The sequence below is a fragment of the Uranotaenia lowii genome, chromosome 3 (genome assembly GCF_029784155.1).
Source record: "Uranotaenia lowii strain MFRU-FL chromosome 3, ASM2978415v1, whole genome shotgun sequence".
NCBI lineage: Eukaryota > Metazoa > Arthropoda > Insecta > Diptera > Culicidae > Uranotaenia > Uranotaenia lowii.
In genome coordinates, this window is record NC_073693.1 from 92,517,594 (window position 1) to 92,589,682 (window position 72,089).

At 39.5% G+C, this 72,089-nt stretch overlaps 2 protein-coding genes and 1 pseudogene across 2 annotated transcripts; all 3 read right to left on the reverse strand.

Moving 5' to 3' along the window:
• Positions 1-3,858: 3,858 nt before the first annotated feature.
• Positions 3,859-45,499, reverse strand: LOC129752417 (40S ribosomal protein S9-like; annotated as a pseudogene).
• On the reverse strand, positions 44,860-47,093 carry LOC129752418 (uncharacterized). The gene is made up of 2 exons (XM_055748201.1): positions 45,683-47,093; positions 44,860-45,420 (listed from the first exon to the last, which is right to left on the reverse strand). Exon 1 carries the CDS (start codon positions 47,091-47,093, stop codon positions 45,762-45,764), a length of 1,332 nt encoding a protein of 443 aa, XP_055604176.1. The 3' UTR covers positions 44,860-45,420; positions 45,683-45,761.
• A 4,516-nt stretch (positions 47,094-51,609) lies between these two features.
• Positions 51,610-53,290, reverse strand: LOC129752419 (uncharacterized). The gene is made up of 2 exons (XM_055748202.1): positions 52,144-53,290; positions 51,610-51,851 (listed from the first exon to the last, which is right to left on the reverse strand). Exons 1-2 carry the CDS (start codon positions 53,288-53,290, stop codon positions 51,610-51,612), a joined length of 1,389 nt encoding a protein of 462 aa, XP_055604177.1.
• Positions 53,291-72,089: the final 18,799 nt, after the last annotated feature.

Here is a 72,089-nt window from a genome sequence, read left to right on the forward strand (position 1 = left end):
GGTCGATCTCGCTGGTTTTAGAACGAAATCTATTAAAGTTAGTTCCGGTACATAAAAAATCAACAAATCGGGCGAATTGATGAAAATTGGTTGTAAGATTTTTTATGAGATCTGCTGGAATTATAAATGGCTGGAATTTTAAATGAGGAGCACTTTCTAATGTTAAAAATAATATTTATTTTTTTAAAGACAAAACATAAACTCAATAAAAAATAGTAAGAAAAAAGTAAGTAAGTCCCCGAATCGCTTCTCCTATGGATTCGTTTCATGTTCAGGCCAAGAGGTTTCTATCAATATGTCGCAAGTCTCAATCCGATAACTTTGACATATTTCGTTCCAGAACCGGGCAGATTGGCCATGGCCACGACCCAATGTTCCCAAATCCATTCTCCTATCGATTTCGTTTATGAAGAGGCCAAGAGCTTTCCATCAATATGTCGCAAGTCTCAATCCGATAGCTTTGACATATTTCGTTCCGGAACCGGCCAGATTGGTCATGGCCACGATCAAGTGTCCCCGAATCAATTCTTCTATCGATTCCCTTCATGTTGAAGCCAAGAGCTTTCTATCAATATGTAGAAAGTTTCAATCCGATAACTTAGACATATTTCGTTCCGGAACCGGTCAGACTGGCCATGGCCACGACCCAATGTCCCCGAAACGATTCTCCTATCGATTTCGTTAATGAAGAGGCCAAGAGCTTTCCATCAATATATCGCAAGTATCAATCCGATAACTTTGACATATTTCGTTCCGGAACCGGCCAGATTGGCCATGGCCCCGACCCGGTGTCCCCAAATCGCGTTTCCTATCGATTCCCTTCATATAGAGGCCAAAAGCTTTCTATCAATATGCCGCAAGTCTCAATCCGATAACTTTGATATATTTCGTTCCGGAACCGGCCTGATTGGCCACGGCCTCGCCTAGTGTCCCTGTACTACTTCTAGCATGGTTTCCTTTAAAGTTAGGCTAAGAGCTTTTCTCAGATAGCTTATGATCTGGTCATATAATTTTTCATTATTACGAAATCAGATAGATTACCCACATAAGCAAAGCAGATTGTCCCAAGTTGTAAATTTCAGGACAATTTCACATTAGAATTTGTCATTATCTTCTCAACGACGCGACAATTCTTGATTGCCTATTTCATTTTGTCATGATACACATACGGGAGAGACAAAAGGTTGTCGCACAGAGGGAGAATAAAGACAAAACCACACGTCTACTTTGTCGCTTGTTTTGAGATAATATCAGAGACAATTTGATTCACTGCTCGTAAATGATTTTTGTCAGCATCGACGTGTCTATATTTAGCATCGAAAATTCATGGAATCAAAAGTGAACGATGTGAATCCGGGATTCCACGAAATTTTTGTTGCATAGACAAATCAAACTGGACTGAAGAGTTATCGTAGTCTGGACTATAAACATGAGTTGGATAGTGCGAAGAAGGGTTTACCTGCATTGTCATGAAAATATGGTATACAGACTTAAATCTGGTCTGAAGATTTTTCTCAAGTAGCCTTTCAAAATTTTCAATCATCAATGGGCGATGGAATCGAAAAGTTATTCTTTCTCTCCTTAAAAAAAACCCGTAAGATCTGTCAAAAGTTGGGTGAAAATATAGCTGCATCCCACTTGCACTAATGGAAAACCATCACCCAAATTCGGCAGCGCTTCTATCGCCTTTGGGTTCATGACTTCACAACTCATAAGGAATCGGAGTGATAATAAATTTAATCGATCTTTTAGTGAGAGTATTCCTGCCAAAACTTCAAGACTCATGGCATGCGTTGAGGGCATACATCCCAAAGAAATGTGGAGACAACGGTATTGGATACCCTTGAAGTTGATGAGGTTAGTTTTGGCAGCTGAATGGAAACAGAAGCTACCATATCCCATCACTGAAAGAATAGTTGCATTTAGTAAGCATTTTCCTTTTAGTGACCTAATGTGGGTTCTCCAGCTAGACTTGGAATCAACTTTAACTTAAGATACTTAAAACACCTTTATTGAGTGATCATTCTGGCTAGGAGTTGAATCTTTGGTTGAGCAGGTCTATGTTTCTTAGAGAAAACAACCATCTCCGATTTCTGAGGGGAAAACTCAATCCCAAGCCCCAAAGCCCAGGAAGACAATCTGTCTAAGTTTTATTAGGGTTTAATTATGGCAATTTTGTGCTTTTCGTTTTATGATTGTTTAATTATGATCATGCAAAAAGCCTATATTTTGTTTCAACCATTTGTTTTTAGATAGTTTTGAACACGCTAATTAAGCTTTTATTAAACATACTATTTTAGTTGTTTTGGAAGAGAGGATCGAAGCAATCCTTTGTTGTGACAAGACGTAAAAAAATTGCACCTCGAATTTGAAGTTGGTCCAATACTTGAAGAACCTATTAAATCCCTGGCGAAATTAGTTAATGCAACCAAGATCATCAAATTGGTGAAGCGGTCGAAGTGAATACACAAAATTTCGGTGTAAATGAACAACGCAAAGTTCCTGTTTAACCAAGATTGCCCTCAATGCAATGGCCGGTAACGCAACAATCCGTTTGAATTACGCCAAGCTCGCAGCAGAATGAATTACCCGGAATACCCTGGACTGGATACTTCAGATGAGGGAGAAAGCATCAGATTTCTAAAATTCGCCAGTCAAGAAGATTCAAAGCTAAGTACCCACCCATTTCTATTTGATTACATGTTTTCAAGATTGATTCAGTTGCTCACGAGAAAAATGCATAATACATATGCATAAGAAGTTTTGTTTAGCTTCTGTATTTTTTACAGAACGGTCTAACACTTTCAAAAAATCGACTTTTTTATTTTTTATTTTCTTATTATAAAACATTTCAAATTTTCAAGTCAATTGAAGCAAAACTGTAGAAATTATAGGCCTTTATCTCCTCCTATCTATTACTAAAATACCAGACCCCAACGTTTTTCTTTTTTGTTTTTTTTTACTTTGGGGAGATTTTACAGGTGAAAAACGGCGGATTTTTTCGTGAAAAATCCTAGTTTTTACTTCAAACAGCCACAAAAATTTCATAAAATTTTTTTTAAGTTAAATAAAAACGTGGGGGTCCAGAAAAACATCTATTAAAAATATTTTGCTCTGATTTTTTAACTTCAGATGATTCTGTGCTGAGATACAGTGTCCACCGCAAATCCTGTTTTCTGAAAGGCATCCTCGAAAGTGCACCGTCACCGGCTCATTTTTCAATATTTTTCTACGAAAAAATTTCTAAATGTGCTTTTAAAAATGCTTTGTATTATGCAAAAAAATGTGAATACATTTGTTTGAACGATAGCTCTAGAAAAAATCGTCAAAATGGTGTTTTTTTTTTATACCCATTAGACCCTACCCCCCCCCCCCCCCCTTAAGGAACGAACTAATAAGTTCATATATAGCTGTACAAAAGTTCTGTGGAACTTTTTTACTGTTCAAAATGCTTTCTCGAGGTCCATGGTGTGGAAACCACATAATGCCAAGTGCCGATATAAGAACGTCCGCGGTGTATAGATACTGGAGAGGTCCATTACGATAGCGATAGATAAAGACTAACTCATGTCGAGTGCCTGTTCCCATATATGTGAGATATAATATGCACTGCGGTTCTCATATTGAGTTTGGCCCACACATTCACCTTCCTCTCCGAAAAAGTGAAGAAAAAATAAATCAAAAATTTTATATGCATTCTCAGCGGCTTCCAAGCCTTCGGTTCTCTGCTCAAACATGCGGTTGATGAAATGTTTATGTTGCATTGATTATTCAAATCGTATAACTCCGGTTTGAGTTCATACTTCAGCACACATTGTTTTCCACAATAAATCTTCTCTTCGTAAGGTTTCATGTTGCTTAATCCTCTTCTTCATCATCAGCAGCACCGCTGCCTTCCTGGCCCTTCTTCATGTTCTTCCACTTGACGCGTCCTGGACGGCCACCTCCGAAGGGCGTCTTCAGCGAGAAGTCGATGCTCTACTAAGAGTCCGAACGTACAATGAATGTTCACAATCTGCTTGCTAACGCGAATGTTAGGCTAACGGATCAGAATACGAACGTTATGGTAGCCCGATCAGGAGGGAAAAACAAAATTATATCAAAATGAGATATTTTGATACTTATTTTTTTCTATCTGAATGAGTTATAATTCAGTACTCGTAGGATGTTAAAATATCTCAAATTATATCAAAAAATCTATACGATCATAGCTAAATTCTATCAGTTTTTGATATGCTCCTATCAAGATTATATCTGGTTCAGATAGCATAGTTTGATATTGGACAGAACAAATTATATCAAAATTATAACTTATCAAGATATGTGTGCTTCGAGAAAATTTTCTAGTGGAAGGTCAATAAACCACATTATTTGATAAAACCATGCCCCATTTTTGGTTTCCCAAAAAATTGATTCAATTTTATGAACCTGTTGAGCGAAACTCGTTAATGTAAGGTTTGAGCCGTCGACTTCGATGTCCGTGTTTCAGAAAAAGTTGTACGTATATCAAAATAAGATATAATCATTTTATTTTAGGACAATCCGAAAAAAAATCTTGATCATAGAATATGAGCTCAACCCCATTCAAGTTTGTCAATCAGAATAAGATATAATTCAGATTGGAGAAACTTAAAATCGAAAATTTGGAGTACTTAATTATAACTGAATCAGATGTAAATATCTTGGTAAGATACGTTTGAGTTATTATTTTGATATGCTCTCCTGATCGGGAGGACTTGACCAATCCCAGCTTAAACACTTGAGTCTGCAGAAAGCGTTCCAAGAAATTTTTTATCTTGAGACCCAACACGTAATCAAGCTTTATGCGAGACTCGTCGAGCACTCCGATACGCGCCAGCCAACGAACCAGGTCCTTACCTTGGAATAGACGCTTCTCGTCCTTCTTATCCATATTCAGCAACTCTCGAGTCGCCTTACGGATCTTGGCCCGCGTTTACTGGACACGCCATACCTAGCGCTAGTTATGCAGACCGTGCTGTAGGATGGATTCAATTCCGCATCCAGACGCGGCTTTTCAAACCGACGACGTGGCGTCACATACATAGGTCTTGCATGAGTCACAGCAAATCGGCCGTATTTTTTCCAATCTGAATCTAGCACGTGGCGCAGTTCATTAAAGTTGCATAGAACCAGCGTAATCCACACAATATAATTAATTACAGTCAGCAGAAGCTATCACATCGAGCAGCACACTTAACTTGCATATATCATGCACACATAGTTCACAGAAGTTAAAGCATCGCATTAACTAGGCGCAGCGTATAGTACACATTCAGGCGCATCCCACAGATCATTCAGGTGCAGTCCATGTGGCTCACATTCAGGCGCAACACATAGCACGCATTCAGGCGTAGCTCAATTTGGCTCGCATTTGGCAGCACATAGCTCACATTCAAGTTCAGCTCAATAGGCGATGGAATCGCTGACGAATTTGGGTGATGGTTTTGCATTAGTGCAAGTGGGATGCAGCTATAATTTCACCCAACTTTTGACAGTTCTAAAGGCGTTTTTCTTAAGGAGAGAAAGAATAACTTTTCGCTTCCATCGCCCATTGACTTACATTTGCGCATACAGGAGCAGCATGTAACTCGAATTAAATCGTAGCACTAAAGCTCGCAGGCACAGCTCAATTAGCTCGAATCAAGGCGAGGCTTTTAAACTTGCATTCAAGCGCAGTACATTAAGCTCACAATTCGACACAGCACTAAATTCGCAGACACAGCTCGCATCTAGACGCAGTCCTTTTATTTTCAACTGGCGCAGCTCTTCCAGCTCGCAATTAAACGCAGCCTATTCGGCTCGCAGGCGCAGCTCATTCAGCTCGCGATACGGCGCAGCAAAGTATGCTCGCAGGCGCAGCCATTCAAGCTCGCAATCTGGCGCAGCCCATTCGGCTCGCAATTCGGCGCAGCAAAGTATGCTCGCAGGCGCAGCTTTTCAAGCTCGCAATTTGGCGCAACTTTTCAAGCTCGCAATTTGGCGCAGCAAAGTATGCTCGCAGGCGCAGCTCTTCCAGCTCGCATTTATGCGCAGCGATGCGGCTCGCAGGCGCAGCTCTTTCAGCTCGCGATACGGCGCAGCAAAGTATGCTCGCAGGCGCAGCTCTTCAAGCTCGTTAACTGGCGCAGCCCATTGGGCTCGCAATTCGGCGCAGCAAAATTACTCAAAAAGGCTTCGTCGTAAGATCTGCTTAGGTACTGAGTACTCAGCTTAACTTATAAAAGCAATGTTATTTAAGATTTAATATTTTATATCTCGTTTTGGCTCAAAAATTGGCTCCTGGCAGGATCGCCAAATGTGGAAACCACATAATGCCAAGTGCCGATATAAGAACGTCCGCGGTGTATAGATACTGGAGAGGTCCATTACGATAGCGATAGATAAAGACTAACTCATGTCGAGTGCCTGTTCCCATATATGTGAGATATAATATGCACTGCGGTTCTCATATTGAGTTTGGCCCACACACATGGAACTTCATTCTTTATCAAGTTCAGCCAATACTCAAAAAAAGCTCTAAAGTACTGTTTTGGTTTCTGTTTCTACTTTTTGGGAACTTTAAAGTTTGTATGAAGAAAAACAATCTACTTGTTACGTACTTTTAATTTTTCAAAATCAAGTAGCTATCAAAGCGTTGCAAGTCTTTTTGTACAGCTCAATAGTTCGTAAAAAGTCTCTGTTGTACTATTTTGTAAACTTGAAAGTTTTTAATTAGTTCCAACGGGCGTTCAAAAGCAACTTCGCATTATAGAAACTTTGATGTAGATTTAAAAGCTAAAATCTACTTTTTTCGAACTTCAACACGTGTTTGCATAAATAAACACATCGTTACTTGGGAAACAACTATGTGAAGTACACATTTAGTCTCGGAAGAACTTTTTAACAGCTTTAAAGTGGGAATTAAGTAGAAATAAAGAACCTGAAAGTCGTTTTAAAGAAAATCATCACATCGAGTAAAATCGTTGCTTACTCATGATGTTCATATAGGGCAACAAGTATGGATCTCGACTTTCAAGTGGTGAGCTCGGGTTCGAGACTTGGTAAGAACATGTTTTTCAAATGTAATGTGAGTTAGTTACAAATATAGTTGATAAATATGAATCAAATTAGCGGACTTGAGAAGGCAATTGAAAGAGCAGAAGAGTATTTTTTAGATTTTTTATGCTGCTTATAAAGTGGATTTTGAAGCTGGTTAAAAGTTGTTTGACGATTTATGCGAACTTTTTGTCAACTTTAAAGTTCGTTTAACTACTCAAAAATTGAGCTGGAAAGAAGTTGTATTAGCATACTCGATTAAGCTGATCAAACCTGATAGAGGAATGTTATCCGAACTTTTGGTTGCTTGGGTTATCCAAACCTCACCCTTACTAAAACCACCCTTTCTTTTATACTTGAATATAGATTCGCAGACGTATAGACGGTTTCTACAGCTGGTGACACTGACTAATCGTTGTTTCAGAATTTTTCAAAACAAGCTTTTGAAGAATACTGGAATAACAGGTTGATGGTTGATATTAAAAATATCTTATTAATAACTACTAGGACGTGGCCGGCGCCGTTATTGATAATTTTTTAAAGAGAGAGCACGAGTTTTGTGCATTGAGAATGTGTTGCTAATCCCAAGCTGTATTCTTTTGGCCCTTGTACAAAATTGATGGCCTCGATCAATCACGGAGTAGCAACCATTGGCGATGTAGAACTAGTTCTACTTAGCCACGCCAGCGATCATGAAATTCGAAATGCATTGAATGATTTCATACAATATAATATTAAGTTTTTACAAAAACCATGAGAAAATAATGGTATTTTTAGTGACTAATTAGAGCATTTCGGGCTTAATGATTTAAGGTGGATATGAGTAGTCAAACAAGCTTAGCTAAGCTATTTTAGTTGTTTCGGAAGAGTTATGAATGCTCTGTTAAAACTAAAATAAAATACAAACTTAGAAGTTTGCTCCAAGCTTTCTTTTGTAAGTTTTATAATAGCACTCAATGCATGATTATTAAACCGCCATAAAACTTAGTGACAGTCCTCGACAAGGATTGAAAAACTCATTCAAACGAGCGACGGAACCTGCATCGCTCCGATTTTTGCTCATAAAAATGTCGTGGAACGCGAATGAGGTGTGAGCGAGAATCTCCTGTTCTCACGAATCAATCCCGACCAAAACGAAAACACGAACAAGGTTCCTGATTCCTTTTTACTTTGCTTCCCTCTTCGCACACAAAGTCGAGCATCAACCCGACGATTGCGTAGCAGCGAGCTGGTTCATGAAAATTTTTACCAACCCGCTCATGAGCCGTGTTAGTAATGATATTATTTCTTTCCGTGGAAAAATCTTCGTCCCTTTGCGAAGCTTGAGCTTAAAAAAAACACTAACAGCAACAATACTGACGCCAAGCCGTGTTGGCTTTCAACAGCGTTGGCCAACAGGAATTGAAAAAAAGAAGAACAGTGTGCATACGGCCGGTACAGCCAATTCAAGTTAGTGATGTTATTATTCTTTTCAGGCAAATATGCCGAACCAAAAGAATACATTTGCTTCATGCTAGTGGTTTTATTATTGCTTGCTACGGAAGAATGTGCGTTACTTTTTGAAGCTACAAGCTTGAAGGAACATCAATAACATCAACAGTAACAGTGTACTCTTGTGTAGGGCAAGCCAATCTTCAAACGATCGGTGCCCGGACAGTACGGAAGGTTTGTCTCTGAAAAGGACAAGCCGAAAGATTCCTTTTTCTTTTTCTTTTGAACTGACGTACTTACTCCCCTAAACAGACAGCAAGCTTGGTATCTAAATTTTCACGAAGCAAATACGAGTCTCTCGTGATCCCGTTGCTCAGACTCGCTCATGAATATTTTGCAATACGAGCAGCAAAGAAACCGCCATCGTAGAATCGTTTGTGTTGCTATTCGTGATTGTATTGAGCACAAACGAATAGCGAGCCGGCGGCGAAGCATTCTCATGTGCGTTTCGATGAGTGAGCGATTTTTATAGTCCTTGGTCCTCGATCAAGATGTCGAAACAGAACATGCTCAGGTTAGATAGCACATATTTGACTTGGAATTCCCATGTTTTGATTTGTTATGTGTGTTGGTTTTGAGTTAAAATAAAAGAAAATATAAAAATGTTTGAAAACTTGAAATTACAGGAAGTGATATGAATATCTCTACAATATGAGTGTTGAGTGAAAGGGCCCAAATAGTAGAAAAAAAATGGTTGCTTCACTCCATGATTGATGCAAGATGGCGGCTTCCGCATTTATTTTCAAAGCTGTAAATAACTGAAAATATCACGAATAAATGACTGAAAAACGCATAAAAACAAAACTCGACTTCTAATTGTGTAGCCCTTTTGCCCAATACCGCGTATTGTGGATGAATCTTTAGATTTTCAGTTATTTACAGCTTTAAAAAGAACAGCAAAAGCCGCCTTCTTGGATTAATGATGGTGTCAGATAGCCAAATTCGACTTCTTCTAGTTTAGTCCTTTCACCCAATACCCATAATGTGGGGGTTTCATGCGGTTGTCAGTGATTAAAATCATTTTAATGTTCAGTGGAAGCCGCCATCTTGGAATTCAAGATGGCGTTTAATAGCAAAATTCGACTTCTACTCGTTTAGCCCTTTCATCCAATACTCATATTGTGAGAGTTTCGTGCGATTTTCAGTGATTAACGACATGTTAAAGTTCAGTGCAAGCCGTCATCTTAGATTCCGAAATGGTGTCTGATAGCAAAATTGGCCATCTTTTAGTTTATTCCTTTCGCCCATACCCATATTGTGGGGGTTTCATGCGATTTTTAGTTATTTATAGCATTTTAAGGTTCAGCGGAAGTCGCCATGTTGGATTTTAATATGTCGTGTGATAGAGACATTCGACATTGACTGGTTAAGCCATTTTACCCAATGATCATATATTGAGAATTCCATGTGATTTTCAGTGATTAAAATCATTTTAATGTTCAGTGAAAGCCGCCAACTTGGATTTCAAGATGGCGTCTGATAGCAAAATATGTCGTCTACTCTTCGATCCCTTTCACGAAATACCCATATTGTGAGAGTTGAAGCAATTTTCAGTGATTTGAATCATTTCAATGTTCAGTGAAGCCGACATCTTCGATTTCAAGATGACGATTTGATTGATAAATTGATAGCGATTGATAGCGAAATTTATTAACTTTCCGTTGCTAAATTTCTACTTGTTTAGCTATTCCTCTCAATACTCATATTGGAGGGGGGGGGGGGGGGGTGTGGTACATTTGATTTCCAGGGATTAACAGTATTTCAAAGATCAGCAGAAGCTGCCATCTTGAATTTCAAGATGGCGTCAATTCGACTAATTCTAGTTAAGCCCTTTCATCCAATACCCATATAGTGAAGGTTTGATGCGACTTTTCGTCATTTATAGCATTTAAAGTTCAGTGGAAGCTACCATTTGGATTTCATGTTGACGTCCGATAGCGAAATACGACTTCTACTCGTTTAGCCCTTTCACCCAATACAAATATTGTTGGGGTTTTCATGCGATTTTAAGTCATTTACAACATTTTAAAGTTCAGCGGAAGCCGCCATCTTGGATTTCAAGATGGCGTCAGACAACGAAATTTGACTTCAACTCATGATTTATTCCTCGGCTCATTCACATGCAATCCCTTTTCATTCTAGAAGTCTGTCCTCATTTACTGTACTTATGATTAACAACTCAGAAATGAGAAATGAGTTGTAATTGGTTGGCTTGAGAGAGACGTCAAACCGTAGCTTTTTTTGGGGTCATCATTAAATCATAATAAAACTAACTAGCCATTTTTTGACCATAAACAGGCTATTAAGCATTGAATTGACTAACGCCATGTTGGTTGCAAAATCGAAGGGCACAAAATGATGCCATGTTAATGGATTCACAATGCAAGCATTGGAAAATATTTTTTCAGGCCTATTTTCAATCAATTCCATCATGATTGACCATCAGATTTGACGAGGCACATTTATTTTAAGATACTATTTCATACACTTTACCTAAAATCTTGACTGGCAGTAGAAAAGATGCTCATAATATTGTTAAATCATTGGTGTTCTGGCTATTTATTTTACCAGATCATATCTCAATAATGCAATTATCATTCATCAACCATTATGGTTGCTGGAAAAAATATAAAAAAAAAACTCCAAGAACTAATAGAATCGAAAAAATCAAAAATTGCTAACATGTTCAATCATAGCTTTTAAAAAGCTTTGGTGATCAACATTGATGACCAACAATCATTGGTCATAATGACGTTTCTAGGATAGGGCCAAATAGCATGATTTTGGCTCTATTACAGCAGCTCAACTTCAGAACTCATACCTTAAAAATGCAAATAAGAACCACTTGTGTAGCGTAGAGCGCCTACATCTTTAATTAGACAAATGTATCATATTGACCGATACCGCGTGCGCCCATTCAGAAGACCAATGCAATGTAACGGCTGATGTACTATATGAATGTAGGTGATCTCGAGGAGACACTTGAGCGAATCTAGTTGGAGTCGGTAATATTAGACATCGGATGAAATTATGTAGAATGCCTATCTACTACCTACACTGCAAAAAATCCACACTTCGGATGTATGTTTCCCTTACACATACGTCTTCAAAATTGTTCTACACTTAGATTTCATAAGCTTCATATGACAATCATATGTCACACATAAAATTCATATTCGAATTATGAAATGTATGTGTTATTGACAGATAAGATCTAAGATTTTCACGTGTTCAAAATGGCCACCCTGAAGAAAAAGTTGGTGTGTCGTTCTCAACTCAAATGCAATAATTAGGTGAGTAATACTCAAAAAAGAAAATGACAGTGGATCATTATTTCTCTTCTTCTCTACCCCGTAGGACTACATGAACATGAGGAAATCAGTTGTGAAGTGGTTGTCGAGAGAAGAATGTAAGTTAATTAATTTATGATTTCTATAGCATGATTGAAAATAGTTTTTTCTTTTATTTTGCAGAACCAGGAGTCTGGTGTCCGCCATAGTCGTCAATCCCGTGTTCCAGGAAAATATGATGGACGTAATGGAGCGAACTCCCGGAAATGATCTATTTCAAAAAGATCTGTAGTTTTTGTCGGATAAGTATTTTAAAAATAAATAATTTCAAAATGATGAACCATTTAATATCTTTCTTTTTTTTCCGAAAAATTCTTTCGAACAAAAAAAAAACGCCTTTGAGTAGACAAGTATGAAAACGCCCCAAAGTAGGCAAGCCTTTGAGTATAACGTAGGCTTATAATATTTAAGTGTGGGATTTAACTTTTATGTGACGCATATAAAAATTATAATCTTTTATTCTATACTAGCTGATCCCGTACGAACTTCGTTTCGCTTTAAATCATTGGTACGTCAAAATGAGTTTAGAAAATGAATTTGAAACATTCTTTTGACAATTTTGGGGAAAAAATTCAACAGTGTTTAAAGTCGCTACCATTACTATTATTTGAAATTCTAATTAAACGGTTGATTGGCTTTTTATTAAAATTTATGTGAGAGTGGCAGAAACATGTACTATTTGTTTATGTGCACGACTCTTTTGCTTGACCTTCACACTTAAATTGGTATCAATTAACTGCCTCCAAAAAAATTATTGCACAAAACACTGAACTTTCAATGAAATCCTCTTTTTCTGTCCCATGGCCCGAAATTCGATAATGGAAACCAATTTTACGTTCCTCAAAACTCCCTTTTGCCATATTTTCTTTTCAATTTATATGTAAAATAACGTCAGGAACTTGAAAACAGTGAACAGTGAATATAGACGCCCTTTTCACCGACCCTTGACACGGAACATGCTACCTGGAGTCAATTGCTCATAGTTTATAATCCTCACCTGAACATTTTCATCTCAATCCGATGCATGATCACGACAATATCACGAAAACAGTGATCAACTAACATGGACGGCCTTTTTTTACCACGATTCAAAACTTAACACCTGAAATCAATTATCTTTTCTGTTAACCTCCCATGTGTCAATTTTCATAACAATTCTATGCTCAATCAAGAGAATATCGTAAAATCAGTGAACAGATAATAACCCCTTTTGCGACCCCTGAGTCAAGATTTGAAACCTGAAAGCAAAAGAACGTCCCTCAAAACTCCTATGCAGAAATTTTCATCTCAATCCAATGTAGAATAACGTCAAAATCGCAAAAACATTAAAGTTGGGTATGGACGACTCCTTCAGCCAACTTCTGATCCGCAATTCGAAACTTGAAATCGATTGCTGGTCCCTCAAAACACTCATGTGCTAATTTTCATTACAATACGATCTATAATAACGCCAATATCGCAAAAACATTAATCAGTGGATATGGACGACCCCTTTGGCCGACCCCTGACCCTAAATTTGATAACTGTAATCGATTGCTCGTCTCTCAAAACACTCATGTGCAAATTTTCATCACGATCCAATGTAAAATAAAGTCAATATCGCAAAAACATTAATCAGTGGATATGGACGACCCCTTTTGCCAACCCCTACCCCTAAATTTGAGAACTGTAATCGATTGCTCGTCTCTCATGTGCAAATTTTCATCACAATCCGATGTTTAATAACGCCAATATCGCAAAAACATTAATCAGTGGATATGGACGACCCCTTTGGCCGACCCCTGACCCTAAATTTGATAACTGTAATCGATTGTTTGTCTCTTAAAACACTCATGTGCAAATTTTCATCACAATCCAATGTAAAATAAAGCCAATATCGCAAAAACATTAATCAGTGGATATGGACGACCCCTTTTGCCGACCCCTGACCCTAAATTTGAGAACTGTAATCGATTGCTCATCTCTCAAAACACTCATGTGCAAATTTTCATCACAATCAGGTGTACAATAACGCCAATATCGCAAAAACATTAATCAGTAAATATGGACGACCCCTTTTGCCGACCCCTGACCCTTAATTTGATAACTGTAATCGATTGCTCGTCTCTCAAAACACTCATGTGCAAATTTTCATCACAATCCGATGTTTAATAACGACAATATCGCAAAAACATTAATCAGTGGATATGGACGACCCCTTTTGCCAACCCCTACCCCTAAATTTGATAACTGTAATCGATTGCTCGTATCTCAAAACACTCATGTGCAAATTTTCATCAAAATCCGATGTTTAATAACCCCAAAATCACAAAAACATTAACCAGTGGATATGGACGACCCCTTTGGCCGACCCCTGACTCTAAATTTGATAACTGTAATCGATTACTTGTCTCTCAAAACACTCATGTGCAAATTTTCATCACAATCCAATGTAAAATAAAGCCAATATCGCAAAAACATTAATCAGTGGATATGGACGACCCCTTTTGCCGACCCCTATTCCTAAATTTGAGAACTGTAATCGATTGCTCGTCTCTCAAAACACTCATGTGCAAATTTTCATCACAATCCGATGTTTAATAACGCCAATAACGCAAAAACATTAATCAGTGCATATGGACGACCCCTTTTGCCGACCTCTATCCCTAAATTTGAGAACTGTAATCGATTGCTCGTCTCTTAAAACACTCATGTGCAAATTTTCATCACAATCCGACGGAAAATAACGTCAATAACGTGAAAACAATATTTGTCTTGTATGGACGACCCCCTTCAGAAGGGGTCGTCCAAAAATCTAAAAACATTTTTCATTATTCCTGGTCCTAATGAGCATCCATGCCAAATTTCAGATCTCTAGCTCTTAAGACGGCTGAGTCTATAGAGGACAAACAAACAAACAAACAAACAAACAAACATACAGATAATTGCTTTTTATATATATAGATGTGTGGGCACGTATTTTCCAAATGGGAATCACATTGCAAAAATCTATAAGGCTAACACATATTCCTAAAATGTGAATTTTTTGCAGTGTACTTATAGCGTAAAGTCGTAGTACTCGGAGGAGCGTGTTTGAACAAGAGACGTTGCCGCTGCTGCTGCTCGTGTGCTGTTTAGTTTATAATGGGAGGGCAGCGAAAAATAAAACAGTCGAGCGCGATGTGGCGTGTGCGGCTATTTTGGCTTCCGATTTTTGCAAACTTGTTAGCTATATCAGTCGGCCGGTTTGTTCAGCCGATACTTTGTAACGGGAGACGTCACAGAATTAGGGCGGAAAAGATGTTACGAAACACTTGCTGGGAGTAACTCCTACATTGTGTGGGAAAAGTGGAGAGTTTGTTTCGAAAACAGGAGATTTGTAGTAGAAAGGTGTTCGTGAAAAATAGTCATAATCGATGACATTTCTTTAAAGTCTCTGAACTCATTCTTCGAAATCCGTTGCAGTCACCAATAAACACACTCAGTGCAGTGAACCCCTCAAAATCAATAAACCGATATCCAATATCACTCGTCTTCTTACTTAAATGTAGGAAAGCTGGCGGTCGATCATCGGCAGTTGGCGGCAGTTCGACAAACACTTGTTGTACAAATAAATGTCAGGCGCTGGAATCTTTTTTATTTAGCTGCACATCGGGCCAGACCCGACTTTGCTTGTTTGTTCACACAAATCCATCTCGCTTGAGTTGGTCCGACACACCGGACAAACGGACGAAAATTCCATTGAAGAACGCTGACTGCTTGTGGTCGTCGTCGTGGGCTTGTAACTGGGCAAAGGCACACGCGACGTGCCAACTGACGAGAACCCTACTTATAATCGGAAGCGGCTAGCCTCATGCCACCGGGCGGCTGTCGCCAAGCTGATTAAGACCGACCCAATCTTTAGTAGGTAACTACCTACCTACCTACTGCCTATAAAAGTATATTACAAACCACACTCATTCCGGGCTCATGGAAATATCATGTGTAAAGTAATCATCACCCGGAGCTAAGCAAATAGCTATAATTCGAACAGCGACCGACCGCGATCGGCCTGCGTCCAACGTGAGTGTCCACCGTCTCATCTTCTGGATACTCGGAGGTGCGTTGAAGTTGGAGGTTTCCGGCGGAACAGACGGGTGTGTCCACGATGACGATGGGCTTGCCTGCTGTTGGCGGACGTGACTTTTTAGTGTACGGGCAGGCTATTGCCGATCATAAGTTTCTACACTTTTCACTGACTAGGTGCCTCTGTACCTTCCCTTGATGGTACTTAGATAAACAATTGACACAGAGGCGTCATGTGTCCAGTGAGCTTCAAATGGATTATTCTTCTCAAATCAAGACAAAATACAGTTTTTCTTTCACAGGTTAAAGTTTCAGCGTGTTTCAAATGCTTCTTTTTAAAACATATGGCAAATTGTTTTTTTTTTACCATCACCCGCTCTTAAGTGCCAATATGACACTTTTGGAAGTTTGACGGCTTGCTACATAATTCGGGGGGATTCCAAATAAAAAAAAATCTTCGGGGATCCCAAATGAATTCTTGGAATCTTTAAGTTTGCATTATTACTTTTCATATGGACGCGTCCTGAAAGTCTCAGAAAAAAGTCCATAATCTGACCATGACTGTCAATTTGACACTCCTCGCTTAAACCGCAATATCTCTCTGGTTATTCAACCAATGATTATAAAATATATAGTTCTGGAAACCTCGAAGTTTTGAAATTTTTTATGATTATGAACACAGAAATTGAAAATGATAAAAAGGTTCGCCACCTTTGGAAAATTGTCAAAAATTCTGTGTTTCGTATTCTAAAAACCTAAAGATGCGAAAATGTGTCAAATTACGCAAACTTTTCAATCCTCTTTCAAATTTTATCTGGTATGATTGAACCACTTTTTTAATTTTTTGTGGTCACGATCATAATTTTTTTTTACAATATATAGCTTTTAACTTCAGCTTTCTTGGACACTAAGCGAATTTTTTTTAGTCTTTTTCCGAAGCATGTTTTTTCGGATAATTTTTCTTACAATTTGAATAACGGAAAACTGAAGTGTTCTAGCATATTTAAGTTACATTACGAGGGCAAGGACAAGAAGTCTTCGACCTACCGGCAGTCGACGAGATCCTGAACCAGGATTGCTGGATGTCGCTTGTGCGTCGCTAGAAGTGCGACAGTCGGTGATTGCTTTATAAGTAGAACGTCGATCACGTTATAAGAATCTAACCCGCACACTACACATACGTAATCCCACATCATATCTTTTTTGCTTCGCGCACAAATAAATGCCCACACTACCTAGCTAGCTAATTACTGATAGCTAGGAACAGAAAACATTTAGAACTCAAATAATTAAGGGCACATCCTGATTTTTTACATTAAGAAAAACGCAAACAATGTCAAAGGACTCTCGCTGCTGCTGATACCACGGTCGGGGTCGAAGTGAAAGAACGCTGATCGTGGATTCCTCAGTTCGCACATGTCCTCTTGTGTTACACGAAACGGAAATCAATGACCTCCGAAAGGCGTCATCGATTCTTCGGACAACAATACTCCAAATTTGTCCCCGATCCAGAAGAGTTTTTCTCTTTCCTTCTTTTGATAGTTAGATCGTCCCCGAAGAACGATCCACTGTTGGATTCACGAAGTTACAAACAAATACAAACAAATTAATATACATTCATATACGGAAGCTGGATTAAATCCAGTGAACTTTTTATTGAGACGAGATCGCATCCATTCGCCGATTTATGTGTTTCTTTTTAACAAGCATGTTTCTATTATCTACCTTTAGGCGTTTCTATGACTATCAACTGTACTAAATGAACAAGTAAACGAGAATTTAACATTGATTTTCCACTTACGAAATGTAACTATGTTACAGACTATCATAAGTCCCTAACTGAGTACAACAAAAACATTAGAAAAGCGTGAATCAGATGTGATGAAGCTCGTCGCAAATCTCGCGCAATCTTTACACCGTCAATGGTTAACTGGGCAATACGTACATTCGAGCCATTTGAAGCTGCTGGTGAAGATGGGAATCTACCAATTCCAAAACAGCAAGCCAAACAAATGGTAACACCTGCCTTAGCAGAGATGTTCGTCGCCAGTATGACACTTCGTCATATTCTCACACAATGGAGAAAGATGCGCGTGATCTCCATCCTAAAACCAGGGAAAAAAAAGACAAAACTCAACCTAAGGCATTCGGATCTATCAATTCAACATTCATTAGTTTTAAAATAATGGAGAAGATACTTGACGAGCACTTTATATCTCAGTACTTAGTTTAAGTTAGTTAAACAATTTTCAGTTCGCTTACAAAATAAAGGGATGTCTACGGTTACGGCCCTACATACCTGTAGATGTCACCCGCTCGGTCATCGAGGTAGCGAACAGAACCAGGTTAACCAAGGGGATTGCGCGGTGTTCACTCTGGATGTGAAGAACGCCTTCAGCAGTGTCAGTTGGACAGCGATTGCGTCGTCGCTCATCCAAATGAGGATCCCGGTATATCTGTATAGGATTGTGGAAAGTTACTTCCACAATCATCAACTGCAGTATATGACCGGCGAGGGTTTGCGAACACAAAAGGTCTCGGCGGGTGTTCAGAGGATGTGTACGGATTCCGTTCCAGAGGATGTGTACGGATCCAATCAACGGCAGTACGCGAACGGTGTAGGATGACTCCATCGACGGGGAGCATCTGAGTAGTGTGCGTCCGATCCCTTGATCGAAGCTACAAAGATAAGGCATCATCTTCTGCGTAGCGGAGGTCAGGGGTACGCCGCGAACGTGAGTAGGGTACCCCAATGTCGGGGGGTATCCGAGTAGTGCCGCTTCCTGAGGGGGAAACTGCGGGGATAAGACTTTACCTTCCTCGTAGCGGACCTCGAAGGAAGAGAGTTAACCACTGTCGGGGGATACCCACGGGTAGAGAGGCTCTCGTTGCTGGGAGAGCCTCTCAAGTCAGTGTAGGATGTCGTCACCGTCGGGAAACATCCGAGTCGTAGCATTCCAAGTCCCGAACGTGTGCCGTGACAGGCGCGAGTCCAGGACAAGCAGCTCTCGATCTGGCATGCAAAGGGCAGGAAAATCCGCAGGCCAAAAATCCTAGGGTTGCCAGCCAAGGGGGATAAAGAAGACCGGACAACGGTCGGAGTAGACTGACCCCATCGACGAGGGGCTGTCGAGTAGAGTGTGTCTGACCCCACGGTTTGAAGCTACAAAGATAAGGCAACACCTTCTGCGTAGCGGATGCCGTGGGTGCGTAGGATGCTCCACCTTCGGGGACTATCCGAGTAGGTCAGTTCTCAACGACAGCAGCTGCGGGGATAAGAATTGACCTTCTTCGCAGTGGAAATCGTTCTAGGATGACGTTTTCGTCGGGAATCATCCCGCGCGTGTGCCGTGACAGGCGCGAGTCTAGGATAAGCTGCTCTCGATCAGGCACACGACGGGCAAGGTGACAAACTTCGAACCCTGAAGATAAGAGGTCGGGCCTCGAGTCGTTAGAGGAGAGGTCAGGCCTAAAACCTTCAGGCGTAAAGGTTTGTGTGGTCAACCCCGAGTCTTTATGATAAGAGGTCGGGTCTCGAGTCGTAAGTGGGGGTATCAGGCCCCATATCAACAAGAGGAGGGCTACAAGTGGTCACCTCGAGTGATTACGAGGAGAGGTCAGATTTCAAGTCGTTAGAGGAGAGATCGGGCCTTGAATCGTGCAGAGGAAAAGTAAACCTCGAGTCGATGCGAGGAGGGGTCGGATCTCGAGTCGTTAGAGGAGATCTGTGTGGGAATCTCAAGCCATTGACAGGAGATGTCGGTTCTCAAGTCGTTGGAGGAGAGTTCAGGCGTCGAGTCGTAAGGATGAGAGGTTTTGCTGAAGGTGGTCTCGTTAATGAGTATTGCCTAGGAGCGCATCAGCACGAATAGCCCTCCCACTATTAAAGCAAAGTGAACTGTTCGAGGTGGGAACCAGGTCTGCGGCCCCAGGTGGAGTTTAGGGAGTAGGGGGTAAACACGGAGTATATCATGCGTCTTCTCATTGTACTCATGGACCCAGAGTAGCAAACTGGGGGAACGCGGTGGCTCGCCGTGCCTTGGAATACAATCCGTGAACCGGGATTAACCTGTGGTTACCAACTAAAAAAAAATAACTAAACACAAAAACAAGAAACGACAATTAGGCAAAAAAAAGCATTTGCTTCTTTTCTAGACATTGAAGGTGAACTTGGCACCGCATCTCACAACTCAGTCGAATCAGCTATGAGAAGACGTGGGTGCTCCACAGCAATTGTTGACTGGGCGACCTCCTAAACAAAATTGCATCTGCCAACATCGAAGTTGTTGGCTTTGCAGATGACGTAGTCTTAACAGTTCGGGAAAAAATATGAGAACGTAATGTCAAATAGACTGCAATCTGCACTTAACTACGCACTATTTTTGGGTAGGGCAGATTGACTGAACATTAACCCTTCCAAAACTACTGAGAAAGCATTCACTATTGAACGAAAAACTGCACTACAACTTCTAACATTAGACGGGAAAGTGATAAACTTCGAATTACAGGTGAAATATTCAGGCATTATACTAGATTCAAAGCTATAGGTAATTCAAGTATCATTTCCGCCTTACCGTTTTACATTCAGAAAAGTATCGCCTTTTAAAATAATATACAACTCAAAGTGGCCAATTGTGACCTTTATAGTGTAAATGTCAATAGAAGTGAACCGAAAGTGAAGTTTTTATACTAATTTGAGGATAACTATTACTATAAGGCTGCAACATGTAGGATTACTAACAGTAGGCCTACTTGAACCACTTGGACTTGAGATGGTAGATGGGCTCAAATAAGTATATAAACTTCATTTTTATCTCACTTCTTTTGACATTTACGATATGAAGATCAAAATTGGCCACTTTGAGTCGTATATTGTTTTAAAGACGATACTTTTCTGATTGCAAAACTGTAAAATATGTAACCGAACTCGCCCGAACTCAGGAGATATAACCAGTTCAAAATGACTATTTTTGTTAAGTATTTTTAAGATATCTCGTTTAAACTTCAAAATTTGTATACAGTATATTCAGCAAAAGTGTACAACTTTTCTGTTTTCAAAACTCTCCAGAACATATTTCTTATGAAAAATCCCGCGCAAAAAAGTTATGTTGAAAAAACTGAAAATTGATATTATTTTTAAATTGCGACCCAGAGATGGGTCTTGACTCAAACATTCAGTCAGCGAAACTTTTTTGTAGGGAAATGAATCCAACTTAGATGAAATTTCAGGGACATTCGCTGACTGAATGTTTGAGTCAAGACCCATCTCTGGGTCGCAATTTAAAAATAGAAATAAGGCGGTGCCAAACACCGAAATTGGCTGGATATCCAAATACGGCAAACGCATCATTTCTCATCATAACTGACAACCCGTGCAGGATATGAGAAGGCAATGCAAATCTTGCCTTGCTTAAAAATGTCCAAACTTGATTCTAACTACCGTAAGATGAAATGATGGGAATAGAAATAGACCAAGAAAAATGATAATGATCACATGGGAGAACTATTCCCCTCATTCCGATAGACATCGACACTCAACCAGTATAATATTCATACGCCAGGTTGGTCTTCTGTAGTAGAATGTTAATACATGGGCCCCGGAGAGGCGCAAGATGTGGGTTCAAGTCTCACCGGGAGACAAGGCGAATTTTTTTCGCATGTTTTTCAACATCGATTTTCTCTTATCTATTCCCTGAAATTTCATCTAAGTTGGATTCATTTCCCTACAAAAAAATTGATATTATTTTTTTTTTTAAATTGTCATAACTTTGAAACGATTAATGTTACAGTTATGACTTCTTTAGCAATGTTGCTAGAATTGGTACAAGCTAAAAACTTTTCTCGAACAATATAGCTCCAAAATGGATATTAAAAAAGTTAGTTTTTTTAACTTACTACTAGGTGGATTAATCAATTTTTCAAAAAACTAATTTTTTAGCCCTTGTGATGTTGGTCATTTGTCTCGAAAACACTATAGGTCTAAAACGTACAGTTTCGGCAGAAAACAGTTTTGATCGCCTTTTTCAAGTTTTACCCCTGTGTGCGTCAAACAAAACTCCTACAATGTTGACCATTTCCTAACTATAGTCACCCAAACCCAAACTATTTAGAATTTCCGACCAAAAGACTCCCATCCTAATCAACCTCAAGACCTAGAGCCCTTAACACCCGGTCATTTTTTATTGGGGAACCACTTATTTCCATCGCCGAACCAGATATAACTGATCTGGACCCTAATCGTCTCATTCGCCTACAGGATATGAAGCGAACTGTTCAAATTTCTAGCGCAGATGGGCCAGAGACTACACGAGTCAGCTATATCAGCGTAACAAGTGGAAGCATCCAAGTGGGTTAATAAGTGCTTCTCCAACAAGACAACACTCTCGTTCTTCAGTGACCTTTCGGGCGTTTCGATTTTTTTTTTCCTGGTAACGGTGGTCGAGTACGAGCGATGCAAGTCCGCACAGCTCAAGGGCAGTACAAGCTAGGGTCACCGAAATCTTCATTCTACCGATCGACCCGGACGAAGACAAACGAATGGTGACAACTGACTAAGTTTCATCAGAAGAAAAACGGTTGAACATGGCAGTCACATCTGAACTTCCCCCAGAGGGACCCAGTCAAACCCGTCGGACGTAGGAAGTGGCCGCTACCTGGACAAACGAAGATATCCAGGTGATAATACAAGGGAAGCAAGGGCAGGATCACAGGAACTGTTAATTAGACCTGTACCTTTCTGCGGAGTATCGAGCAGTGACTTGAATATGGAACTCATGAACTGGGAAAGCACCAATATTGTCTCCAACTGGAGAACAACAGAGGGAGCAGCTCCGGCGAAACATACGCGGGGTACGCGGGGAAATCAACTAGTGAGCTCTTCCCTACAAGGAAAAGAATGACCAGAGTTCAATGTCCAGAGTACAATGCCCAAAATCTGATATCCAGAATCCAGAGTCCAATATCCAAAGTCCAATATCCAGAGTCCAAAATCAAGAGTCAGATATCCAGAGTCCAACGACAGAGTTCAATGTCCAGAGTCCAATGCCTAGAGTCCAATGCCCAGAATGTAATGTTCAGAGTAGAATGTCCAGAGTACAATGTCAAGAGTCCAAAGTCTAGTGTCCAATGTCTAGTGTCCAATGTCCAGAGCCCAATGTCCAGAGTCATATAACCAAAATCCAATGTCCAGAGTCCAATTTCCAGAGTCCAATGTCCAGAGTCCAATGTCCAGAGTCCAATGTCCAAAGTCCAATGTCCAGTATACAATGTCCAATGTCCAGAGTCGTATGTCCAGATACCAATTTCCAGAGTCCAATATCCAGAGTACAATGTCCAGAATCCAAAACTCAATGTCCAGAGTTCAATGTTCAGAATCCAATGTCCAGAGTCCAATGTACAGAGTCCAATGTTTAGAGTCCAATGACCAGAGTACAATGTCTTGTGTCCAGTGTAAAGAAGTCAATGAACAGAGTCCAATGTTCAGAGTACAAATTCCAGAGTCACATGTCCAAATTCCATCGTCCAGAGTCCGATGTCCAGTGTCCAATTTCCAGAATCCATTGTGCAGAGTCTAATGTCCAAAGTCCAATGTGCAGGGTCCAAAGTCCAATCTCCAGAGTTCAATGTCCATAGTCCATTGTCCAGAGTCCATTTGGACAATGGTCTCTGAAAATTGAACTCTGAACATTGGACTCTGGACGAATCCATTGTCCAGAGTTCAATGTCCAGAGTTCGTTCTCCAGAGTCCAAAGTACGGAGTCCAATGTCCAGAGTCATATAACCAGAATCCAATGTTCAGAGTCCAATACCCAGTGTACAATGTCAATTTCAATGTCTTGAGTCAAATGTACAGAGTTCAATTTGCAGAGTCCGATGTCCGGAGTCCAATGTCCGGAGTCCAATGTCCGGAGTCCAATGTTAGGAGTCCAATGTCCAGAGCTCTATGTCCAGAGTCTAATGTACAGAGTCCAATGTCCAGAGTCCGATGGCCAGAGTCCAATTTTCAGAGTCCAATGTCTTGAGTCAAATGTACATAGTCCAATGTCTAGAGTCCAATGTCTAGAGTCCAATTTGCAGAGTCCAATGTCCAGAGTTCAATGTCCTGAGTTCAATGTGAAGAGTCCAATGTCCAGAGCCCATTGTTCAGAGTCCAATGTTCAGAGTACAATTTCCAGAGTCATAAGTTCAGATTTCATTGTCCAGAGTCCGATGTCCAGGGTCCGATTTCCAGAGTCCAATATCCAAAGTCCAATTTACAGTATTCAATATCCAGAGTCTTATGTCCAGAGTTTTATGGCCAGAGTCCATTGTCTAGTGTCCAATGTCCAAGTCAAATGTCCAATGTTCGATATTCAGAGTCCAATGTCCAGAGTCTTCAGACTGTAGTTATGAGTGTAAAGTTTAGAATGAAGAGTCTGGAGTCCAGAGTTTAAAGTCAAATGTTTATAGTCTGTAGTCTGAAGTCTAGAGTCGAGAATTCGTTTCCGATAGATCAGGATCCAGAGCATAGAGTTTGAATTAAAGAGCGTAGAGTTAAGAGTCCAGAACCCAGAGTTTAGATTTTGGAGTCCGGATTTCGGAGTCCTATGTTAAGAACACAAAATAGAAAATTAAGAGTCGCAAACTCAATGTCATCTGTCAAGAGCCGAGTGTTTGTTGTCCAGGATTTATATCCGAAAGTAGCTTCAAAACTATGAACATCGATTCAAATGAAAAATCGATGAAACGAACTTTTTGAAACATTAAATTGTAAGCCAGTAGCCTTAACCACATCTCTGATCACCCAGTTCTTCCATCCTACACTTTCCTCCATCCGAATCTACCCCACATGTGGTTGAAGTGAAATATGACAACCAATTGCAAACCTTTAGCCTGTCGGTTACAGTCTAACGCCATGTGTAAACAAATATAAAAATAATACCGATTTCGCAGCTCTCTTCACTTGAGGACAAGTTCCATCCACGATTTCCTCTCGCCATTCTTCCATGGGAGGAAGCGCACGGGAATCTGTGCTCCCGATAAGTGGGGGGCAAGTGGCCTCCCATTGATCTCCCTCTACACTTGTCCTGCCTTTACTGAGAGAAAATGTTTTGAATGTATGTATGTATGTATGTAGATAATCCACCATGGGTGCACGGATTCACCGCAGTTTCGCCAACGTATGCGCTAAATTGCATTCTTTAGATTATAAGTTCGGCCAATCTTCAATGCAAATTAGCACATACCCGACACCATGGCTTCGTGTAAACTGTCATGTAATGAATGAATTTCGTGTATGTGTATGTCTTATTTGTAGAACGAGCAAACAGTTTCGCAACCGTATAAAATTCATAACATTCTCAGTGTTATGAATCTTCGACAGGTATTCCGCATGCGTGTAGATACCTGCCCAGCTGGCAACTGATTGAACGTTCTTATATCATATAATCAATGAATGAAATAGTTATACAACAGAATAAACTCACCTTTATACCCAACTTACCTCAAGACACACTAAGCTTACCTTTAGCTGTAACCGACCTTAATCAGTATCATAGCCATATTTATTTCTGTCTGATCTAAAATGAACAATTTTTGAAGTATTAAAAAATTGCGAAGCAAAATTTTGAAACAAAATATCGAAAATTATAGATTTATTTTAAGTACAAAAAACTAACAGTAAACATGACCACGTCCTACTAATAATAATTCAAGGAAATTTTATTGTTAAAATAAATGAATAAAAAAATTGTTATAATAATTGTTAACATTATGTTGGCGATGCACATGCTGTAGGAAAGAAACAAATAAATTACATGGAATTCAGACCTAAATTGCGATATAGATAAATAGTAAGCAGTGAGATTCGAGGAAATAGAATCTGCACAATTTTTATTGTACTAATAACTGAAACTGTAAATTTCATGAATATCTGAAAATAAAAGAATCCGGTGCTGAGGTGAACATTTTTTTTATTTTTTTATCTACTGTTAATTGATGATTTGTATGTCACTTCAGTTCCGTAAATTTGAAAGCATTTGAAAAATTTAAAAAAAACAACTGGATATTATGTTGGTGTTACATTTGAAGGAAGACATACAAATAATAAATATAATAATCGCTTATACTTAAATATTTCCTGCAATTCAAGAAGATTATTCAATTTTAATTTTTTTTTTTATTATGGTGATTTTCATTGAAGTAAATTAAATCATATAAAAATATGCCCCTCAATTTTTTATTTTTATCCAGAGCATATTTGTTTGAATGGAATCATGTAATGTGAATATATTGGATTAAATGGCTGAAGTTATCATCAATTTGTTTTTCATATTATCTTCTAAAACATTTTATGAATTTAGAGAATTTAGTTTTCAAGAAATAATAAAAAAAACAAGGTTATCAGAAATATATATAGGGTCATTTAATGAATCAAAACAACACAAAATAAAAGATACTACAATAACTATTTGATACAAAAAAATTTATAAGCAAATACAGTACCGTTCATAATTGTATAGAAATTGGAAGCACGCGCACTGTCACTTCGAATTTGAGCTGCCATAACTTTTTACTCTAATGATATTTTTTGATCAAATGTTCTGCATTAGATAGACCAACTAACACACTATTATACCACAAAATTTTAGCTCTTTGGAATTTATGTGGCTTGAGTTACACTAATTCTACGAAAATCGGTCTTTTTGGACTTTTACCATTCAAACTGCAATATCTCAGAAACTACGCTTAATTTTTTATTGAAATTTTGCAGAGTGGTTATTGAAATATAAAGCTAGCATGTCTGAAGTTTTTGAAAATTTCTATCGATGGAATCAAAAGTAACGCGAGGTACAATATTTCAGGCATGAACCTAAAAATGCGATTTCTATAGAATTTTGGACGATTCATGAAAACAATACCGTTCCCATCCACAAATCAGTCAAAAATGTCTGGCAAAAGCTATACTTGACGATGGAAGCATTGGAAATAATGATTCCACCAACAGTTATCCATAACAGATTAACCTTAATTGTACTCTAAGTACAATGGGTAGACTATTATTATGATATAAGTTATTATTTTGGTTAATTTTCGACACATAAATACTATCAACCTGGATGCATGCGCACCGCTAAAAATGTTAAAAATCATAAAGGCGGCAAGAGGTGATGGAAACGAAAATCATCGTTCCTCCTTCTGAAAAATATGGCTAAATGAAATTGAATCCTCATCTTAATTGCGAAAATGCAGCTATTCCACCGAATATTCACGTTCATCTCCTCTGTGACATCATTAAAACACGTGCAAGTGAAATGCGACCTAGAGTTCATCCGATTGAGCTGTGGAGGATTAGTTAGTTATGGTACTCTATACAATAAAAGCTTATTTTTCGGTACTGCCACTGCAACTTGTTCCTGCCGTTTCTGCTGAAATTAATCCGATGAAACCGATGAAACGCAAACGCGCAACGCTCGCTTGCCTACTATCTTGCCATCTCAACTGATACCATTTACTTTGAATGGAACCAGTTGAGACGAATACAGTGTTAAAACTTGCACGAAACATAAAATGCATAAAATACGTCATCAGTTTTTCCTTTCTATTCCACACGTTGGTGCTCTAGTACTTCTGGTTTCACCTTAAATTAATCAGCAACAAAGGAGGGACAGAAAAGTAATGCTGCTAGAAAAACTTGAGAAAAGTAAGAGAGAGATGAAGGGTTGTAGCAAATTCACCGGCCTACTTTGGTTTTTTTTTCGTCAAACTTGAAAAGAAGAAAAAGTAACACAGAAAAGTGACTCGACCTTTTGCTATCGTTCTTTACCGCGGCTCATCGCAAAATCATTAACGAACTTTCACACCTTGCCTCTTTGTTTGTTCAGAATGGAATGGTAACGAATGAAAGAACAATATGGTTCCATCGCTTCTGTGCATGTCAACAGAGCGGAGTATGTTATGGAGTATGGTGGTCTTTGGGATCGCATAAACATGGGTGTAATTGTAAAAAGAACAAAATATAAGGAGAGATGATAGCATATCCTTAGCATTAAGAGAGAGAGAGAGAGAAAAAAATGGTAACTTGGAACATGCTCACCGAGTTTTCTTGTTTTTCTTAAACACGTTCGGACACGTTCTCTTCCGCCAAATATCGAAGCCACGCTCCGTGCTGAGCCCTCTTGCTTCTGCGTAGTTTTAAAAATATCCAAAATATCTCGAAAACTTAACTAACCAAATCACTTTGTGAATCAGATACATATTTCACTTGCAAGTTTAGATCACTACGAGTTTCTCTACTCTCCCCGCACCATTTTTCCCTGGATCTCTTGCAATCATCGAGCACAGAAGTAGACAAATTCACGCATTCATTTCGTTTAATGCCTTTGAATTTCCGAAAAACCACTTAGCCACTATTCTTCAAAACGGCTGCCTCATTAAACTTCGTATGAAATATCATGAAATTCGGACCACTATTTTCACACATTTACACGAGTTTCATAGAAAAAATCCAAACAACAGCGAAAACACGAACAAGAACCCGGAGCGAATCAAAAACCAACCGCACGCGTCAAAAGCACGATGCACTCTGTTCTACTGAGAGAAAATGTTTTGAATGTGACAAAATTATTAGTCTTGAATCGAGAAGTGGCCTGCAGGCACAAGGGGCTGAGCACCGACTTGTGAAAAAAACGACCAGGTAACGTGAATGCGAACGATGCCTCATCAGAGTCTGGCAACTTTATCGTCCGGCGGCGATTATTGTCGGTGAATAGGCAAACAAATATGTCGCTCGACTCAGTCCGACCCAAGTAGTATGACTTATGATTATCATCATTGGGCTGGCCGGCCTGTAGCTGGCTGGATCCGATATAACTCAGGGCTAATGGCTTCAATAAACAGGCGGAGAAAAATAGCCCACCACCGGTTGACTCGTGAAAATAACGTTGTTTACGCTCTCGCGCGACCAAAACCCACAACATGTCGTGGTCCCGCCTGGGAAGGTGTTAACGAAGTCATGCGCTCACCTATCAATGAGAGCTCACGTACAGTGACTTTTTTTTCTTCTCTTTTTTCATAAATCAACCTAGGTTAATATATTCAAGGACGCGTTTTCCTGTTGGCTTCCAACACCGGTAGACACACATCCTGTCACGCGTTTAATCACCGATAAGTAATATACCGGTTCAGGTTTCACATTCATTTAATTTTATGGTCCCAGTTGCGAATGATGATTATTCAATATTGGAGAGTGTACCTCACATGTATGGTGAACCAGATCGTTTTATTTTTAAAACTACTTATCTTATCATTGTGACTTTGGGGCACCCGCTGTGCCATACGGTAGCTGAGATGAGATCTGATTGCAGCATTGGGTTAACTTGTTTATCTAAAACGACTAAGGATATCTATGCACCAATAAAAGAGGTTGAAAAAAACCAATGCCTATTTAGCAAATATCTGTGCCGAAAATGCGCTGAAAAGTATACTGTGCCAAAGATGATATGATTGGAAAAGCACTACTGGCACAAAGACTCGGGCTCCCAAGCAAAATGATGGATGACCACTAAAGGGTGATGCGATTAAAATTTGGTTAACGGAAAACGCGTGTAAATCGGAGAAATCGTTTATTCAAAAACTCAAATTAAATTTCTTTTTCAAGTTTAATTAGAATAAAATTTAGGAAAAATGTTCAGTTAGGCTTCCGCTTTTCCAAATCCAAATTGCCGGGCCTTACGCTTAACCCCTGCCATCAGATTTGAACTGCTGCTCGTCCTTAGCAGATTTTTTGGTTTCCTTCAATTTCCGCTTGACAATAGCCCAGTATTTCTTAATTGGGTGGAGCTCTGGCGTGTTGGGAGGGTTCTTGTCCTTGGGAACCACCTGCATGTTGTTGACGGCGTACCACTCTATGACCTTTTTACCGTAATGGCAAGATGCCAAAACAATACGGAACAACCGTGTTTCTTCAGGAAAGGCAGCAGACGTTTATTCAAACACTCTTTCACGTAAATTTCTTGGTTGACAGTCCCGGAAGCTATGAAAATGCTGCTTTTCAAGCCACAGGTACAGATGGCTTGCCAAACCAGATATTTCTTCGCGAACTTTGACAATTTCATGTGCTTGAAAATATCTGCTACCTTTCCCCTTCCTTTTGACGTATAAAACTCCTGCCCCGGAAGCTGCTTGTAGTCGGCTTTGACGTAGGTTTCGTCGTCCATTACCACGCAGTCAAACTTTGTCAGCATAGTCGTGTACAGCCTCCGGGATCGCGCTTTGGCCGTCGTATTTTGTTTATCATCGCGATTTGGAGTCACTACCTTCTTGTAAGTTGATAGTCCAGCTCGTTTTTTGGCTCGATGCACGATTGTAGACGAAACACCCAGCTTATTTACGGCATCTTGGAGGGAAAGGTTAGGGTTTCGCTTGAAACTACCGGCAACTCTCTTTGTCGTCTCAGCGGTTTCCGGTTTTCGATTTCTCCGTGATCCAGACTTCCTGGCTGTCGACAAACGTTCCCCAAATGCTTTAATTACATTTGTAACAGTTGATTTGGCAACTTTTAGCGATTTTGCCAGCTTTGCGTGCGAGTAGCTCGGATTTTGCGCGAGCGCGATGCGCGAGCAAAATTTTGAAACGCTGCTCTTCTTCCTTGGACGGCATTTTGACAACTGAAGAGTGAATTCCAAAATCAAAATAGGAGCAACATTCTACACACACACACACCTTCAAAATGAGGGGTGTCCAGGTTTTTTAAATGCAAAATTGAAAGAAATGCGTCAAGTTGATATTGACCAAATTTTGACCGTATCACCCTTTAGTACGCGTTAAGAACATTAGGTAGCTTTAATCGAATTGTACTATAAGTTTCGAAACATTATTTATGCCCATTAAGATGAAGCTTGTCAATTTATTTTTTTATTAATGCAAAAAGCGGGATAGTTTTTTCTCGAGTGCAATCAGCTGGTAAGGAGTTTTTGGTGTGCTACTGACCAAAAAAAAACTTGGCGAGCTCATGCTAAAAATTGTTCTTCAAATTTCTAACGGTCGTCGTTTAATGTGAACTGTTCAATTTCCTTCCCGAAAACATAAAATCAGTAAATCCTATACCTTAAATAATCTGCACGTGGTGGCTAATACTACATAAGTCTTATCCAATTTATTTTCACGTAAATGCTACGGAATCAATATGTAAACGCTTCCCTATAAGAATTTGTGTTTCGTGGAACGCACCTACATTTTACGTGAATTTTTAGTGAGCTCAACGCGGTTTATTTATGATAGCTACGGGGAATGTTTTTACTATCGGAATGGAAAAAAGGGAGGTTTTATTTCCTTCTTATTTTTCTCATTTTTCATTATGCTTAAAAAACTCATTTAAACAACTTTATTTTCAGAATCTTTGCACAATATATCACTAACACTACATTTATTAAGAATTAAATGCACTTTTATTTTTCACATCCTGCAACACAGCTTTCTTTTAGGAATTCTGTAAAAATTTAAAAGTAAGCATTAATAAAAAATAGTATTTTTGAAAAAAAAATAGTTAACCTTGTCCGTTGTTTCGTAGGATATCTTATTAGGAAAGTCCTACCAAAAAACAAGATCGTCATCGAAATGGCACTTGCATCCAGAGCCATTTCTATCAGAAAAAACAAAAAAACAAAAATTAGTTGATTACAATTAAGCATCATTATCACTTACCAAAACGGCAAATCCAAAACAGATGAACATCCGATTAAATCCTCCTTGCTAACATGTTTAGCTGATGACAACAGACACAACGGCTTCAAAAATTTATACAACAGACAATGACGAACCTCAATTCCATTTTCTAATATGAATTTATCACCATACGCTGGAGAAAAATGCACAAAACGAATTTGAAATCATCCACTTAGACTTTAAGTGAAATTCATGGGTCAGTTATGTGGAAGTAAAGTAGATACTACCGGGGCGTCCTTGATACACTGTGGTTACTAAAAGATTCACGTAGAAATCGATATGATGTATCAAATGTTAGTTTACGTGAAAAATCCCGTAGATATAATTTCTAAATTATTTTGCGTGTACCTTGACACGAATGCCTGAATAATGATATGTCATAGAAAAAAATAAAAATTAATTAGTTTGCTTTTAATTAGTTTTAAGCATATTTAATATTGGATTTATTTGGTTTACAACTGACGTGATTTTACGATTCCTACGAATTTCAATTCAAAGACAAACAGGTTTTCCACTCACAAGAATTGATCAATTACTGACATTGTTTTGTTTGTTCTGCCTAGTGTTGACAAAATAACAAACGTTGTCCACTTCCATCTGTACCGTTGAGCCGTCAACACGTACGCCGGAGCATCGTATCGTTGCTGTGTACCTGCAGGAACATTTTTACATTATTTATTTTTTCCTTACCTGTTTTTCAATCAGCACTTTTCAGTGCTAAAATTATTTCTATTTTCTTTTATTCATATTTTTCTCTTTTCTTTCCAGCATGGGGAAGTCTTCGGCCGGCTCAAGGGCCGGAAGAAAACGGATTGCTGAACCTAATCCAGGGCCATCTGCCAAAAAATTTGAAATTTCCAATTCATTCGATGTCCTTCATAACATCGGTGATGAGGAAATATTCATATTTAATTCTGATAAGAGTACTAAGAAACCTTCTTCTTATACTCTTAAAAATGAAAAGGTTCCACCAATTACGGTCACGATTTCTGACTTCAATGCCTTTCGAAAAGAAATCGTCACTTCCGTCAAGGATGTGAAGATTTCTTTTCAGATCGGTCGAAGGGGAACTGCTCGTATTTTGGCGGAATCTTTTAATGATTTTCAAAAAATTTTAAATTATTTGAATAATAAAAAATATCAATTTTTTACGTACGACACTAGAAGTGATCGTCCATTTAAAGTTGTACTTCGTGGTCTCACCGGCGATCAGACACCGGATGAGATCACAACTGAATTAAATTCTTTGTTAGGTTTTTCTCCAATTCAAGTAATTCAAATGAGGAAAAGAACCAACACGAATAATATCAGTAGTGTTGGTTTTGCTCCTGAACTTTATTTGATCCATTTTAAAAAGGATCAAGTTAATAATTTGCAAATTCTTGAAAAGGCTCGTCTTATGTTTCATTGTCGAGTCAAATTCGAACCTTTTCGAAAATCTTCAACCAATTTCCTTCAAAATATTACGCAATGTCGTCGTTGTCAAGCTTTTTGTCACGGCACTAAAAATTGTAGAATGAATGCCAGATGCATGCTTTGCGGCTCATTCGATCATGAAAAATCTAAATGCCTTTATGGTGGTGATAAACCAAAAACAGAATTTTTCAAGTGTGCAAATTGCGCAGGTAATCATTCCTCGAATTCGCTAGACTGTCCCATCAGGGCAAAAATTATTGCTTCTAGGAAAAATCCCAAAGTTTCCAGAAAAGTTTCTTCTCCTCCTTCCTCTTTTTCGTCTTCACACGTCGGGCCGGCAAACAACCTGCCTGTTCGCATTCAGCCTCGGTCTACATTGGAATCACGGCTGGGTAATACCCGAAGTGATTTTAATGTTACCTGTGCTGAATCTGCGCCACAGACTCGTTGTTTATCGTTCTCAGAGGTGGTTGAAAATGGGTTGCCCTCTCCAGGCATAACTAATAAAAATGGGAAAAAACCAAGTCTCAACGTTCATGCGAAGGCTTGGGAAAATCCCCGAAATTCAAATACTTGTTCTTCTCCTTCATTTTCTGATCCTAACAATTTTGTTGATTTGGGTGAGATTACTGAGGAAAAATTAAAATTTTTGCATCAAAATTTAATGGAAATGATGCAACTTATGTTGAAAGCAAATTCAATGTTTGAAGCTTTCCAAACTTCTTTTAATTATGCTAACAAAATTATTATGACTTTACGATTCCCTCATGGATCCAAATAGATGTTTAAATATTATGAATTGGAACGCTAGATCTTTGCTGGCTAACCAAGATGAATTCTTTTTATTTTTGAAAACTCAAAACATACATATTGCTGCCATCACTGAAACTTTTTTAAAGCCAGACATTAACTTGAAAAGCAATGCTTTCTTTAAAATTTTGCGAAATGATCGACTTGATCGACAAGGTGGGGGTGTAGCTATTGTCATCAATAGTCGTCTCAAATTTAGACTTCTTCCTTCTTTCAATACAAAAGTCTTAGAAACAATTGGAATTGAATTAGAAACTTCTATGGGGAAAATTATAATTATTGCCGCATATTTGCCTTTTCAATGCAGCGGTGAACAGAAAAATTTTTTGAAGGGAGATTTACAAAAACTCACCAGAAATAAATCTAAATTTTTTGTTATTGGTGACTTTAATGCAAAACACCGATCTTGGAATAATATTTCATCAAATTTAAATGGGAATATTTTGTTTAATGACTGCTCTGCAGGTTATTATACTGTTGAATATCCTAATGGGCATACTTGTTTTTCTTCAATTAGAAATCCCTCCACAATTGATTTGGTTCTAACGGATTTAGGCGAGCATTGTAGTCAATTAGTTAGTTACTCATGCGGACCTCGATTCAGACCACCTTCCAGTAACTTTTTCTTTATCCCAAAGTCCCATTGAAAACCCTTTAAAATCAACTTTTAACTTTCAAAAAGCTGACTGGGAGCGATATAGGAATTTTATTGAACGTAATTTGAATGTAAACGTTCCACTGAATTCAATTGAAGATATTGATTTGGCTGTAGAAAATTTGACAACTTCAATAGTCAATGCTAAAGCCGCTTCAATACCCAAAGTTAAACATAAATTTAATCAACCTTTAATTGATGATGATCTTCAGTTTTTGATACGACTGAAAAACATTCGTCGACGCCAATATCAACGTACTAGGGATCCTTATTTGAAATTTATTTATTGCGACCTTCAAAAAGAGATCAAACGTCGTTTAAATTTCATTCGTAATGAAAATTTTGCCAAAGCAGTAGAGGACATAAAACCCTACTCAAAGCCATTTTGGAAATTAACTAAAATTCTGAAAAAGCCCCAGAAGCCAATTCCTACTTTGAAAGACGGGGATAAACTTCTTTTAACGAATGCAGAAAAAGCTCAAAAATTGGCCCAACAATTTGAGTCTGCTCATGATTTTAATTTAAACGTTGTAAGTCCAATTGATGCTCAAATTTCCCTTGAATTTGATGATATTCTTTCTAAGCAAAATGTATTTGAAAGTTCTTGTGAGACAAATATTGGTGAACTAAAATTGATTTGCAAAAAATTTAAAAATATGAAAGCCCCAGGGGAAGATGGGATTTTCTATATTCTTATTAAAAAGTTGCCTGAAAGCACTTTAAATTTTTTAGTTAAAATCTTCAATAAATGTTTTCACTTGGCTTATTTTCCCAATAAATGGAAAAATGCCAAAGTAACTCCAATTTTAAAGCCTGGAAAAAGTGCTTCAGAGCCTTCAAGTTATCGACCAATTAGTTTGCTCCCTTCTTTAAGTAAACTATTTGAGAGAGTTATTTTGAATAGAATGATGATTCACATTAATCAGAATTCTATTTTCCCTGATGAACAATTTGGTTTTCGTCATGGACATTCTACTACACATCAACTTTTGAGTGTAACTAATATGATTAACGCTAGCAAATCTGAAGGTTATTCAACTGGTGTTGCTCTTCTTGATATTGAAAAAGCTTTTGACAGTGTTTGGCACAAAGGTTTAGTAGCTAAATTAGCTCGATTTGATTTTCCTGTATATCTCACCAAAATTATACAAAATTATTTGACTAGCCGAACCTTACAAGTAAGCTATCAAAATTCATGCTCGGAAAGGACTCCCATTAGAGCTGGGGTCCCTCAGGGCAGTATACTTGGGCCAATTTTATACAATATTTTTACTTCTGATCTTCCTGATGTCCCAGAAGGAAAAGGTAGAAGATTATTTGCTGACGATACTTTGCTTTCAGCCAAAGGTCGAAATTTACGGGTGGTACGCAGTAGATTGCAACAAAATTTAAATTCCTTTTTGAATTACTTGAAAATGTGGAAAATTTCTCCTAACGCTTCCAAAACTCAACTTATTTTATTTCCCCATAAGCCAAGAGCTCAATTTTTAAAACCTAATGAAAATCATTCCATAACTTTTAATGGGGTTTCATTGGAATGGTCTGATCACGTGAAGTACTTGGGACTTTCACTTGATCGGAATCTTACTTTTAAAAATCACATTGAAGATATTCAATCTAAATGTAATAAATACACTAAATCTCTTTATTCTCTCATCAACAGGAAATCCAGGTTGTGTCTGCGAAATAAGATGTTAATCTACAAACAAGTATTCCGACCAGCGATAATGTATACAGTTCCGATTTGGTCTAGCTGCTGTGCGACGAGGAAGAAAGCCATCCAGAGGATTCAGAACAAGGTTCTGAAAATGATTTTGCGGCTTCCACCTTGGCACAGCACCGAAGATCTTCATCGGATTGCGGGCATTGAATCGATCGAAGAGATGGCCAACAAAATCATCTCTAACTTCAGAGGAAAATCGATGCAGTCTTCCATCGCAGAGATTCGTTCTCTTTATAACTAGTTTAATTTTAGGATAGTATTTAGTTTTAAGTTTAAAATATTTTTGCCATTACAGGATGTTCTCCTACATTAAATACTTAATTGCGCTAAGCAAATTTAATTCTTTCAAATAAATTTTTAATATCTAGTTAACTATAGGGCTCTGAACAGTTCAATATTGAGCTGAACACCTAATTTAATGAAATAATGTAATATAAATGTAATGATGAATTGATACAAATAAAGACATATTTAAAAAAAAAAAAAAAAACAAACGTTGTCATAGAACACAATTAATACACGACGTATTACAGGACACGACACTTAACGTTCTTACAAACGGAAAAAAGGATTCAAAATTACCTTTTTTGTCGACCGGTTTCGGGCTCGATGTTGCCCATCTACAGGACGATGTCCGACTGTCGGGTATCGTTCTGTAGATTGGCAACATCGAGCCCGAAACCGGTCGACAAAAAAGGTAATTTTTAATACTTTTTTCCGTTTGTAAGAACGTTAAGTGTCGTGTCCTGTAATACGTCGTGTGTTAATTGTGTAGTTAGGTTCTTACGTTGGCACAAATCCGCTTGAAAATGAGTTGTCATAGAAATTTATTTTATTTATCTTCAGTGTTGCCGATGACAAATATAATTTTATTCTTTTTTTATTAACTCTGATTTATTTTCTGCATATCCTTCATCTCATTTCTACATTCCTCCACACCTCTAAATATTCTCAATCATAACTTTTGACGTTTCAACTTTTGTTTATTTTCACTAAAGCAATTTTTTTTACCAAATATCCTTCTTTTTATTACCTACTAGCTGACCCGGTGTGCTTTGCTACACCTTTCAAAATCAAATGATATTTTCAAAAATTATTAAAATTTTTATTTTTTTATTGGCATTATTTTAAATCAAATTATAACATAATTTATAAGCAACCGCTATAAAATGAGAGCTGCAGCTGAAGTTTAGAATTGCAACACAAAGATAACTTAAACAAATATTCTAAATCTTGCTCTATAAATTTGTGTTAAAGATCTGATAATTTGAATCTGTCTGGACGGTCTCAAATTAATCGTACGCAACCAATCTAACTTATATAATAAGGTTGTTTTTTCTTGATATGTTCTGGATTTATGCTGAAAAACTGATAAGAGAGCCCCTCCCCTGTCCTTACCTTCACCCCCTGCTGAATGGAGGTCGTTATTTTTAATAATCATACTTTTTTTTCGTTCCCAAAAATCCTCTTATATCAAATATAGTTTCATTGGTTGATAAGTTTTAAGGGCTTTATGGACCCTCCTCCATTCTTCCTCTCTCTACACTGTAAAGCGTAAGGGTCTATAACAATCGTAGAAACATATCTCGTAACCAACTATCTTTCCATGCCATATTTGTTTCCATTTGTTGGCTTCATTAGCATAAATTGAGAACTTATGCTAACACTATTGTATTGGGCTCACCTCCCTCCTTCTATGTACCTGTATTTCCCATGTTAGAAACATTTCTCGTATCCAAATTCCCCTTATATGCCAAATATGGTTCAATTTGCTCGATCAACTCTCCAGTTATACTGAAAATTGTAAGGGAAACCTTTTCTCCCTTTCCATCCACCTCTTTGAAGGAGTGAAGGATACCAAATATTCATAGAAGCATTTCTCGTACCCAAATATCGTTCTATGCCAAATTTGGTTCCAATTGCTGCTGTAGTTCTCAAGTTATGCATTAAAAATTGTATGAAACTCCCCTCCCTTTTCCTTTCTCCCCATTGGAAGAAGGAAGGGGTCTCAAACAATAATTAGAACATGTCACGTTCCCAAATACCCGCCCATGCCAAGTTTGGTTCCATTTGCTTGATTAGTTTTTAAGTTGTGTAAAAAAATATAAAAGAGGCCCCTCCCCCCTTTATTTCTCCCTACTGGAAAGAGGGATGGGTCTCAAATAATCATAGAAATATTTTTCGTATTCAATTACCCTCCCATGCCAAATTTGGTCCCATTTGCTTTATTAGTTTTTGAGTTATGTAAGAAAATATGAAAGAGGCCCCCTCCCCCTTTCTACTGGAAAGAGGGAGGGGTCTCAAATAATCATTGGAATATTTTTCGTATCCAAATACCTTCCCGTGCCAAATTTGGTTCCAATATCTTGATTAGTTTTCGAGTTATATGAAAAATTGTAAGGTAGCCCCCCTCCCCCCTTGCTATCACCCCAGTGAGAGGAGGGAGGGGTACCTAGTATTCATGGAAATATTCCTCGTATCCAAATCCCACCCCATGCCAAATTTGATACCATTTGCTTGATGGGTGCTCGAGTTATGCAAAAAATTGTCTTTTGTTTGGGAGGCCCCTCCCTCCCTTATTGAGAGAAGGAGGGGTCTCAAACCATAATAGGAACCTTCCCCTGCCTCCAATACCCCCACTTGCCAAGTTTCATGCAAATCGGTTCAGTAATTTCCGAGTCTATAGGGAACAGACAGACAGACAGACAGACAGACAGACAGAAATTCATTTTTATATATATAGATTCTACATCTATTTTCTTCATCCTACAAACTTTATTTAATTTCCGCATTTCCATCATCGCATCTCCTCAATGCTTCTCAACTCTATTCTCAATAGAATCTTTTATTTCCTGTTTGTTGTATTTCTCTAAAAAAAATTATTTTGCAAATATCCCTCATCTCATCCTTCATCCATGCTTTCCATTCTCAGCAAAGGCTTTTAGATCTTAAAATTTTATTTTTTTTTCTGCATATTCTTCATCCAATCCGAAAATATTCTTCGCAACAGCCTTCCCAATATGTGTTTTTTCTGTAGCTCTGTCTTTGCTTACCACAGCCGAAACAATCTGAAAACATTTTTACCAACAACTTTCCTAAACTTTTCTTGTCTCTCTCTCTATTGGTGAAAGCCGGAATTTTTCGATAGTATTCTTAAAAATAGCCTTCCCTGCCAGAAGGCCAAAGTAAAACAAACAATCAGCAGCAATAACCTTTAAAATCCGCGCTTTCTAAGCCAATCTGTCCATTTCTACCGGAAGGTCAAATCAAAACAAACAATCAGCAGAAGTTGCCTTGAAAATTTGTGCTTCCTAAGCCAATCCGTCCTTTTCCACCGGAAGGTCAAATCAAAACAAACAATCTTATATGTACTGTGAGCCTACTGAGTTGAATTAATCTACTGAAACAAAACAATCAGCAGCAGTAGCCTTAAACATCTGCGTTTCCTAGGCCAATTTTATCTTCTCCCACTGGTGGCCAAATCCAAGTAATCAATCAACAAAAGCTGCCTTAAATATCTGCGCTTCCAAAGCCAATTCCGTTTTTTTTCCACCGGAAGACCAAATTGAAACAAAAATCAGCAGCAGCCTTACAAATCTGCGCTTTCTAAGACAATCCCGTTTTGTTTCCACCGGGAGACAATCAGCAGCAGCCGTAAAAGTCTGCGCTTTCAAAGCTATTTCGTCTTTTTCCAACGTAAGCCAAATCAACACACACAATCAGCAGCTGCAGCCACAAAAATTTGCGCTTACGAAGCCAATTCTGTCTCTTTCCACCGAGAGTCCAATTCAAAGCAAACAATCAACAGAAGCTGCCTTAAAAATCTGAGCTTCCAAAGCCAATTCCTTGTTTTTTTTTCCACCGGAAGGCCAAATCATAACAAACAATCAGCAGCAACAGCCTTTAAAATTGGAGCTTCCAAAGCCCTTTACTTTTTTGCTACTGGAAGACCAAATCAAAACAAACAATTAAAAATCTGCGCTTCCTAAGCCAATTCCGTTTTTTTTTCATCGGGAGGCCAAATCATAACAATCAGCAGCAGCTGCCTTAAACATTTGCGCTTCCAAAACCAATTCTGCCTTTCCACCGCAAGACCAAATCGAAACAAAAAATCAGCAGTGGACTTAAAAATCTGCGCTTTTAAAATTTGTGCTCTGTGTCCTCATTCTACAAACCACGCCATCATTGTCGTGATTTTACGATTCTTACGAATCTTAAATCAGAGATTGACCCAGACAAGTCTGTCTTTCACAAGTATATATCAATAACTAACATTGTTTTTTTTTTGTTTTCACTAGTGTTGCCAAAATAACAAATTTTGTCATTGGGTTTGGGCCTGCTAAAAAGAATAAAGCTTGCTTTACTCTTACACAGGTTTCCATAAGAATAACAGCTAATCGGAGTTAAATTGGAGTGAAAGCTATTGCTTTCACTACTATTTATTTTATTTTATTTATCGTCAGTGTTGCCGATTACAACTTTTGTTTTATTAAATTTTTTATTAAAATTGAATAATTTTCTGCATATCCATCATCTCATCTCAACAACAATATTACAATTCGTCTCTACCAGCTGCTTAAAATATTTTGCTTATAACTTTCACTTCCATGTCTCTTAGGATAAATTAAAAATCAAAACGAGAATGCTCTAGTTAGGGCCGTAGGAAGAACCGGCTCATTGGCAGTTTTGGTGACATTTTTTCCCTATCTGACTTTCGCTTGAATATTGCATAGAAAAAGAATTGTAAAAAAATGGTTCTATATAATTATTTGAGTTATTGTGCATTAAAAGTAAGGTATTTATTTCAATTTCTTATTTTCGAAAAAAAAATCCTGGAAGTTGCCAACTTCTTTTTTAAGATGTTCATCTATATATATAAAAATGAATTTCTGTCTGTCTGTCTGTCTGTCTGTCTGTCTGTCTGTCTGTCTGTTCCCTATAGACTCAGAAACTACTGAACCGATTCGCGTGAAACTTGGCAGGTGGGGGTATTGGAGGCCGGGAAAGGTTCCTATTATGGTTTGAGACCCCTCCCTCTCTCATGAAGGGGGGGAGGGGCCTCCCAAACAAAAGACAATTTTATGCATAACTCGAGAACCAATCAAGTAAATGGTTACAAATTTGGCATGGGTGGGTACAGGGGTGCGAGGAATGTTTCTAAGAATATTTGGTACCTCTCGCTCCTTCCAGTTGGGAGATAGAAAGGAGGGAGGGGGCCTACCTTACAATTTTTTACAGAACTGGAGTGCTAATCAAGCTAATGGAACAAAATTTGGCATGGGAGGGTAGTGGAATACGAAAAATGGTTCTATGATTATTTCAAACTCCTCCCGCCATCCATTGGAGATACAGGAAGAAGGGGGGGGGGGGCTTTAACCATTTTTTATTGCATAGCTTGAAAACTATTCGAGCAAATGAAACCAAATTTGGCTAGGAAGGGTATATGGGTGCGATAAATAGTTCTATGAATATTTGGTACCCCTCCCTCCTTCCAGTGAGAATATAGAAAGTGTGGAGGGTGCTTCTTTACAACTTTTAGCATAACTGGATAAATAATCAAGCAAATGGCAACCAATTTGGCGTGGGAAGGTATTTAATTACGATAAATGTTTCTATGATATTTTGAGAACCCTTCGTTCTTTAAGTCTGAAAATCTTAAGGAGGGAGGGTCCTCCCATATAATTTGTACATCCCTCGGGAACTTAGTAAGCATATGGAACGAAATTTGGCTTGAGAGGGTATTTGAGTACAGGGAAGGTTTCTGTGAATTTTGGTACTACTGCCTCCTTCCAGTGGGGTGATATGAAGGAGAGGGTGGGGGCGGGGGTACTCCTTTGCAATTTTTCGCATTATTTGAGAACTAATCAAGCAAATGGAAACAACTTTGGCATGGGAAAGCATTTGGATACGTAAAATGGTTATTAGCTTATTTGAGACTTCTTTCTCCTTCAATTGAGAATGCAGTCAGGGAAGACGGAAGCTCATATATGTATGATTGTTTTGCATAAACCGAAAACTCATCCAACAAATGGAACCAAATATGACATGGGAACCATCATTCAATTTAGCAACTGGGGAAGACTTTAACATAGGAGTGTATTTGAATACACGGAATGTTCAATCTTGATCCCCTTCTTCCAGGTAGGGGATAGGTAGGAAGAGCGGCTCCGATACAAATTTTATAGCATAACTCGACAACTAATAAATCAAACGAATCCAAATTTGACATGAGAGGGTATTCGAGCACAAGATATGTTTTTTTTCGGTAGTTTAGCATCACTACCACAAATCAGTGGAACGATATAAAGGGAAAAGAGGGCATTGATATTATTTGTTAAATATTTCGATAACTTATCGAGAATATAGAACTAAATTATCATGGAAGCAAATTGGAGTACGAGCAATGTTTCTTCGATGGTTTGAAAACCCCTTCTCTTGCCAGAGGGGAGATATACAGTGGGAGAGGGTCACCCATTTTTTGAATAACTCGAGAACTTATCGAGAATGGAGTCATATATAACGTGGGATCGTATTTGTATACAAGAAGTGTTTTTCTGATGTTACCCACCTTCCTTCAACTAGGTATATAGGATTGGGTGTAATTTTTATGATAATTCGAGAACGAATAGGTAAAATAAATGTCCTATGATGTTATTTTATTACTAAAAATGTTTATATGATAGTTTGAGATAGTTTCATATTTATATAAAAAAAATATTTTGGCATAAGGTATAAGCTTATGAAGCAAAGAAATCTAGAGCCATAAAAAGGATTAAAACACTGATTTAAAAATAAATAATCAAGATTTCAAAATAAATAAAATTGCAAATTCATTTTGAAAAAATATTTAAATGATTTTGGAATTGAACTTAAAATTTTGGGCAAATAAATAACAAGTTAAACAAGTCACAAAAAATTTTGGAAGGTGTAGCAAAGCACACCGGGTCAGCTAGTAGAAAATAAATAAGGGATTTGAAGATTTTTTATTAAAGAAAAACTTTTTATATTCACTTTAAACGAGCGCAGTAAGCTAATCCTTTTTAACCACAAACGTGACCATTCGAGACATTGGTGGAAGTTTATCAAACATTCAGAAATAAAAGTAAGATATTATTTTACGGCTATAATAAAATTGATTTTCTTCTCGTGTAAATTCGATTTAAATCAAAGATTCTAGTTTGAAACTGTATATGTTTAAGAAGAATCTGCAATTAAAATAATGTTCAGAAATAAAAACCAGCAAAATATTTTATCAATAGAATTTATTCTTGAAAATAAAGTACACGTTCTTTGACCACAAAAATTTCATTGAAAATTTGTTTACTGATTAAAATCCAGTGAAATATTGTAAAAAATAAAATCTAGGTTTCCCATAAATCAAAATTTCATTTTACACTAGTGGTTTCTTTCGGTTTGTCAAACTGACTCTGATTGAATAAACAATTTTAAATATGAATCCAGAATCAAAATGAAAATGCAATCGTTTGAAATTTGAATCCTTAATGAATTTCTTGCATTCATTTTTTAAATCTTGATTAAAATACTTAATCTGAATCTGAACTTTTGATTTTGATTCCGATTCTAAATACCTGCCTTCTGCCTTTTGAACCTGAGTTCGAAATACGAATACGATGTTTGAACCTAAGTGGTGGCTCGAGACCGGAAATAACCCAAAAATCGAAACAGAATTTCTCGGCGGAACGGATTATAAAACGCGTGTTGGTTTTACAAAGGTAGGGTGTAATTGATTTATTGTTCAAAGTAATACATAGAATGATGGAAAGAATTTTGATAGACCGGTAGTGTAGAGTTAGATGTCGGTCCTATATTACGCTCCAACATAGCCGCCCACCAAATTACGGGTAGTAATTTCATCGCCAATACGTCCTGGTACAAATTCATCGTAATTTACGGGAAGCACTCGAATTTTCCTAACGTCTCGACGTGTCGTTCCATTTGCAGTTTTAACTAGGACTAGGGGAAAGGTTTCCTAAATGGGCCTATCGGGTTAAATGACCCTACGGCTGTTTGATGAAATGGCTGACTAGACAGCTTATCTGACCAATGTATTTTGAGGGTGATACGCTTAGAACATAAGGCAAGAAAGAATTTTATGAACTTACAAACTCAAAAAAATTTAAAAAATCATACAAGGTTTTGATACATTTTGATGTAATATTTCCACTTTTAAAAATTATACGTAATGAAACTTAAAACAAAAACTAGGATGGTTTTTGTTTCTTACTCAAATGAACTTTAGGAATTAAACATATTTTAGCTTTTGTGAAGGTTTAATAATGATTATATAGTGGAATAATAGAGTGTTTTTGTATGCCCCCATCATGTTTGTAAAATGCCTCCATCCTAAAATAACAGGTTAAATAGAAAAAATAAATGATTTTTTTCATTGAACCTTCAAATCTAAGCTCTGAATAACATCTTAAGAGAGAAACGAAGATCTTAAAACAGATTTGATAAAGTTTTTCTCATGGATGAACTGCCTCCATAGTATGGCAACCCTAACTTTTGTTTTATTCCATAAAATTATAATATACATAGATTTTTATAAAACTTCAGCTTTGTCGTACGGAAATTATTGCTTTCTAGCAGTTTCAATAAAATTATACGGAAATATTGCCCAAAAAACAGAAATTTTGTTCAAAACATAAATAGGCGCATTTAGCCCGCACGGTTTGAGGTTCGGCATTTTAGACAACACTTATAATAAAATCATTTTCTTGGAAACAGAAGAAAACTTTAACATAAAAATTACTCCAATGTATAGAAAACAGATGCCTGCACACGTGTATATAGTTTTTGTACACATATTCGATGTGATATTTGATTAAATCAGTGTTCTGCTTAATAGGCGCATATAGCCCGCTCCTCCCCTACTCGAATGCATCCGTCATCTCCGGGAAAGGTTTCCTGTATTCGGCCAAGAGGCCACTGCTTCGGTTTATCATTTTCGTCTACCAGCATTACGAAGTCTCCTTTACAGACGTTCGGCGATTTGCGTTTCCACTTAGTAATGCGCTGAAGGGCGCGAACATATTCCAGCTGCCAGCGGGATCTGAATTCTTGGGATAGACGCTGGACGTGCTCCCATCGATTCATTGAACTTATAGAACGCTCCATTAGGTTCACTTCTGGAGCTATAGTCAATGGACGGCCTATGGTGAAATGGGCAGGTGTGAGTGCTTGCGGATCACTGGGACTGTTTGATATAGGAGTGATCGGTCTTGAATTCATGGTTGCTGAAACTTGGGCGAGAAAGGTAGAAAGCTCTTCGAAGGTGAAGATATTGTTGCTTGTTAGGGTTGCCAGAAGTTGTTTAGCTACCTTTACCGCTGATTCCCAGAGACCACCATGATGAGGTGATCGTGCTGGAATAAATTTCCATTCCACACCTACGTCGGTTAAAAAATCAGTCACCTGATGATTGTGGTCTGCAGATTTCACCAGCTCGTGAACTTCTCGCAACTGTCTATTAGCAGCTCGAAAATTTGGTGCATTATCGGAGAACATCTTCATGGGAAGGCCATATCGACTCGAAAACCTTATGAAGGCGGCAAGAAACATCAGCGTTTCTTAAATCCGAAACTGCTTCTAAATGCACGGCTTTTGTCGAGAAGCAGACGAAGAGTGCGATGTACCCTTTGCTAGAGATGACACCCCGAGCTCTGCGTCCAACCAAACAAACTGGCCCCGCATAATCCACACCGGTTACTGCAAACGTAGGTTGTGGGGTGACGCGTTCCTGTGGCAGCTGACCCATCATCTGCGAATTCGGCACCGGCTTCGATCGAGCACACACAACACACTGTCGATAGGTTTTCCTTGCAGCACTCGTTCCACAGATAATCCAATAACGACGTCGAGATATTGCCAGCAAAGTTTGCGGACCACAATGATGATTATTGATGTGCTCCGAGTGAAGAATGTAGGCCGTTAGGATTGAGCTTCGTGGCAATAATATCGGGTGTTTCTCGTCGTAAGTGAGACACGAGTGGTTCAGCCTGCCGCCCACCCTGACGATCCCGTCATCATCCAGAAATGGTTTTAACTGCAAAAGAGAACTTTGATTTTTTAACTCTTTGCCGAGTTCAAGGGATTCAAGGTCATTTGGGAAGCCTTTTCGTTGTGTGTGACGAATGAGAATTTGCAGAGCTTGATTGGTTTCGAGGGGAACTAGGCATGTGGAAACCTTAAATTCTCGTACGAAGATACGACGCAGTCGAGCAGTTACTCGAGAGAGCATGCGTAGGTCGGGATAATATCGGGACATGAGCTCATCAAGAAAGGTGCTTTCGTGAGGAGTGATTAGACAAATGGTGATTTTTCTCTCCTCGCGGGAGATCATTTGACGAAGATCTGTATCGAGTGTTATTCTTGGTGATGATTTCAGATGACCTGCCAGTGGACTCCATTCGGGGCCGATCCACCACAGGCTGTTGTTGTGGAGCTCTTGAGGTGAAGCACCCCGAGATACTAAATCAGCTGGGTTTTGTTTAGTATCGATGTGATCCCAATTTATTGACGGCAGAAGGGTGTTTATCTCGGCAACTCTATTGGCCACGAAAGTGGTCCATCTGGAAGCTCCGCCGTTAAGCCAAGCTAGCACGACTTGGGAATCTGTCCATGCTCGTATTTCAGCGAACGATGATGGAATTGCTCTGCTTACGTTGCTGATAAGCCGGGCGAGGCAGAGCGCAGCACAAAGTTCCTGTCGGGGTAGTGTCATCCGTTTGTTACCGATGGGGGCCAGTTTGGACTTGGAACAGAGTAGATGGGATGAAAGGTTGCCGCTGCTATCGATGGAGCGAATATAAACGCATGCTCCCATGGCTCTCTCGGAAGCATCACTGTAGCCGTGCAGGAACAATCGCTATGCCACTGCGACGCCGATGACTCTTCGTGGAATCTGAAACGAATTGAGAAGCGGCAGACTTTGGACAAATTCTAACCATGTATTGAGCAACTCACCAGGGGGAGTACTATCCCAGGCCACCTTCAGCTCCCACAGCTTTTGCATCACCAATTTAGCTTTCACGATGACGGGTGCTAAGAGACCAAGAGGGTCAAATAAGCAATTTGAGATAAGATGATACGTTTGGTGGGCTGAAGGATCTTAGATTGGTGATACGTGAACTGGAACATGTCGCTGCACGGCTGCCAGTGGATTCCGAGAGCCTTGATAGTGTTCGTTGGGTCGATTTCAAGAGGAACTTTGATTTCGAGATCGCTTTCGGGAACTCCTTGAAGAGCGACGGTACTATTAGAAGCCAATTTTCGAAGATGAAAACCGCCAGAAGCGAAAATCTCAACAAGCTGCTCGCGAAGTAGTTTAGCATCTTCCTCAGAGTCAGTCCCGGTCAAGACGTCGTCGACGTACATTCCTTGAAGGGCCCTTTCCACGGCAGTGGGATATTTTTGTTGGTTTGCCAAAAGCACTTGTTGCACTCATTTGGTAGCTAAATATGATGCACTTTTGGTGCCGTATGTTACTGTATTCAATCGGTACTCAGCTAAGGTTTCTGATCTAGACCAACGCCATAAAATTCGCTGGAAATCTCGTTCATCATCATGCAGTTGAACCATCCGATACATTTTTTGAAGGTCCCCTGCAACTACAACTGCGGGGAATCTGAACCGAAGTAAAATGTCGATGAGCGCAGGTTGCAATACAGGTCCCGCCAGAAAAATATCGTTGAGGGACTTCCCGTTGCTTGTTTTTGCTGACGCATTGAAAACCACTCGGCATTTTGTGGTGCTACTATCCGCCTTCACAACACAATGATGAGGCAGAAAAACAGCTGTTTTGGGAGGCGCATTTGATGCGAGAGACATATGACCCATGTCGATGTACTCTCGAATGAATTGGTGATACTGAGTTTTGAGTATGGGATTTTTCTCGAGTTTTCGTTCTAAGTGGGCAAATCTATTAGCTGCGATCTCACGGGATTCTCCCAGTTGGTCAGGCCTTTCAATAAATGGAAAACGAACAGTGAAACGACCGAATTCATCACGAGTTGTGTGTTGAGAGAAATGCTTTTCACACTGAACCTCTGTATCGCTCAAGTGTGTTTTCGGCGGTTGATATCCCAAGTAACAATTTTAGCTTTATTATGGTCAGCAAAATGTCGTTTGGACCACAGCATTAATCTTCATAAAAAGCTAAAGTACATTCTATAACATCACCTGGACTCTAATAAAGCCAAAATTAGGCTATTTGGCCCTATCCTAGGAACGTCATCATGACCAATCATTGTTAGTCATCAATATTGGTCACCAAAGCTTTTAAAAAGCTATTATAAAACATGTTAGAAATTTTTGTTTTTTTCGGTTCTGTCAGTTCTCGGAGTTTTTTTTTTGTTTTTTCCAGCAACCGTAATGGTTGATGAATGATGATTGCATTATTCAGATATGAATCTGGTAAAATTAATAGTTAAAAAACCAATGTTTTACCCATATAATGAGCGTCTTTTCTACTGCCAGTCAAGATTTTAGGTAAAATGTATATGAAATAGTATCTTAAAATAAATGCGCCTCGTCAAATCTGATGGTCAATCATGATGGGATTGATGGAAAAAAGGCCTGAAAAAATATTTTCCAATGCTGGCATTGTGAATCCATCAACATGGCGTCATTTTGTACCCTTCGATTTTGCAACCAACATGGCGTGAGTCAATTCATAGTTTTATTATGGTTTAATGATGACCCCAAAAAAAGCTACGATTTGACGTTTCTTTCGCAAGCAAACCAATTACACGCTAAGGTTGAGTTCCTCATTTCTAAGTTGTTAATCATTAGTACAGTAAATGAGGAGACTTTTTGAATGAAAAGGGATTGGTTTTCAATGACCCGTGGAATAAATCATGAGTTGAAGTCAAATTTCGTTGTCTGACGCCATCTTGAAATCCAAGATGGCGGCTTCCGCTGAACTTTAAAATGGTGTAAATGACTTGAAATCGCATGAAACCCCAACAAAATGGGTATCGGGTGAAAGTGCTAAACGAGTAGAAGTCGAATTTCGCTATCCGACGCCATCTTGAAATCCAAGATGGCGGCATCCGCTCAACTTTTAATGCTTAATGCTGACAAAAAGTCGCATTAAACCACCACTATACGAATATTGGTAAAAAGGCTAAGCTAGAAGATGTCGATTTTTTTCTTTCCGAAGCCATCTTGGAATCCAAGATGGCAGCTTCCACTGAATTTAAAATGCTGTTAATCAATGAAAATCGCTTGAACACAACTTTTTTTCACGTAATACTACATTAAAACTACTATTTTAAAACAATTTAGATCATTTTAAATCACTTTTATTATTTTTTCATTATATTTCTAATGCATTTAGAACTTTTCTTGTTTTGTTTATAGTTTTTGATTTTTTTTTGCCATTTATGTAATTCTTTTATTTCTATCATGCTATTATGTCTAAATTGTATCGGTCTTATTCTAGCGAAAACTATAAGGTTATGTTGTTTCTGTTAACCGTCTGATTTTGGCACATGTGCCAAATTCGATGTTTCCAAAATCGAATGTTGCCAAAAACGAACGGGGTTGCGGTATTGCGGTAGTTTTTGTGGGATTTTCAGTCACTTACAGATTTTTAGAGAAACACGAAAAAAGATATTTGACTTCTATAATTTAGCCTTAGCACTCAATACAATATATTTGGTAGTTTCATGCTATTTTCATTCATTTACAGTATTTTTAAGTTCAGCTGAAGCCACCATCCTGGATTTCAAGATTGCGTCAGAATGCAAAAATAAACTTTTTATAGCTTATCCCAATTGACAAATATCCATATTTTGGAGGTTTCATGCGATATTCAATGATTTAGAGCATTTTTTAAGTTTATAGAAAGCTGCCATCTTGGATTTCAAGATGGCGTAAAAAAAAGACATACACCGTCTTAGCCAATTTAGGCTCTACAGACTGAATAAATGGCATGGACAACTTAAGATTAACATTAAACACCCAGTACCGAGATGGGAATCGAACCCATGTCATCAGCGGACCAGCGATTACCGTCTTACCACACTAACCACTCGACCACCAAGACGTAAGATAGCAATATTCGACTTCTACTCGTAAACCCCTTCACCCACTACCAATATGGGTTTCATGTCATTTTAAGTCATTCACTACATTTTAAAGTTTAGCGGAAGCCGCCATCTTGGATTTCAAGATGGCGTAAGATAGCGTAATTCAACTTCTACCGGTTGATTTCTTTTAACTTATACCCCTATAATATAGGTTTTATGCGATTTTCAGTCATTTACAGTATTTTTAAGTTGAGTGGTAGCCGCCATCTTGGATTTAAGATGGCGACGGGCAACGAAATTTGACTTCTACTCGTTTATTACTTTCACCTTATAACCATATTGTGAAGGTTTCACGATATTTTCAGTAATTTTCAGCTTTGAAAATAAAAGAGGAAGCCGCCATCTTGAATTAATGATGGCGTCAAGCTTTTTTTTCCTACTATTTAGGCCCTTTCACTCAATACTCATATTGTAAAGATATCCATACCACTTTCGGTGATTTCAAGTTTTCAAAGATGTATTTTTTTCATTTAAACTCAAAACCAACACGCATAACTTACCAAAAATGTGTAAAAATGGGAGTTCCAATTCAAATATGTGCTATCTAATCTGAGCGTGTCCTGTTTTGACATTTTGATCGAGAACTGTCACTAAGTTTTATGGCGGTTTAATAATCAGGCACTGAGTGCTATTATAGAACATGCAAAAGAAAGCTTGGAGCAAACTTCTAAGTTTGTGTTTTATTATAGTTTTAAAAAAGCATTCATAACTCTTTCAAAATAACTAAAACAGTATGTTTAATAAAAGTTTTATTAGCGTTTTCAAAACCATCTGCAAACATATGGTCGAAAAAAAATATAAGCATTATGCATGACCATAATAAAACCGTCATAAAACGAGCTGCACAAAAAAATGCCATAATTAAACCATAATAAAACTTCCTAATGCTAGTTGGCATAATCTGTGTTACTTGGGATTCCTCAATTTCCCAAAACCGTTGCAGCTGCGTGGAAAGGGTCTCATCGGTAATAGTTATGAGGCACGATGGTGTAGGAGGGGATGGGATCGATTGAACGTCGTTTTTGTAGCCACCGGAGACCACCCAACCAAGTTTGGTGTTTAGAAGAATCGGTAGGCTGCCGTCGGAGCTGAGGTTGATACTACCAGGCTCGAGAAGTTGAGAGAATATTTTATTGCCGAGCAGCATGCTGATTTTACCAGGGTGATGGAACTGGGGATCTGCCATGACAATTGAGCGTGGAATAGGCCAGCCTGTGATGTTAACCGGCTTCAGAGGTAGTTCAGAAGTTATTCGGTCCAGCACAACACAGGGAACGGTGTTTTGGTAATCGGAGCATCGTGAGCCGAATGTGATGAGAGCTCCTTCAGTTGCGTGTCCGGATGCCCCTGAGATGCCGCCAAACTCGAAGTCCACCGGTACTGTTGGTAGGCGAAGTTGTTGGCAGAATTCTCGAGTGATGTAGCTGGTATGTGAGGCTCAATCGAGAACACCCCGACATGCATGTAGTCTGCCGAATTTATCCAGCACGCTGATAGTTACAGTGAGTAAAAGAACGTTGGTGTTCGCCAAATCTGTAGCTAAATTTAGTGGCGAGATGAGGGTTTGAGTTACATTCTTTGTGTTCACTGTTGTAGATGTAACGTCGTGCACAGTTGGTGGTTGTAGAGCATCATGTAGGCGTGTGTGGTGAGGTTGATTGCATTGCCTGCAATGGCCTGATTTGCATGGTTCATTTGTGTGTTGCCTCAGACAATTGGTGCATAGTTGATGCCTACGAATGAAATTGAGTCGGTCATAAGCATTTGCATGAATGAACTTACCACATTGATATAATTGATGCGGTGACTTGGAGCAGAATCCACAAGTGTTGTCGCTGGCTGATTGGTTAGTAGCAACCAATGTTGGAGGGTTTCGGAATTGGTGTTTTGATGGCTGTTTCACTGCTAGTTGAGATTTAGGCCGTGTTGCTTCGATGGACTTAAGGGCGATGCTTTGATTATCGATGAACTTTAGTAATGTTTCCAGTGTAACATCCTCGTCGGACATTTCAGAACGCTTTTGACACCAAAGCTGCTTTGTATCGTCATCCAATTTCTCGGTGAGTATGTACAGCAACCAGATATCACGATCGTTTCGGTTCAGCGCTTGAAGAGCTCGTAGTGATTCGTCGGAAATGTCGTGCAGTGATCGAAGTCCGTCAGCTGATGTTGTAGCAAGTAGAGGTTGATTTATGAATCGCTGAATATGTTGTACAGCAATATCAAACGGTTTGTTAAATCGCTGCTTCAACTTGGCTAACGCGGGAGCGTAGTTTGCATCTTCAATGCGAAGGTGGGACAGTAAGGTGGCTGCTTCTCCTTCCAAGTTAGTTTTCAGGAAATATAAACGTTGACTATCTGTGAGGGCTGGATTTTTATGAACAGCGCTGTCGAACAGATCATAAAACGACTGCCATTCTAAAATATTCCCTGAAAATACTGGCAACGTCATCCTTGGAAGTTTCAGGTCCGTAACAATTGTCGGTCGTTCTTGAGATGGACGCTCAGATGTACTTGGCGGGTTGACCGGTGCAAAGCTGATAGACATTTGGCGCAGAAATTCAGCTTGTTGCTCGACAAGAACACGAATGGCGTCACCGCCATCTTGACTGGCAGAAGGTTGTATCCTCGTGGATGTGGCGAAACTGACCCTTTTTAGAAGTTTTAGGAGACGATTTTTATTCACCAGAAATGAACTTTCGAAATTTTCGAGATGTTCTAGAATGCCGTCGACTTCCTCATCCTTGCATGTCTCGATCATACGTTTATGAACGAGAAGATAATCATTCCAGATTTTTTGGAGATTATCGATTTCGGTCTGGATATCTAACTCCTCCGTTTCTTCACTGCCTTGCAACCGGGTCAGACTTTCGATGGACCTTTTAAGGCGTGAGTCAAGCGACTTCCTTTCGCGAACTAGCGCTTCCATCGTCCAACTGCACTTCTCTTGGGTTTATTCCGGAGGTTCTCAAAATAGGTTATGAGGAACCTAACTGTTGCACCAAAGACGGAATAGCACAATTCGGTGAAAGCGGATGAAATACGCACTTTTAACGACCGTAAACTATGCTCATCCGGTTCGAAGTACCATTTATGGTGGCTCGAGACCGGAAATAACCCAAAAATCGAAACAGAATTTCTCGGCGGAACGGATTACAAAACGCGTGTTGGTTTTACAAAGGTAGGGTGTAATTGATTTATTGTTCAAAGGAATACATAGAATGATGGAAAGAATTTTGATAGACCGGTAGTGTAGAGTTAGATGTCGGTCCTATATTACGCTCCAACACTAAGTTTCAGATACTTATTCTTACTTATTATTAGCCAAAAAGCAAAATTTAGACCGGAATTTCAACCAGAAATTTCTTATTTAATTCTGAATTTTGGTTAATCTGAATTAAAATTGGGAATGACGAAACTGTTTTAGATTTTCCAACTCTGGCTCACCATCATGAAGCTTTTAAATTTCAAATTATAGAAATCGTTTGAAATTCTATAAATATTTTCTTTTCATATTCCGAAATGATGATTTTCGAATATAGAAGTTTGTAATGCAAAATTGAGATTCAAATCAAGATTTTTTCCCAATGATGATCCAAACTGAAGTTCAGTTATTAAAAACTGGAAAGAGAATCCGTATTCTTATCACAGACATCGAATTTAAATGATTATAAGCAGATAGAGAATCATAAAATCTTAATAAAAAATAATGCAAAAAACTGATAAATTGAAATGAATTGCACGAAATCTTGTTTGCAATTAAATCGTTGCACAAAACCTATAAATCAAGGATTTTTTATCGAAAAATTCAATAAAATCAAAACTACAAATGGTAATAAAACTCCCATCTTCCACAATATGTTTTTAGCCGTTGAAATCTTTCGGATGCTTGATATTTTTTTCAAAATTTTCCATATAAAACTTAAAACTTTATTTACTCCCCCCCTTCGGGATTTTTGGAAATTTCGAAAGGAGAGGTGACAAAAGAAGAAATTGATATTTGCTCCGGCCTTATTGACCTTGGATTAGATCTCGAGGTTTTGGCTTTAGTACTTGTGGTGACCGAAGAAGGATTTTTTATAAATGTTTCTTAACCACTCGCGCACGAACTTTTCCTCCCAAAAGACGCCAAAAGAATGACGTTTTTTTTTTTCTTTCATACGACTGCATCATCCTTTCTCCTCGCACACACACTTTCAAGACCATTTTAATAGGATTCATTTTGCTCAATTTCTCACACCCACACTTCATTAGATCAATGAATGCGTTACCGGATAACATGCCGTGTTGCCAGGGAATGTTTATAAGCCTACATTGTTGACAGATTTAAATGTTATGTGAATATTGTAATTTATTTTCTATCTGACTGCTTATTTGTACTCATATCCACCACAGTACTGAGTCGAGATTTTTTTCTTTTAGTCGTTCATCAAATTTTATTAGGAATTTGTAATGTAGGCTTTAAAGAAGAACATTTTGCTTGGCATTTTTAAACCCTCATGGGGGGGGGGGGGGGTCGGTTAAACCCCAAAACACCCCTCGTTCCTACGGTCATGGCTCTAGTTTAAGGGTGCCAGAATTTTTACAGCAGGTATCCGGTAAAAATAAACCGGTCAATTTTATATAAAAACCTTATAAAATCCGGGGATTTGATTTCAGAAGAGACGACTATAAATCTGGGCAATATTCGGGAAAGTTTACTAAAAAAAACCCTAAAATTACTCAATAAAAATGAAGAAAAAATAACTGAAAAAAAAATTTCATCGAATCTCATCGACAGATTTTGAAGTGCATTTTTGACTCCTAAACAACCTTTCATGACCATTTTTATAAAATTTGCTAAAAAACATTTGTTTTGAAGGCGTTCGTTGTTTTTTTTTTATTATTAGCCAAATAAAGTAAATAAATCCGGGTAAAATCCGGGCATTTTTCAATGGAATCCAAAAAACCAGCAGGGCTGGACTGTTTCCAAATTTAGTATTAAATATCCGGGCAAACCCGGATAAAACCTGGCAATCTGGCAACCTTACTCTCGTTGAAATAATAAATTAAATCTCTTCTGATGTTTACTTTTTTTAAAGTTAACAAACATTGAGAATTTACGAAGTCGATTACGACAACCTTGGGATGTGAAATGTGGAATTTTCGTAATTTTTTTGATTTTAAAAAATATATATTTAAATAAATATGGAAATACAAAAGCTTTTGCATTGGATGATAAGGTTAAAGAAAAACACGCAGTTGCTCTTAACTCGTTGGTGGTTTATTAAAGACTGAATACAATGATTTGGCAACCGTTGATACACGCTCAAAGGGATATAATTCAATGCGTGCACGGTTAGATAAGAACACTGTAATGTATCACTTAGGTCTGTTCTCCAACACCCCCTCTCAGACCTAGTGCGGCTCTGTGCTTCTTGAAAGCAACTCCTGGTAGACCCTTCGTAAACAGATCTGCTAGCTGCTCCCCGGTCGGTATGTATTCGAGCTTGATCTGCTTGGCCTGGATCGATTCCCGAATGAAGCAATACCTTATATCGAGATGCTTCATCCTCTTCTGGTCACGAGGTTCTTCCGCGACATGGATACACGACTGGTTGTCCTCTTACAAAATAGTTGGTGCATCCATGACTTCGCCAAATTCCGACAAAAGGTTTCTCAACCAAATCGCTTCACACGCTGCTTCACTAAGGGAAACGTACTCAGCTTCAGTTGACGAGAGAGAAACCGTGGCCTGTTTTCGTGTTCTCCAAGACACCGAGTTTCCGAAGATCTGGAACACGTATCCGGATGTGGACTTCCGATCCACGATATCGCTGCCCCAGTCTGCATCGGCGAATCCAACTAAAGGAGCAACGTTTTCGGTTCGACGATAGACGAGTTCCAAGGCCCTTGTACCTTGTAAGTAGCGTAAGATACGTTTCAGGCAGCTCCAGTGCCTTTCACTTGCTCCACTTTGGAAACGACTCAGCAGGTTTACAGCGCTGCTGATTTCCGGCCTTGAGGATAGCATCAAGTAGGTTAAACATCCTACCAACTCTCGATATGGATGCTTCGTTTCCGGTTCGCCGTCCTGTAGTCCTTCCAGTTTCAGATATGGTTCAAGAGGTGTCGACACTGGCTTACAGTTTTCCATTCCGAAACGCTTGAGAAGATCCGCAACATACTTGCTCTGGTTGATGCTCAGAGATCCATTCTTCCTGTCTCGTGATATTTTCAGTCCGAGAAAGTTGTTCAGCTCATCCATATCTTCCATCTCAAACTCCTGAGCTAGCCGACGTTTTGTGTCACTTATTTCGTTCAACGAGTTCGAAGCCAGTACAATATCGTCGACGTACAACACCAGATACATCTCGATATCCTCCTTCACCTTCACGTACAGACAGCTGTCGTACTTCGAACGCCGAAAACCAAGCTTAACGACAAAGTTGTGAAATCGCTCGTTCCAGCTGCGAGGGGCCTGTTTCAAGCCGTACAAGGATTTGATTAGACGACATACTTGACTCCCCCTCTCAAATCCTGGTGGCTGACGCATAAACACTGTTTCCGAAAGATTCCCATTCAGGAAGGCCGTGTGGACATCCATCTGGTGTAAGTGGAGATTTCTCTGAACCGCCACCGCAAATAGTGCTCGTACAGTTGTCATGCGAACTACAGGGGCGTACGTTTCCTGGTAATCCAGTCCTTGTCGTTGGGTACAGCCACGCGCCACAAGCCTGGCTTTGTACTTCTTAGCTGTTCCGTTGTCCTTAACACGAAAAACCCATTTGCACGACAGAGTTTTTCGACCCGCTGGTAGATCGACCAATTCCCATGTGTTGTTCCTTTCCAGAGACTGCATTTCTTCCTCGATCGCCCTTTCCCACTGAGGCCAGTCGCTTCTTTTTCGCAATTCCTCGATCGTTTCCGGTAATTCTTCAACATAATTCATCGCATTTAGTGCAAACGCGCCACACGTGTCATAATCCTGCAGATATACAGGCGGACGTCGCTCTCTTCCGCTGCGTCTAACATCTTCTTCCGGAGAAAAGTTTTCTGAGCCTTCAGGTGGCTCTCCCCATTCCTCTTCTTCGTCAGACGTCTCTTGTTTTACCGTTGGTTCTTGGAGTCTTTCAACTGGCGACTCAGCAGGTGGTGGATCAGTATCTGAAAGCCTATCAGAAACCGTATGATAATCATCAAAGATTTGTCTGTTTTCCGTATTCCGTGGTCTAGGTTCTTCCACGACTACGTCTCGAGCGATGATTATAGTTTCTTTCCGCGGATTCCATAAACGGTAACCATTTATGCCATAGCCAACAAAATGACACACTTGGCTTTTTACATCCAACTTCTTCCGCTTTTCATCAGGGATATGACAGTAGGCTTTACTTCCGAAAATCTTGAGTTTGGACACATTGGGCTTGTGGCCAAACCACATTTCGTATGGCGTTTTAGCTTCGGCTAGTGCACTCGTTGGGCTGCGATTTATCAAAAAGACGGCTGCCAAAACTGCTTCGCTCCACATTTCTCGCTTCATTCCAGCATCGTCTAACATGGCCCTGGCTCGCTCCATAATCGTTCTATTGAGCCGTTCAGCAACGCCATTTTGCTGAGGCGTGTACGGGACAGTTGTTTCCATGACGATACCGTGCTCTTCGCAAAAAGAAATAAAGGCTTTGTTCAGATACTCACCACCGTTGTCGCTTTTCAAACGATGAATCTTGCTTCCGAAACGAGAGGAGGCCATCGCAGCATACTTCCGGAACACACTCAGGACGTCACTTTTAGCATCAAGGGTATAGATGGCGGTAAAATGCGTAAAGTCGTCAATAAATGTGACGAACATCTTCTGGCCATTCCACGAGGCAGGTGTAAAAGGGCCACAGACATCCGTGTGGACTAGCTCTAGTGGGCGAGACGATCGAGGTTTCACTTTTTGTTCAAACGGCATCCTCGTTTGTTTTCCCATCATGCACGATTCACACACTTTTGAGTCCACTTTTATATTTTCACTGATGTCTATACCTTCCACCATTCCACTTTTCACAAGCTTCACTAGTCCAGTGTTTCCAATATGTCCAAATCGTCGATGCCAGAGCGACGTTTTGTCCTCTACACTGACCATCGCCGATTCACTGGGTTTTTGCACTTCTACGTCCAGCACATACAAACGTCCACTTCGGCTGGCGGTACACAACACTTCCGAGCCTCTGCTTATTCGCGCACCATTTTGGCCAAACATGACCTTCATTCCCCTTTCCGCGACCCGTTTCACAGAGAACAGGTTTGTCAGCAAACCGGGGACATACAGCACATTGTGCACTGTGCAACTTATTTTCTTCCCGCTGACAGTACACACCATCTTCACTTCCCCAGCAAACCCGCTTTTTTAAGGAAACTCCCGACTTAGCCACATTGATTACCAATGGCTCTTCTAAAGCTCGAACATTCGCCAACAAACTTTTGTCGCATATCATGTGCTCAGAGGCACCACTGTCCAACACCCAAGAGAAACTTTTGGTACCGGGTATCATCGACATGAATGCCACTTCCGCTGAATGGAACTTTCCTTTCACACTTTTCCCCGGCCCACCACTATTTTTCTTCCCTTGCCGATTTTCCGGACAGTCAGCCCGTTTGTGCCCCGATTTAAAGCACAAATGACACTTGAACGGAAACTTCCCTCTCCCAGCAAAAGCAGTGCTGGTTTCCGAGCGTTCCGGCCGATCCGTTACACTATGTTGCCTTTTTACATTTTCACTCAGCAGTCTCGACTTCACGAATTCGAGAGAACACTGATTAACTGGCAACGTTTCCAGCCCTGTTATCAACTGCTCGTAAGATTTAGGCATCGATTGCAATAAGAAAAACACTATCACTGGTTCGTTAAACCGAATTTCGGCCGATTCCAATTCCCGAACCGTTTTCTCGAATGCCAAAATATGATCTCCAATTGGTCGCCGTTCATCATAACGCATTCCGCTCAACTGCTTAAGCAGGAAAAACACACCCGACACACCTTTCTTTTCGAATGTATTCTGTAGCGTTAACCAAATTTCCCGAGGATTCACTTTTCCGCGAATGTACTCTAGTTGAGAGTCGGCAATTTTGTGAATGAGAATTGATTTGCACTTTGCGTCTTCTTGTTTCCGCTTATTCCGCAAAACTTCCTTCTCACGCTTCACTACTGGCGAGTCACCCGCCTCTTCCTCGAAAAATGGCTCATCTTCCAGGGTGTGCTGCACACAATGCAACAGCCCCAATTCCTCGAGGTACGCTTCCATCCGGAACGACCAATTGGAAAAGTTTTTCCCGTCGAAAAGATACACACGCGAAACTTTTTCGTCTTCCATTTTTGTTCTAAGATCTCTTTTCAACTCGTTTTCGCAAAAACCACACCAACTTCCAAGATGGCTTCCAGAAAAATTCGCGACCGTTATTTTCTTCGCCGTGAGCACTGGGCTCATAACCTGATAAGGTTAAAGAAAAACACGCAGTTGCTCTTAACTCGTTGGTGGTTTATTAAAGACTGAATACAATGATTTGGCAACCGTTGATACACGCTCAAAGGGATATAATTCAATGCGTGCACGGTTAGATAAGAACACTCAATGTAATGTATCACATAGGTCTGTTCTCCAACATTGGAAACTCTATAAACCTTAAATTTAAGTCGTATCGATTCTAGAAAGTTCAATACCATTATTGCGGAACTCCAGCACTAAATATTTACATGATTTATGGGCTTGTGAATTGAAACCTCAGACAACACAATGTGTTTTGCGGTTTATTTTTATTGATTTGTTCTTTTTGCGACACATTTTATACTCAATCATAAGATTCGAACTGGTCAGAACAAACAGCTTTGTCGAGGATATTTGAATTCAGTAACATCATAAATCACTAAGCTCGATAAAAAGGGGTAGTGATAAACTAAACGAACAGGTTCGATTGGCCACACACGTGTAACTATTTGGTGAGAGAGTCGAGGGGTAATCAGAATCTGGTAAATGGCCTCCGGGCGGATTCAAATGGCTGTCAAGGCACCTGGAGGCACGCGGCCAGGTTCAATTAAGGACACTGATGATGGGGACACGCAGAAATTCCATTAAAGCATTAATGATTATAATAAAACAGAAAAAAGGTGGGAGGGATTCACCTAGTAGTGATCTTTTAAGTTTTTAAGATCAATATAAGAATTTTACAATAGGTGATCTTCGAGAAAAGTTTGTTTAGATTAGCGAAAATTTGTTGAAAACATTTTGAATTTTAAACAAATTCTTACAGATCTCATTACTATATGCGGTTTTTCAATTTATTTCAAGAAAGAATTCTCCAAGAGGTGGACGGCGCACTAAAAGCTCAATCGATAGATTATTGTGGCGCGTGTGAATGAAATCAATATCAACTAGTCGATGACCTTCGAGAGAGAATTAAACCGAATTCAACCTACCAAACTGGATCCCTCGCCAAATGGATGGATGCCCGGAGTTTAGTTTGAACAGATTTCTGGTCAACATGAATCGCCCGTGATAGGTCAGGTCTATCGGGGCTGAGCTTAATGGCCCCACGGTTGGATTTGGACGAGTTAGACGAGGTGATAAAGATTAGCGAAACGCAATAAAAAAATAAATAGATGGTGCGACACATTCCAATCGAAAACATATTCTACTTGCTCAGCTTTGAGGCGTACGTGAACCTACGACAATCGACGGCATGAGGAAGGAATAATACGTGTCCCCAGAATTTGATTGCTAGTTGTTATTAAATATGCACATATTTGGCTAAGCTAGAGGTTTACGATTAGATCTTTCCAGAAAATGTTTGAAAAATCTGAGATATTCCACATGTCTTCAAAGAATGAAAAAAAATCTTAAAAGACCATAACGATCATTTCACAAATCGAGGAAGATAGACGCTAGATGGTTAAATTCTTAATATAAAATGGAAAATTCTTAATATAAAAAGGGAAAACATCATTTTACGCCTTTGACGACTTGATACCAAGTGTCTGAAGTATGTCAGCTACATTGACAGTTCATATTTAAATATGACAAAATCACCAGTTGCAACTAGAACCATCTAGAAGAAAACAGCAGGAACTAGTCAGTTGCACATACGCAGTTGATTCTAATTTAAAATTTCTCCAACCAAAAACAGCATGATAATGCTAGAAGTTGTTTTTCTGGTTGAATTACTACTAGTTGATCCATTCCAATCGGTGAACTTTTTTTTTCGTTGGTCATAGCCGAGGCCGCTGAAAAGTTCACGATCATTCATGATGGCTCTAGGCTTCTCTGAACTGAACTATCAGTGGGTTGTAATTTAATTTGTAGCTTAAATGCGTAACAGCCTACCAGCCGATGATAGTGCATTAATACCCGAACCCATTAATCTAATTTGACAAATTGGACCATTCACTACGGCCTGGTGTGGTCTGGTTATCTAGACATCTAAATCTTTCAGCAAACAGTTTATTTAATTAGCGAAAAATTTGAATAACGGTCACGACAACAAACCACTCCGACAAAAACAAAACGAAACTTGCCACTTGCTTGATTTATGGGGACCCCGATGTAAATCTTGATGTAAATTTACCATCAGAAGGATTCAACGTTTGGTTGAATTTTAATTACCAGATCTCGTGATACGAAATGATAGCTACAAAATTGAAATCTATATATATAAAAAGCAATTATCTGTATGTTTGTTTGTTTGTTTGTTTGTTTGTTTGTCCTCTATAGACTCAGCCGTCTTAAGAGCTAGAGATCTGAAATTTGGCATGGATGCTCATTAGGACCAGGAATGATGAAAAATGTTTTTAGATTTTTGGACAACCCCTTCTGAAGGGGGTCGTCCATACAAGACAAATATTGTTTTCACGTTATTGACGTTATTTTCCATCGGATCGTGATGAAAATTTGCACATGAGTGTTTTGAGGGACGAGCAATCGATTACAGTTATCAAATTTAGGGTTAGGGGTCGGCAAAAGGGGTCGTCCATATCCACTGATTAATGTTTTTGCGATATTGGCTTTATTTTACATCGGATTGTGATGAAAATTTGCACATGAGTGTTTTGAGAGACGAACAATCAGTTACAGTTATAAAATTTAGGGTTAGGGGTCGGCCAAAGGGGTCGTCCATATCCACTAATTAATGTTTTTGCGATATTGGCGTTATTATACATCGGATTGTGATGAAAATTTGCACATGAGTGTTTTAAGAGACGAGCAATCGATTACAGTTATCAAATTTAGGGTTAGGGGTCGGTAAAAGGGGTCGTCCATATCCACTGATTAATGTTTTTGCGATATTGGCTTTATTTTACATCGGATTGTGACGAAAATTTGCACATGAGTGTTTTGAGAGACGAACAATCAGTTACAGTTATAAAATTTAGGGTCAGGGGTCGGCCAAAGGGGTCGTCCATATCCACTGATTAATGTTTTTGCAGTATTGGCGTTATTATACATCGGATTGTGATGAAAACTTGCACACGAGTGTTTTGAGAGACGAGCAATCGATTACAATTATCAAATTTAGGGTTAGGGGTCGGCAAAAGGGGTCGTCCATATCCACTGATTAATGTTTTTGTGATTTTGACGTTATTCTACATTGGATTGAGATGAAAATTTCCGCATAGGAGTTTTGAGGGACGTTCTTTTGCTTTCAGGTTTCAAATCTTGACTCAGGGGTCGGCAAAAGGGGTTATTATCTGTTCACTGATTTTACGATATTCTCTTGATTGAGCATAGAATTGTAATGAAAATTGTCACATGGGAGGTTAACAGAAAAGATAATTGATTTCAGGTGTCAAGTTTTGAATCGTGGTCAAAAAAGGCCGTCCATGTTTGTTGCTCACTGTTTTCGTGATATTGTCGTGATCATGCATCGGATTGAGATGAAAATGTTCAGATGATGATTATAAACTATGAGCAATTGACTCCAGGTAGCATGTTCCGTGTCAAGGGTCGGCGAAAGGGGCGTCTATATTCACTGTTCACTGTTTTCAAGTTCCTGATGTTATTTTACATATAAATTGAAAAGAAAATATGGCAAAAGGGAGTTTTGAGGAACGTAAAATTGGTTTCAATTATCGAATTTCGGGCCATGGGACAGAAAAAGAGGGTTTCATCGAATGTTCAGTGTTTTGTGCAATAATTTTGTTGGAAGCAGTTAATTGATACCAATTTAGGTGTGAAGGTCAAGCAAAAGAGTCGTGCACATAAACAAATAGTACATGTTTCTGCCATAATGTCTAGATTTTGCAATCGATGGAGAAGAAAACACTCTCACATAAATTTTAATAAAAAGCTAATCAGAAAGTATCAGAAAATGGGTAGGCTTGATAGCGGCACGTTATCCAAACAAACGGGAAAATTGTGCCTAGCCTTTTTTTTTACAGATTTCATCATATACCTGAGAAACCTGAAAACCATAAAAGGATTAGAAAATAAATAAATATTTAGGGCATAAAGCCGATCCACGTAGGGATTTTGAAGCCTTGAAGCTTATAACCACAATGGGTGAAAAATGACAGATTGTTATTTTAGTTTAAATTCTTAGAATTAGATACACTTATAACAGGATAGGCGAGAGTACATAAAAGCTTTCTATCAAACGAAAATCAGGCATATATGAGCTAAAAAGAATCATACATTATTGATTCACAACTACAAAATTCAGGAGATTTGAATTTACAATGATCAGAAAATGTTCTAACCAGGATGCTATAATGAGGGCAATTAAACGATTTTATAATGGCAAAGTTGGCCTTTAGCCTATCCACATAGGGATTTTTAAGCAATGAAGCTTTTTTTTTAATCATAATATTGGAAACAAGGACTTTTTTTTAACTTACTTTGTTAAATTCTGACATACATTAAGAAAAAAATGTAGTCGGGCAAAAGAGGGACATGTACACACTAAGTGGAAGGTAAATATAGGTACAATAGTACCTCTGAATCATAGCTTAACCATACAGGAGATTCAGAACACAAAGTCTTGATTTTATATATTTTTATTTAACTGACCAGTTAGCGCTCTGGTTAGACGACTACAATGAGCTTCTGTGACGCCAAATTTGAAACAAGCGATATTAACACTACACGAAGCTGTAGCAGTGGATTCCAGAACTAGGATTGACGTATGATACGAAATATCAGAGTACGATATTAAAGGAGCTTCGACTCTTCTTAACACTATAACCATTCCAAAGCTAAGAGAACATGTGTCAATACAAGAGAAGTGACATATATCAGGTGAAACAGATATGACTGTCGACATGCGATACAAGTGTTGATCAGAAGCTTGATTTAATAGGAAATTTTAAAGCCTTTTGGCAACCTAAAAGAAAATATTTTTTTGAACATTTTTTCCATGGAAACGATGCTTGTACGGCTTGAATGATTGAATAACCATGACGCAATTTTTACAATTAAATGACTTTATATGAACGGACATTAACCTCTACAAAATTCTGTTACCAATCCAAAGATAGAAGGGACTGAATACTTGTCCAAGGAAAATACACTAATTTTGCGCTTGACGTAACAGATATAACTGATATAATTTAGATCATATTCTTCTATGATTTCAAATCGGTTATTATTAACAAGATAGCCAAAAGCAATTGGTCCGTAAGCAATGCGTTTGCGATTCACATTTGAACACTTGTGAAGAGATTTTATTGAACGGAATTACTAGGAAAGCAAAGAGATTAGTTAAATGAAAAATCATATTCCAAATTGGTAAAACGAGAAAATATGGAAGAATACAGCTTGTGCAAATGCATGTACTACATATACACTATTGGCATACCCTTCTCGAGAGAAAATCGGTACAAAGGTTAAAAAATACTAGCAAGAATTTAAAACTGATTCAGATTCAAAACATTTTCTTCCAATGTTTTGAATTTGAAAAACTTCTGAACTCTGCATGCAATAATTGACCTTGACCTATTTTCTCCCCCGCCCAGATACAGCCTCATTGATTTCCAATAGACAGAAATATGAGATAAACGTATCTGGGAAGTACTGGATAAGTCGCCTCGTACGACATGGACCAGTATCCCAGTGGCAGTATTCTTTAGGCCGCTGCCACACAGCCAAAAAGATGATTATAAACTATGAGCAATTGACTCCAGGTAGCATGTTCCGTGTCAAGGGTCGGCGAAAGGGGCGTCTATATTCACTGTTCACTGTTTTCAAGTTCCTGATGTTATTTTACATATAAATTGAAAAGAAAATATGGCAAAAGGGAGTTTTGAGGAACGTAAAATTGGTTTCAATTATCGAATTTCGGGCCATGGGACAGAAAAAGAGGGTTTCATCGAATGTTCAGTGTTTTGTGCAATAATTTTGTTGGAAGCAGTTAATTGATACCAATTTAGGTGTGAAGGTCAAGCAAAAGAGTCGTGCACATAAACAAATAGTACATGTTTCTGCCATAATGTCTAGATTTTGCAATCGATGGAGAAGAAAACACTCTCACATAAATTTTAATAAAAAGCTAATCAACTGTTTAATTTGAATTTCAAGTAATAGTAATAGTAGCGACTTTAAACACTGTTGAATTTTTTCCCCAAAATTGTCGAAAGAATGTTTCGAATTCATTTTCTAAACTCATTTTGACGAACCAATGATTTAAAGCGAAACGAAGTTCGTACGGGATCAGCTAGTACATAATAATTTTGCAGGAAACGATAAAGGTATTTACTAAACTTGTCTGAAGTGACTTTAAGTGTTAGTTTGTTTTCCATTTTCTTGCACCTAATTTTTTTGGTTACACAATTTATGATCAATTTTTCTGTAACGGAATCATTGTCTAGTATCATAACGTTTGAACGGAAACAATCCTTTTTCAAGGCGAAGTTTTACAATGAATAAATCAAATAAAAAACCTGGGTATTCTTTTGGACAATCACTTGACATTCCCAGCAACCATTTAAGAAGGTATATCGCAGGATCAACAATTATTCAAACAAATATAACAGATAAAAAGGTTGTATAAAACTTGCCAAAATAGCATATAGCTACCAAAGTGGAGGCGATATATCTACAGTGACCAGATCCCAACGACTTTATTTCCTCACAAAAAGCAAAATAAACGATATTTAGTAATACGGGTAAAACAAAAAAAATCCAAGATTTGAACTCCAGTCCTCTTAGTTCACTGTCTGATATCTTACCACGATGCCAACTCATCAGTTGATATGATCCACGCTATAGCTCTATAGGTGAGATTTTCTTTTAACGAACCGGCCAAAAGATGAAAAGAAGAGACCGGATAGAGTGTTGATTGAAGGACCGCCCATTTATCGTAAATCAGTTCACTTTTAGATGGCTCAAATCGTAAATGTCGAGTGAGCATATTCTCAACTTTTTGGAGACATATTTACGAATTGACTGAACTGCTATCCGATTCAACTGTTTTTGGGCAAAGCTTGTCGTAAACAAATGATAGAAAATCACTAAATACCAACGTATTTACGATGGTTATTGAAAATCATTATCATTTCTTTTACGATTTCATGTTAGCTGGGTTTATGCATCAACCCCCCCTCCTAATACTATTTGCTTAGGATACGACACTCCGGAGTTCATTTCTGTTCACTCACACGCTTGCAGCTATCGAAGATTAACGGGCTACTCGTTTGACCTAATCCGCTTTACATACTCACGCTCAATTCAGCTCAATCATCTACAGTATTATTCATATACAATTCTTCTAATCAGGAGTCCAAGCCAAGAAAAACCGCAAAAAGAGATCGCGACTCCCCCGTCGTGAACGATTCCTCCAAAAAAAGGAGGGGCACGGATTATGAGGATGCCGACGGTGAAAGCAGTGCTGGAGGCTGGCAAATGGTTCGCAATAGGAAGGAGAATGTAAAAAGAAAGGTCGTTATGAAACCAAAACCACCCCCAAAACCCAAACCTCAACGGGTGATGTCCAGGGGTGATGCGCTTATCGTGGAAGCGAACACTGAACCTCAAAAATACCCAAACTTGAGAACTTTCCCCGCCAACCCGAATGAAACTCCCTCCCTATAGGTTTGGCTATTGGTGGCATAACCCAAAGTTAAGCTTTTAAAGGAGAACTCATCCCCCAAAACCTGATACCGCAATAAAATGGAAATCAAAATAAAAAAAATTACTGCAAGTACGGGAATCACACCCATACCTGCAATGGCTCTGCGATTACCACCTCAGGATGCTAACCGCTCGACCACCGAAGAGTTGTTGAGAGAGGCAGCTACATCATCGTATATGCGAGACTTTCTGCGAATGAAGCGGGAATAAAAGTTATCCCCCAAAAAACAGTTCTTCGCTTTGAACTTACCCCCCAAACCTAAATCTGCCACGATGGAGGTAACAGAATCAGATGCGCTTACAACAAAGCCCCCCCAAAAAAAACAGTTCTCCGCTTGAAGGACAAGTTTGGCGTATTGGCAAGCTGTGATTTTTTCACAAACTTAAGTTGTCAATCTTGAACTTAGGTTTGGCGGGTGGCAGTTCTCAAGTTTGGGTATTTTCGATTTTCAGTGAAAGAAGGCACAACGTATGCGGACTTGTTCCGGAAGTTACGCGCAGAGCCAAAGTTATCTGCTCTTGGTGAGAGCGTCAATAAAACAAGACGCACCCAAAAAGGCGAACTGCTTTTTGAGCTAAAAAAAGACCCGGCGGTAAAAAGCGCCGACTTCAAGGAGCTTGTCGAAAGCACCCTAGGCGATGAAGCGACTGTCCGAGCGCTATCACAGATCGCGTCCATTGAGTGTAAGGACCTTGATGAGTTCACCACTGCAGAGGAGCTCGAGAAAGCTCTCTCCAGCATACCTGGCATGAGCAACGAATCGGTAACTATAAAAATAAGAAAGGCGTACGTTGGAATGCAGATTGCAACGATTCGCCTCTCACCAACAGCGGCCAACACGCTACTGACGGTAGGAAGTGTAAGAGTAGGGTGGTCAATAGGGCATTTCAGAACCGCACCCAGGATACCGAAGCAGATGCAACGCTGCGTCAACTGCTGGGATTTTGGTCATCTATCCCGAAGCTGCAACGGACCCGACCGGTCACGATGCTGTCGAAGATGCGGTGAAGAGGGACACTTCTCTCGAGAATGCAAAAAAACAGCCGAAATGTATGCTATGCAAGCAGGAGGATGGAAATGTCCATGAAACTGGTGGCTTGGACTGTCCGGTATATATAAAGGCAAAGGCAAGCCAGTTAAACTGGAAATAACCCAGCTAAACCTCAACCATAGCGAGATTGCACAGCTTCTGCTGGAGCAAACGGTAGGCGAAAAGAAGTGTGATGTGGCGCTTTTATCGGAACCATACAGAAGCCCCTCTGGAAACGGTAATTGGGCAGCGGACAGGTCTGGCTCAGCTGCTGTCTACGCCACGGGACGTTTCCCTATCCAGGAGATAGTGGTAGATTCTCGGGACGGATTCGTGATTGCCAAAATTAACGGCATCTTTTTCTGTAGCTGCTACGCTCCACCAAGACGGACGATCGGGGAGTTCAACACAATGCTGGATGAACTCACTCACGAACTGACAGGAAAGGCCCCTGTTGTAATAGGAGGAGACTTCAACGCCTGGGCGGTAAACTGGGGTAGTAGGTGCAACAACTCTAGGGGCCACAGTCTACTAGAGTCCTTCGCAAGACTGGAAGTTGAGCTGTGCAACACTGGATTCGTCAGCACCTATCGCAAGCATGGAATACCAGACAGAACGTCAGTGATCGATATCACCTTTGCGAGTTCATCATTAAAAACTGATATGAATTGGAGAGTGTGTGACGATTATACACACAGCGATCACCAGGCGATACGCTATAGCGTAGGAAACCGAAATCCGGTGGCAGTAAGGAAACTGCCAGTGCACGAGCGGAGATGGAAGACAAAAGTTTTCGACAAGGAAGTGTGCACCGAAGCTGTATACATGCAGGACTCATCCCAGGTCCATAATGCTGAGCAGCTGACGGAAATGATGGTAGCGGTGTGCGACATGACCATGCCCAGAAGAAATACACCGAAGTGGTGGCGACGACCGGCTTACTGGTGGACTTCAGAAATAGCTGAGCTTCGTACTAGCTGTCTAAAAGCTAGACGACGAGCTCAACGGGCGAGAAATGAAGCCGACAGAGAAACGAGAGGTGCCCTTTACCGAGCAGCCAGGGTGGCACTTAAGCGAGCGATTAAAGCAAGCAAAGAGAACTGCTACAGAGCGTTATGCCAGAGCGTAGATGATAACCCATGGGGCCAAGCCTATAAAGTTGCACTGGCGAGATTCGGTGGCCCAAGGTCGCCGACTGAAAAGTGTCCTGAAAAACTGAAAGAGATCGTTGCACATCTTTTCTCGCTGCATGGCCCGACGCAGTGGCCACTTACCCCGTACGACGCGGGTTCCCACGACATCGAGCCAGTAACGAATGAGGAACTTGTGGCTATTGCTAAGAAACTTGCGGTGAATAAGGCCCCTGGTCCGGACGGAATCCCAAATGCAGTGCTGAAGGTGGCGTTACAGACCATTCCGGATACTTTCAGAGTGGTGCTACAAAAGTGTCTCGACGAGGGAGCGTTTCCCAATTTGTGGAAAACGGCGAAGCTGGTGCTACTACCGAAACCTGGGAAACCCCCAGGGCACCCGTCATCATACAGACCCATGTGTCTGCTGGACACCCTTGGTAAGCTACTGGAGAGGATAATATTCAACAGACTTATTATCAGCACAGAAGACGAAAGTGGACTGTCGGACAGACAGTTCGGTTTTCGAAAAGGGAGATCTACGGTGGACGCCATCCGAATGGTGACAGAGTACGCGAAGCGCGCATATAAAAAGAAGCGGACAGGTGTTAAGAACGCCTGCAATAATGCCAGCTGGGAAGCGATTGCCAAAGCGCTTCACAGGATGCGTGTTCCCAATACCCTCTGCAGGATAATAGGAAGCTTCTTCGAAAACCGGGTCCTGTCGTACGAAACCGAAACTGGGTTACGATCTACTGCCCTAACAGCGGGTGTTCCACAGGGTTCCATACTCGGACCTGTGCTCTGGAATGCCATGTATAACGAGGTGCTAACGCTGAAACTACCGGCAGGCGTGCAGATAGTCGGATTTGCTGACAATATCGTGCTCATGATCACTGGCGAAACAATTGAGGAGGTAGAAGACCTTGCAACGGTGTCCGTAGAAAGGGTTGGCATCTGGATGGAGGGAGTTAAGCTTCAAATAGCTCACCAAAAACCGAAGTTCTGCTTGTGACCAACAAAAGAGCTGTGCCGCACATAGGGATTACTGTTGGGGGGCACACGACATCTTCAAAACAGCAGCTGAAATACCTTGGAGTGCTGGTCGACAATCGCTTAAGTTTTGGTGCACATGTAAAATACTGTTGTGAAAGTGCATCGAAAGTCATCGATTCATTGGCCTGGATTATGCCGAACTGCCATGGTCCAATGAGTAGCAAAAGACGTCTCCTTGCGAGCGTAGCACTGTCGAAACTACGATACGGAGGAGCGGCCTGGAGCTCCGCGATAGGGGTAGAGCGCAACAGATCCAAATTACGGAGCACACATCGGTTGATAGCCATGCGAGTTTCCTGTGCGTACAGGACCATATCAGCAGATGCAGCTTTTGTCATCGCGGGCATGATTCCCATCGACATAACTCTGGCGGAGGATATGGAATGTTACAAAGCAAGAACTGTTAGAGGAGTGCGTACAGTTCAACGAGCAGCGTCAATGCTCAAGTGGCAGGAGCAATGGGACGCATCGAACAACGCAAAATGGACGCATAGGCTAATCCCGAGACTTTCAGACTGGGTAAATCGGACGTATGGAGAGGTCAACTTCTACCTGACGCAGTTCCTTTCGGGTCATGGGTGCTTTAAGCAATACCTTCATCGGTTTAAGCTTATCAGCTCGCCTTATTGCCCGGAATGCGTAGAGACGGAGGAATCGGCAGAACATGCTATCTTTGTCTGCCCCAGGTTAAATTCAAGGCGTCAACAACTTCAAAATTTGAACGCTGAAAACATAGTGAGTGAAATGTGTCGCGACGAACAGTCGTGGCGTGCTATCGTCGACGAAATCTCGCAAATCATGCGCGATCTGATAAGAATCAGGAAAGATGATGAACGGAGAGAGCGAGATAGTCAACAAAATTTGACAAGCTAATGGAAGGTCTTGGGCCTCGTATGACACTTCAATTCAAAAGCAACGCGATCTTAGGGCGCGGTATAACCCTAATCTGGACTCATACGTGTGGTGGGACTTAAAAGGTCTCACGTACTCAGCTACGATCTTTCTTGCAGCAAAAGGAAGTGGAGATACCATTCGGGGTGGTCGTGTCGGGATTCTAGTTTGGTAGTTTCTCAATCGGCCATGCCTTGGTGGTTAGAAATCCTGCGAAAGTGGTTGCTGTGACGGGCGCGAGTTACTTTGAAAGCGTTACCTAACCGGCACACGTTTCGAGGTCCCCGGGATAGTGGATGCTGTGATGGGCGTGAGTTATTATGAAAGCGTTACCTAACCGGCACACGTTTCGGGGTCTTCCGTACCAGTCTGAAGTTGGCGATAGAGGAAAAAGGAGAAAAAGGATAAAGCAGAACGATGATCAAGGAGAAATTGAGGAAAAATTGAGAAAGAGGAAAAGGGTGAGATGTATAAGTGCATGAGCACAGCCTACCCCTTGATGTAGTATCATAGGGTGAGACCAAGGGGCACATCTGGCACACGAA

Coding starts and splice junctions, on each gene's coding strand:
- LOC129752419 (XM_055748202.1), bottom strand. CDS start 53,290: ATGGAAGCGCTAGTTCGCGAAAGGAAGTCGCTTGACTCACGCCTTAAA. Junction 51,852..52,143: donor GCATCAATTATATCAATGTG/GTAAGTTCATTC, acceptor TGTAACTATCAG/CGTGCTGGATAAATTCGGCA.
- LOC129752418 (XM_055748201.1), bottom strand. CDS start 47,093: ATGGGAGCATGCGTTTATATTCGCTCCATCGATAGCAGCGGCAACCTT.